The sequence below is a fragment of the Euleptes europaea genome, chromosome 3 (assembly GCF_029931775.1).
Source record: "Euleptes europaea isolate rEulEur1 chromosome 3, rEulEur1.hap1, whole genome shotgun sequence".
NCBI classification, from domain to species: Eukaryota; Metazoa; Chordata; class Lepidosauria; order Squamata; family Sphaerodactylidae; genus Euleptes; species Euleptes europaea.
In genome coordinates, this window is record NC_079314.1 from 122173014 (window position 1) to 122245102 (window position 72089).

The following is a 72089-nucleotide window of genomic DNA, read 5'->3' on the forward strand; positions in this document are numbered from 1 at the left end:
GGCTGGGGAGAAAAATATTTTCCCCTATTGCTAAATAACAAGGCTCTCTTGGAAGTAGGTGGGCTTTCAGTCAGCATGGTGTAGTGGTTAAGAGTGGTGGTTAAGAGCGGTGGACTCTAATCTGGAAAACCGGGTTTGATTCCTCACTCCTCCACATGAGCGGCGGACTCGAATCTGGAGAACTGGGTTCAGTTCCCTGCTCCTCCACGTGAAGTCTGCTGGGTGTCCTTGGACTAGTCACAGTTCTCTTCGAACTCTCTCAGCCCCACCTACCTGTCAAGGTTCCTGTTGTGGCGAGAGGAAGGGAAGGCGATTGTAAACCGCTTTGAGACTCCTTAAAGGTAGAGAACAAGCGGAGTATAAAAACCAACTCTTCTTCTTCTGGATTTGGTGGGTCTCGCGGGATTGGCAGAGATCGGAGAAAAGCCAGGAAAGCCCTGGGAGATGCACGAATACACCATGATGGTGTGGGGAAGCAGGAAAAAAATTCCTACTTCCCAACAGCATGAAAACCAGGGCAAATAACCTGTGTGGAAACGGCCCAAGGAAGAGGTCTGCAGGGCACACGGGATTTCCCCTCTGCCCCCCGCCCCCCAACCTGAGATGCTTCTGATTGCTACCTTGTGCCAGTTCTGCCTCACCTGCATTTCCTTTCCAGGGACAGACCACGGCTACTTCCACATCGACAACATCACGGGCACCATCACCATGTTGCGGCCTGTGGAGAGCCGAACCCACACTCCGGTATACAGTCTCAGCATCATGGTAGGCCCCCGGGGGCAGCCGGGTCGTCGTCTCGGCTTCCTAGCATAGGCGAAAGGCCTGGGAAAGCCGTGGGCACATAAACTGCATGAACACATGAGGCTGCCTAATACTGAATCAGACCCTGGGTCCATCAAAGTCAGTGTCGTCTGCTCAGACCGGCAGCGGCTCTCTAGGGTCTCAGGCAGAAAAGGGTCTTTCACATCACCTACTTGCCTAGTCCCTTTTAACTGGAGATGCCGGGAACTGAACCTGGGACCTTTTGCATGCCCAGCAGGTGCTCTACCACTGAGCCACAGCCCCTCTCCCACAAGTCTGCAACCAATGCGGATTCCATGACCTTAGGCAGATCGTGAGAGGGAGGGCATCTTGGCCATCTTCTGGGCATGGAGTAGGGGTCACTGGGGCTGTGTAGGGAACTAGTTGTGAATTTCTTCCATTGTGCAGGGGGTTGGACTAGATGACCTTGGTCGTCCCTTCCAACTCTATGATTCTACAATTTTATGTGCGGGATGGGAGGTGAAGGGTTGTGCTCTGAGAGCTAGCATGGTGTAGTGATTAAGAGCAGTGGTTTCAAGTGGTGGACTCTGATCTGGAGAATCGGGTTTGATTCCCCACTCCTCCACATGAGCGGCGGGTGCTAATCTGGAGAACTGGGTTGGTTTCCCCACTCCTCCACATGAAGCCTCCTGGGTGACCTTGGGCTAGTCTCAGTTCTCTTAGAGCTCTCTCAGCCCCACCGACCTCACAGGGTGTCTGTTGTGGGGAGGGGGGGGAGGGAAGGCGATTGTAAGCCGCTTTGAGACTCCTTAAAGATAGAAAAAAGTGGGGTATGAAAACCAATTCTTCTTCTTCATCCCCACCTTGTTTGTATTGCAACGGCGCTCCCGCTTGCTTCATGGCAGGCTTCTCAGGTGAATGACGGCAAGAAATACACAGTGACGGAGGTGCGTGTGCGAGTCCTGGCATCCAACAATCACCCTCCACACTTTGGGCAGGCCCAGTTCCAGGCCTTCACTCACCAAGATGACCGCGCCGCTTCCCTGGTGGTGACCTACAGTGGACGGGTGTTGTTCCTGAATGCGGTTGATATGGACTTTACTGATGTGAGTTGCCGGCGTGACTCTTCCTCCCCCCCATCCATTGAGCTTCTGGGTTTGGAACTTTCTTTGGAGACTGGCTCTCCAATTAGGATATGGGTCCCTGTTCATCATTAAAGCCCCCAAAGAGCTTTACGCTCTACCAACAGTAATCTGCTGGTGGTCCCTGGCCCGAAGGATGTGTGGCTGTCCTCAACAAGGGCCAGGGCTTTTTCAGACAGGTGGAATAGTCTTCCGGGTGACATCCAGGCCCTGCAGTTCCTTAAGAGAGCCAGTGTGGTGTATTGGTTAAGAGCGGTGGTTTGGAGCGGTGGACTCTGATCTGGAGAACCGGGTTCGATTTCCCACTCCTCCACATGAGCAGCGGAGGCTAATCTGGGGAACTAGGTTGCCTTCCCCACTCCTCCACATGAAGCCAGCTGGGTGACCTTGAGCTAGTCACAGTTCTCTTAGAGCTCTCTCAGCCCCACCTATCTCACAGGGTGTCTGTTGTGGAGAGGGGAAGGTGATTGTAAGTAGGTTTGATTCTCCCTTAAGCGGTAGAGAAAGTCAGCATATAAAAACAAACTCTTCTTTTTCTTCCTCCTCCTCTTCTTTTTTCTCCTCTTCCTCCTCCTTTTCCTCCTGTTTAGTCAGAAACTCTTTTGATTTGATTTCAACCCGTTGGTCTGACTTTCTAGGGCAGTGTTTCCCAAACTGGGCAGTACTACCCCTGGGGGGCGGTGGGATTACCTGTGTGTGTGTTAAGTGCCGTCAAGTCGCTTCCGACTCATGGCGACCCTATGAATGAAAGTCCTCCAAAATGTCCTATCTTTGACAGCCTTGCTCAGGTCTTGCAAACTGAGGGCTGTGGCTTCCTTTACTGATTACCTAGGGGGGCACTAAGAGGCAAGAGGGCAGCAGGGGGGTGCTGGAGGTGGGCCCCTTCAACTGTGTTGATCACTAATTTACAATAGGTGGCACCATGCTGGCAAATGTGGTGGAAACTATCAGATCCCCCCCAGACTTTGAAGTTCATCAGTACTGTTTTGAAATTTTATTGTTCTTATATTCTTCAATGCGTCATGCAAACCCCTATTTTGAATAATACTTTTTATAGGATAGGGTAGTGGGCGCTGGGGTTGAGTTTGCTGAATCAAGGGGGCGGTGGCCCGAAAAGTTTGGGATCCACTGCTCTAGGGCAATGGGAAACAACTCTAGTGATCTGGAATCTTCCCCTTCCATGGGCTTTTTGCAGGGTTTCAACCCCCTGATTCACTACAGCCTGAAGCGCCAGTCCAACCATTCACAGCTGTTCCAGGTCACCCCTGGCGGTCTCCTCGTCGCTCGCACCAACCACCTGCACGCTCTTGAGAGATACGCCTTGCAGGTAAGAGCTTCCACCCAGCCCTGCCCGGGTTCCTCTCTGCTCTGTGTGGGTCTCCGTCAGGCTAGTTACACAGCTGAGATCCTTTGCATGGTCAGGGGAAGAGAGATGGCACAAAATGACTCGGGTACCACTGGGCAGCCTTTCAAGCATGCCAACAAGGCTGGCCAGATGTGTCATTTACTCTGGATTTCCTGAGACCTGCACCCCAAAGAGGGGTTGGCTTCAACTCAAACTAAAACTCTGGATCTCTCCCTATCGTTGTCTTCCTCCAGTGGGTGAGACTTTTTTGTTTGGCGTTCCCTCCTTAACTCTCCTTGGTGCTCCAGCATGGTGTAGTACGTAGTTAAGAGCAGCGGACTCTAATCTGGAGAACCGGGTTTGATTCCCCGCTCCTCCACATGAGCAGCAGACTCTAATCTGGAGAACCGGGTTAGTTTTCCCACTCCTCCACATGAAGCCAGCTGGGTGACCTTGGGCTAGTCACAGCTCTATTAGAGCTCTCTCAGCCCCACCTACCTCACAGGGTGTCTGTTGTGGGCAGGGGAAGGGAAGGTGACTGTAAGCCAGTTTGAGACTCCTTAAAGGTAGAGAAAATCAGGGTATAAAAACCAACTCTTCTCCTCCTCCTCCTCCTCCTGCTGCTGTGTGTTTCTCTGTTTATGTGCTTATAAGTTTCATTTAATTGTGTTAAATTACATATATATAAATCCTGGTTTAAGGTTAGACTTGAGTGCAGTAATACCTTAGAGACTAATGAGATTCTCTGAGTCTAAGCTTTCAAGAGTCAAAACTCTCTTCATCAGAAATCTCTCAAAAGCTTAGACCCCGAAACTCTTGTTGGTTTCTACGGTTCTACTAGACTCTAATCCAGCTCTCTTAGTGCAGACCGACATGGCTGCCCTCCAAGACTGGTTTAATATTTTGATGGTTAGCTGCCTTGGGGTCCCTAAGTTGGGTGGAAAGGCAGCACACAAGGGTTTTAAATAAATCAATAAACCCAGCTTCCCCCTTTGAAAGTTCCTCTAGGAGAGGACCGGGCCTCCCTTTCTATTAATTTTAAAGGGGAGCTGTACCTGAATGCCAGGAGATTGCAACCCTAAATGCCCGTCTACATGTCTTCATTTAGATCATTGCCCGAGACGAGGAATCAGGGGAGATGGCCAGCGCTGCTGTCCACGTGGAGGTGCTGAGACCAGGCCAGGCAGGTAAGCCAGGGCGGGGGAGGCTTAATCCAGGCACTGGTGATGTATGAATGCATTCACAGAAGGGTGTGCAGGATGAAGACAGACATCCTGGGCCCTCTGCCATCATTGCCTTGTATGTTAAAGTGTGTCTACCCTGACCTGATAGCTCAGGCTAGCCAGATCTCATCAGATCTCGGAAGCTAAGCAAGGTCAGCCCTGGTTAGTATTTGGATGGGAGACCACCAAGGAAGTCCAGGGTCTCTATGCAGAGGCAGGCAAATGGCAAACCACCTCTGAACATCTCCTGCCTTGAAAACCCGACGGGGTTGCCATGGGGTGACTGCGATTTGACAGCACTTTCCACCACAAAGGTTACTCCCATGCATAAATGACCTGGTCCAGGCTAGTCAGGGTCATTTATGCATGGGAGTTTTACCTGAGGTTCGTTGCTCGCTGGACCCACACTGTCCTGTTGGGCGTCTGTGCACCAGCAGTCTTCTAGCTCAAATCAGGAAGTATCTGAATCCCCGTCCCTTGAAATGCTGCTTTGCAATTGGCTGTAGTGAGAGAAAAGTTCCCCCCAACCCAATTGCCACATAAAAAAGCATTTTAAGAGCATTTTAAGAACAAGAACAAAAAACGTAGCTATTTGAAAGGAAAGGGGGGTGGGGGAGAAACCCAAGCCTTGTTTTTAAAAGTCTTCTGCTCAGGAAGCATTTGAATCCCTGTCCCTTGACATGCTGCTTTGTAATTGGCTGTCAGCTTGCTGGGAGAGAAACCAAGCTTCCATGTCAAATGTTTTGCCTTATGCATGGGGATTTCAAATGGGCTGAGCTCAGGGGGAAAGGGAAGAATTGGGTTAATAGAGGAACGGGTTTGTGAGGGCTGGCAGCGAGGTCATCTCTAATGGCGGGAAAACTCATGCATAACTCCAAAGAACAACCGATCTTGGAAGCTAAGAAGGGTCTGCCTTGGTTAGTACTTGGATGGGAGACCATTAGGGAAGTCCAGGGTTGCTACACAGAGGCAGGCAGTGGCTAACCACCTCTGTTCCTCTCTTGCCTTGAAAACCCTATGGGGTCACCATAAGTCAGCTGCCACTTGACTGCGAAATATTCAGTTTTTGCACCAAGAAAACCTGAAACCTGAGACCTGGATTGTGCAAACCTATGAATTTATTTTGGCAGATGAGGCTGGTGTGTTTCTTAGCAATTCGAAGCCAGTCCCCAGCATGGCCTGCTCTTGAAAATAAACATTGTTAGGAATATTGTTACAGGCTCAGACATCAGAGAGCCTATGTTTGTTTGTTTTTTGCCTTCTTAGAAAGTGATATTTTGCACAGTGACAGAATTATTAAATGCGAAAGTAGCAGTGAAAGCTTTGGGGAACCTCCTGGAATTATATCCAGGGCTATGTCATGCTTGGAAAAGCTTGAAATACTTTTTGTCAGAGAAGCTGCTTTTATCAGCAAGGACTCTTCTGGGAAGAATGCCAGAAGTTTTGCACTTCCTTAACTTAGTTGGCTTTTGACCTAGGTTCAGCGCTGTGTGTGTTTTAGGATCATTCTTTCCATATAATTTCCCTCTCCCCAAAATAAGATGCTTGCTCTTTTCCTCCTCCCTTACCTTCTGGCAGTCCCCCTGGATCCTTTGGAGGCGGGGCACCATGGCATGCTGGATCCCGGGGTCCTCGCAGGGAGTCTGGCAGTGCTGCTTCTGGTGACGGCCATCGTCCTCTTCCTCATTCTGCGCGCCATGAAGAAGAGGCAGACGCACCAGCAGAGCATGGCGAGGGCGGCATTGGCCATGGAGAAGCACCCCAATGTGGTAAGCAGGAACTGCGCGTGCAGGAACCCAAAATGCATCCACCCAGAGGGCACCGTGCCCTGACCTGGATGGCCCCGGCTGGCCCGATCTTGTCAGTCCTTGGAAGCTAAGCAGGGTCGCCCTGGCTAGTACTTGGATGGGAGACCACTGAGGAAGGCCAGGGTTGCTAAGCAGAGGCAGGCAATGGCAAACCACCCCTGTTCCTCTCTTGCCTTGACCTGGATGACCCGGGCTAACCTGATCTTATCAAATCTTTGAAGCTAAGCAGGGTTGACTCTGGTTAGTAATTGGATGGGAGACCACCAAGGAAGTCCAGAGTTGTTACGCAGAGGCAGGCATTGGCAAACCATCTCTATTTGTCTCTGCCCTTACCTGGATGACCCAGGCTAACCTGATCTTGACAGATCTTGGAAGCTAAGCAAGGTTGTCTCTGGTCAGTACTCGGATGGGAGACCACCAAGGAAGTCCAGGGTCGCTATGCAGAGGCAGGCAATGGTAAACCACCTCTTTTTGTCTCTTGCCTTGACCTGGATGGCCCAGGCTAGCCCGATCTCATCAGATCTTGGAAGCTAAGCAGGGCTGGCCCTGGGTAGTACTTGGGTGGGAGACCACCAAGGAAGTCCAGAGTTGCTATGCAGAGGCAGCCAGTGGCAAACCACCTCTGTTTGTCTCAGCCCTGACCTGGATGGCCCAGGCTAGCCTGATCTTGCCAGATCTCAGAAACTAAGCAGGGTTGACACTGGTTAGTAATTGGATGGGAGACCATCGGGGAAGCCCAGGGTCTCTACATAGAGGCAGTCAATAGCAAGCTACCTCTGTTCCCATGGCTTGAAATCCCTACGGGGTTGCCATAAATTGGCTGAAACTTTATGGCACTTTCCATAAAGTTGATGTGAACGGCCTCCTTCGAAATGTGTTGCATGTGAGATGATCGGGAAGCTTGGCTTCTGGTGTTTGATCTGTGACACGAGAGGCTGCCTTATGCTGTTAGACCATTGGTCTGTCAAGAGCAGTACCATCTTCTGTGACCAGCAGTGTCTCTCCATGGTCTCCAGCGGAGGCCTTTCACATCATCTTCTGTCAGAGCCTTTTAATTGGAGATGCTGGGGATTCAACCTGGGACCTTCTGCATGTTGAGCAGCTGATCTACCACTGAGCCACAGCTCTTCCGCATGAAGCTGCCTTGTACTGAATCAGACTGAATCGGTCCATCAAGGTCCCAATTGTCTACTCAGACTGGCAGCAGTTCTTCCAGGTCTTAGGCAGAGGTGTTTCACCTCTGATTCTTTTTATAAAGGGAGATGCTCCCACGGATTGAAACAGGTACCTTCTGCATGCCAAGCAGATGCTCTAAGGCTGAGCCATGGCCCCTCCCCATGATGCTGCCTTATACTGAATCAGACCCTTGTTTATCAAGATCAGTCTTATCTACTCAGCCTGGACGCAGCTTTCCTGGGTCTCAGGCAGATGTCATTCCTATCAACTGTTAACCTGACCCTTTTAATGGGAGATGGTGGGGATTGAACCTGGGACCTTCTGCATACCAAGCAGATGCTCTACCACTCAGCCACAGCCTCTCTCCATAAAGCTTCCTTATATTGAATCAGACCCCCAGTTCATCAAGGTCATCATTGGAGTAGTGGTAATCTGGTGAACTGGGTTTGTTTCCCCATTCCTCTACATGAAGGCAGCTGGGTGACCTTGGGCCAGACACAGTTCTCTCTGAACTCTCTCAGCCCCACCTACCTCACCAGGGGTCTGTTGTGGGGAGAGGAAGGGAAGGCTTGTAAGCTGCTTTGAGACTCCTTAAAGGTAGAGAATAGCAAGGTAAAAAAACTCAACTCTTCTTCTACTCAGACTCGCAGAGGCTCTCTAGGGTCTCAGGCTGAGATCTTTCCCATCACCTACTGTCTGGTCCTTTTTTAACTGGAGATGCCAAGGCTTGAATCTGGGATCTTCTGCATGCCAAGCAGACACTCTACCGCTGAGCCATAGTAAATCCTCATGTCACAAAGACTAATAGCCCTTTCCTTCTCTTGTGAATGAGTGATGAATGGTCATGCATATGTGAACTTTTTCCTCTGTTTTGGGGTGTGAAATTTTGGGCAAAGTCTTGTTTTATGACTGCCATTCAAATGCTTCCAGAAAGGTGATGTAAGGGGGGCACCAATTTCATGCCCCTAGATCCTGTATACCACATAAAGACTGCCCATCTCTGTGTGGATCTCTGCCATGTCAAATAGCATTTGTGATTCATGAGGTCAGCATGCGGGGCCCCTTCCAAATGAGGCCTGGTTATAGAAATCCACCTCTGCAAATAGTTAAATTGTGGAATTCCCTGCCCCAGGATGTGGTGATGGCTGCCAACTTGGAAGGCTTTAAGAAGGGTGTGGACATGTTCATGGAGGAGAGGGCTATCCATGGCTACTAGTAAAAATGGATACTAGTCATGATGCATCCCTATTCTCTCCAGGATCAGAGGAGCAGGCCTCTTATATGAGGTGCTGTGGAACCCAGGCAGGATAAATGCTGCTGCAGTCGTCTTGTTTGTGGGCTTCCTGGAGGCACCTGGCTGGCCACAGTGTGAACAGACTGCTGGACTGGATGGGCCTTGGTCTGATCCAGCAGGGCTTTCCTTATGTTCTTATGTGTCGATTATGCATGCTGTTTCCGCCTGTCAGAGGTCACTTCGCTCTCCCCCTGCCTTTCCCTGCATTTTGCCCTCGTTTTCAGAGACCTTTTTTATCTTGAATTTGAAAACACGGGCAAAACGCGGGGAAACACAGGGGGAGAGCAAGGAGACCTGTGACGGTCGGAAATGGCATGCATAATCGACACAAAGACCCTAAGTCGTCGGAGGAATGACGGCAAGGGAAACAGCCATGCATAAAAGAACGAGCGTGGTGTGGTGGTTAAGAGTGGTGGTTTGAAGTGGTGGACTCTGATCTGGAGAACATGGGTTTGATTCCCCACTCCTCCACATGAGAGGCGGAGGCTAATCTGGTGAACTGGAATTGTTTCCCCACTCCTCCACAGGAAGCCAGCTGGGTGATCTTGGGCTAGTCACAGCTCTCTCAGCCCCACTTACCTCACAGAGAGTCTGTTGTGGGGAGGGAAGGTGATTGTAAGCCGGTTTGATTCTCCCTTAAGTGGTAGAGAAAGTCGGCATATAAAAACCAATTCTTCTTCTTCCTCATATGTCTAGAGCAGTGTAGCGCTTCCCCAGTTTCCAGGCAAGCTTAGTTGCCTGACTCCAACACAATCGCCACTACACAGTTAGTTTCTCAAACCATATTGACTCTGGGGAAGAAATGTACATATTGGTCATTTATGCATGGGAGTTTTAACCTGAGGTTCGATGCTCACTGGACCCACACTCCTTTGGGGAGTTTATGCACCGGCAGTCTCCAAGCTCAAATCAGGAAGTATTTGAATCCCCGCCCCTTGAAATGCTGCTTCGTAATTGGCTGTGGTGAGAGAAAAGTCCCCCCCCAAACCTGTTTGCTGCATAAAAAAAGCATTTTAAGAACAAAAAACAAAAAACGGAGCAATCTGAAAAGAAGGGCGGGGGGGGGGGGGAAGCTAAGCCTCGATTTTAAAAAGCCTTTCTTCTGCTCAGAAAGAGCTCTGAGGAGGCAGGAAGCATTTGAATCCCCGCCTCTTTACACCCTGCTTTGTAATTGGCTGTGAGCGAAACCAAGCTTGCGTGTCCCACGCTTTGCCTTATGCAGGGGGATTTCACCAGGGCTTTGCTCAGGGGATAGGGACGGATCGGGTTAACAGAAGAATGGGAAGTCCCGGGAGTTGTGAGGGCTGGCAGCGAGGTCATCTCTAATGGCTGAAAAACTCATGCATAACTTCAAGGAACAAAAGGGCAAGAGTCTAGTAGCACCTTAAAGACTCACAAAAATATTTTCTGGTAGGGTAGGAGCTTTCGTGAGCCACAGGCTCACGAAAGCTCCTACCCTACCAGAAAATATTTTTGTTAGTCTTTAAGGTGCTACTGGACCCTTGCCCTTTTCTACTACTGCAGACAGACTAACACGGCTACCCACTGTGAATTATCTTCAAGGAACAACCGAGACCGACCAAGTGAAAGTATCCATGCATGAACAACCTCAGACAGAATGCAGTGTGGCCGTTTCTCGGATGTTCTGAAATGTTTGGGTCTCACCCTTAGAAGAAGAGCCCCCCCCCCTCCACTGTCTTTGGATGCGAAGAGCTGACCCCTTCCTGCTTTCTCCCTCTTTTCCCCTTCCCTCCAGGCCTACACTGGCCGTCTCCTCTCAACCCTTCCTTGAGCTCTTGATCATGACCCAGCCTTCTCCCACACCTTCCCCCCCAGCTTTTAACCCCTACCACCATCAAAGGACAAAGGAAATCTTCCCTTCATGGAAAGAGCCCAGGGTAATCTGTCTAGCACCACCTTTTTCCAAAAACAAGATGATCTCAGAGCTTCTAGAGCTTTTTTTTCAATCTGTGGGACGTTCAAACACAAGAATCTCAGTTTGTGTCTGGTAGGAAAAGTGGAAGGCAACAGGAGAAGAGGAAGTACCAATGTGAGATGGATTGCCTTGGCATACGCCAAGAGATTTTGAGGACAGTGTCTAGGGAGGGTGGAATCTGGGAAGCGTGTGGTATAACTTTTGGGCAACTCTCTAGGAATTTCCCCTCATCTCTATGATCTTTACCATAGAACAGGGGACCCCAGAGTGGTGCCTTTGGGCACCATGGTGCCCTCCAACACCTTTTCTGGTCTCTTGGCAGAGGAAGTGGTGGGGCCAGGTAGGGCTTGTGCTGAACAAGGCTTCTCAGTAACTACTGGAGATTTGATCAGCTGTGCAGCTATTTTAAAACGTTGCTTCGGCAGCAGCTGCCACCGCAGCACAAGGATCTGTACTGTTTGACCGAAAATCAGCTGTGGCAGCCAATTTGTGGCTGTGCCCACACTGCCACGTCAGAATTCCAGATGTGCCTGCAGTAGGGTTGCCAGTTCCCTCTTCGCCACCAGCAGGAGGTTTTGGGGGCAGAGCCTGAGGAGGGAGGGGCTCAACACCATAGAGTCCAATGGCCAAAGCGGCCAGTTTCTCCAGGGGAACTGACCTCTATCGGTTGGAGATCAGTTGTAATAGCGGGAGATCTCCAGCTAGTACCTGGAGGTTGGCAACCCTAGCCTGCAGGGTCAAAAAGGTTGGGTACCCCTGCCACAGAAACGTGGGGAAGTTCCTAGAGTTGCACTATGGAAGGCATTTGCCAACCCAATTTTTCCTCCTGCCCCTCAATTTCTTGAGGGTGGGGGACTGGGGCCATGTATTGGAGTTGACCCACTGTGGGTGGGGAAACAGGAGTCCTGCCCATGAGCTTCTTGGAAACGGTCTGATCTGGCAGCCCTTTTCTTATGAACTCAGAAATCCTTGAGATCGGTTGGAAGATCCTCATGCCGACGCGAGGCAGAAAAGGTCACGAGAACCATCCCCCCCCCCGGCCATGCTGCCAGCTCCCCCCTCCTCTTATGTCTGTGCGGTGTTTCTGTTCATGCTCGTTCTCACGCCTTTTCCTTCTCTCTCTCTCTCTCTTTGGCTTTCTCTCCTACCTCTGCTGTCCGACAGAGCTTAAAATGGTTCAAGCCGGTGAGTGTCCAGAGGGGTGGGTCGGGCATGGAAGGGAAGGGGCTAACGTGCGCTAGACCAGGGATTCCCAACGCTAGGGTCGCCCACCTCCAGCTACTAGCTGGAGATCTCCTGTGATTACAACTGATCTCCAGCTGATAGAGATCAGTTCACCTGGAGACAATGGCCACTTTGGCCACTGGACTCTATGGCATTGAAGTCCTTCCCCCCCCCAAACCCCACCCTCCTCAGGCTCCACCCCAAAAACCTGCTGCCGGTGGCAAAGAGGGACCTGGCAACCCTTCTTGTGGGTCTCTAAGCTGCTCCTGGACTGCAATCTAACTATTCCACTGCAGACCAACATGTAGGGTTGCCAACCTCCAGGTAGTAGCTGGAGATCTCCCGCTATTACAACTGATCTCCAGCTGATAGAGATCGGTTCACCTGGAGAAAATGGCCACTTGGGCAATTGGACTCCATGGCACTGAAGTCCCTCTCCTCCCCAAACCCCACCCTCCATAGGCTGTGCCCCCCAAAATCTCCAGGTATTTCTCAAACCGGAACTGGCAACCCTACCCTCTGAAGCAGAGCATGATGGTACACTTGATGGGGAAAGATGGGTTTTTGCCAGCCTCACCAAGCAGCCCTCAACCCCTAATAATGCAGCAGTTTTCAGGTCAACCTTGCTGAATTATAGCAATGTGGAATAAAGGGTCAGAAGCTAAAGGCAGGGCTTCTTTTGTAGTGTCTCTCTTCGCCCCTCTCCCAGCCTCCTCTCATAACCCTCTTTGCCTTGGACAAATGTTCCACACCCGGCCCCCACCCCTGCAGTCCTTTACTGAGAGGAAGTGGGCTAGAGCTACTGCCCTATAAACTGTTTAGCTCAGAAAGGTGGCGGTTAAGGGGAGACATGATAGAGGTCTAAAACATTATGCATGGTGTGGAGAGAGCGGACAGGGAGAAGCTTTTCTCCCTCTCTCATAATACTAGAATCCGGAGTCATCTGCTGAAGCTGGAGGGTGAGACATTCAAAACAGATGAAAGGGAGTATTTCTTCACACAACACATTGTTAAATTATGGACCTCCCTGCCCCAGGATGGGGTGATGGCTGCCAACTTGGCAGGCTTGAAGAGGGGAGTGGACATGTTCCTGGAGGAGAGGGGCTATCCATGGCTACAGGTCAAAATGGATACTAGTCATGATGCATCCCTGTTCTCTCCGGGATCAGATCAGCAGGCCTATTATATTAGGTGCTGTGGAACACAGGCAGGACAATGCTGCTGCAGCTGTCTTGTTTGTGGGCTTCCTGGAGGCACCTGGTTGGCCCCTGTGTGGACAGACTGCTGGTCTTGATGGTCCTTGGTCTGATCCAGCAGGGCCTTTCTTATGTTCTTATGGAAGGGAGATGACTAAGGAAATCTTGAGCCCAGAGATAGAACGAGTGCTCAGAGCCAGTGCAGAGGGCCTCTCCGTGCCCACTGAGTGCTTGTAACCAGCTCAGAGGCTGGGGCCTGATGGAAGAGCACCTGCTTGGCTTGCAGAAGGAACAGCTAGTAGGTGAAGGGAAACATCTCTACCTAGGATTGCCCGCCTCCAGGTGGCACCTGGAGATAGGGTTGCCAGGTGGGTGGTTTTGGCGGGCAATTGCCCACCAATCCACCAGCTGATCTGGAGCAGCGATCGTGTGTTAAGTGAAGAATTCAGTGTTTACTCTCCGGGGGTTTCTATCTGCCCATTCTCTATGTTTGAATCTGGAGAATATTTCCACTTCCCTCTTGTTTGCTTTCTAGTTATGTTTCGCTACACACACACACACACACACACACACACACACACACACGGGTTGTCAACCTCCCATGAACACATCAAGCTGCCTTATACTGAATCAGACCCTGGATCCATCAAAGTCAGTATTGTCTACTCAGACCGGCAGCGGCTCTTCAGGGTCTCAGGCAGAGGTCTTTCCCATCACCTACTTGCCTGGTCCCGTTAACTGGAGATGCCAGGGATTGAACCTGGGTCCTTCTGCATGCCAAGCAGATGCTCTACTAGTGAGCCACAGCCCCTCCCCAAGTGAAACCTGTGGATAACGTAGATTGGGGATAGGGTTGCCAGCTCTGGGTTAGGAAATATTTGGAGATTTTTTTTGGGGGGGGGAGGGAAGAGACCGCAGTGGGGTTTCATGCCATAGAGTCCACCCTCCAAAGCATCCATTTTCTCCAGGGAAATTCATCCCTGGAGTCTAGAGATCAGTTGTAATTCTGGGAGATCTCCAGACCCTGCCTGGAGGTTGGCAACCATAGCTGAGTCCCAATACTGAGCAGACTGGCCAGCAGATCATGAGAGGGAGGGCAGGAAAGGTTGCATCAGTGTTTGGCCCTCATGGTCCTCTCTTCCATGCCCAGGGAAATGCAGATGGCCCTTTTGGGGTCAGGAAGGGATTTTCCTCCAGGCCAGATTGGCCAGGGATCCTGGAGGGTTTTTTTTAGCCATCTTCTGGGCATAGAGCAGGGGTCACTGGGTGTGTGGTGGGAGGAGGTAGTTGTGAATTTCCTGCATTGTGCAGGGGGTTGGACTAAATGACCCTGGTGGTCCCTTCCAACTCTTACAATTATGTGATTCTATCTGTTCTCTCGACAAGCTTTTTACCTTTGTCCCTTGCAGGTCAATCCCGGGAAGGCGGTTTCCAGTCCAGGAAACATCTACTTCCAGAACGAAGGGTACTGCAGCTTGGGAGACGAGACGCCAAAGAGCTATGGGGCCCAAGCACTGAATGCCAAGCCGGCTTTGGCGAGGAGCCAGGCAGGCCCGGCAGCCGGGGACCCCCCCGTGGCCAATTCAGTGAGCAAGGCCAACGTCCCGTTGGGAGCTCTGGCCAGGGCCGGCGTGACCACCCGGGAGCCGGAGGAAGGAGCCAAGGCCATGCTCCTCAATGGGACGATGCTCGAGAAGACGGGTTCCAGCCCGTCCTGTCCAGAAGTTGGGTCCTTGTCGAAAGAGTTCGGTTCTGAGCAGGCTGAAGGAGGCAGGGTGGAGGCAGAGGCGGCGGAAGAGCCCAAGGAGACGCCGACCCCGATCGCCCAGATGAGCGGGGAGGAAAAGGAACCAGTGGATGTAGAAAGACCTACCGGGGCCATTTCTCAGCAGGAGGAGAAGTCTTCATGGGAAGAACAGAAGGAAGGTGGCGGAGGACCCGGGAAAACGGCATCTGCCCCTGAAAGCCCCCCTGCCTCCAGGAACTGTGCGGACGGCGAGGGGTGTAGGGAACACGCGGACCCCTCCGATGCCGTTCCCTGCGCCGGCGCCATGATAGCGTCCCCAGGGACCAGCGACTCCCCACCAACCCTAAAGAGGGAAACTAGCACCCCACTGCCGACCCTGCGAGAGGAGAGCAAAGAGACCTCGGAGGAGGAGGAGGATGAAGGGGAGGAGACGCCCAAGGCCGGGTCTCCGACGTGTAAAGACACCCCGGTCTCCCTGGCCGTCAGCAACATTAGGATGCCCGCGACCCTGCTACAGCTTTTGGAGGATTCCATAGAATGCTAGCCTGCCCCCAGCAGCCTCTGCCAGCATGGGGCAGGGGGGTGGAGTGTACGGTGTGCAGACAGTGCCCCTTGCCCTCTGGCCAGGGAGGGTGGCCGGGTGGGTAGCCCCTTGGCACGCTGATGCCATACCTTGTACTGACTGCACGATCTTGGCGGCTGCCTCTGGACTGTGGGACCTGGGAAGGAACAGGGGGCTCCCTTCTTGCCTTTCGTTTGCCACCTGTATTTATACATTGTCTTTTATTTACTGGAATGCCCGGGTGGGAGATTGATAACCATCTTCAAGGACTTGAAGGGATGTCACATAGAGGATGGTGCCAAGTTATTTTCTGTTGCCCCAGAAGGTCGGACCAGAACCAGCGGGTTGAAATTAAATCCAAAGAGTTTCTGTCTAGACATTAGGAAGAATTTTCTAACAGAGCGGTTCCTCAGTAGATCAGGCCTCCTCGGGAGGTGATGGACTCTCCTTCCCTGGAGGTTTGTAAGCAGAGGTTAGATGGCCATCTGTCAGCAATGATGATTCTGTGACCTTAGGCAGTTCATGGAGGGCATCTTGGCCATCTTCTAGGCATGGAGTAGGGGTCACTGGGGTGTGTGTGTGTAGGGTGGAGGCAGTTGTGAATTTCCTGCATTGTGCAGGACTAGATGACCCTGGTGGTCCCTTCCAACTCTATGATTCTATGAGATGTATGGCTGTATCTTTGCCTCTCTGATTCCATTAAAGAGCTTCAGGATCCACAATCAGACCCACTGCTGGTCCCCCACTTGAGGCCTGCAGGTTTGGGTCAGGGGCCACAGACTGCAAGGGCTCTCCCCCTGCCCCATCTGGCTTCATTGTGGCTTTAAGAGGGGAGGGAATATGTTCATAGAGGAGAGGGCTGTTCATGGCTACCAGTAAAAATAGATACTAGTCACGATGCATCCCTATTCTCTCCAGGATCAGAGGAGCATGCCTATACTATTAGGTGCTGTGGAACACAGGCAGGTTAATGCTGATGCAGTCGTCTTGTTTGGGGGCTTCCTAGAGTCATCTGGTTGCCCACTGTGTAAACAGACTTGATGGACTTGATGGGCCTGGGTCTGATCCAGCAGGGCTTATGTTCTTACATTCCTGGAGGTGGGGTAGCTGCCAGGGCCCCCGGCTCTTGAGCTAGCGTGGTGTGCTTAAGAGTGGTGGTTTGGAGCGGTGGACTCTGATCTGGAGAACCGGGTTTGATTCCTCACTCCTCCACATGAGCGGCGGAGGCTAATCTGGAGAACTGGGTTTGTTTCCCCACTCCTGCACACGAAGCCAGCTGGGTGACCTTGGGCTAGTCACAGCTCTCTTCGAGCTCTCTCAGCCCCACCTACCTCACAGGGTGTCTGTTGTGGGGAGGGGAAGGTGATTGTAAGCTGGTTTGGGCTTTCCTTGAGTGGTAGAGAAAGTCGGCATATAAAAACCAAGTCCTCTTCTTCTTCTTCTTCTTCTTCTTTCTTTTCCACATTGGAACTGGTGACATTGGTGGGGAAGGTTATAGGTCAACAGATGTATCTGGATGCTGAAGGAAGAATTTTTTTGATATTTGCTCTGGGTTCAAGAATGTGAAGAAGACTTGGGGGGGCGGTTAAAGGAAGGGGGGAAACTGGGTGGATTCCCCCACCCTTTTCAACACAGATTAACAATATTAATTCCTGATTAGAGTGACAGAGTAAGGGAGGTGGTCAGTTATTCTTTCATTCTGGATTAATTACTTCAGAGTAACACTCCCACGTCTAGCTGTACCTTCACAGCCAGCCACATGGTTGGGTTGCCCTGGCTCGCAGGACCAGGTCCTATGCGGAAAGGTTGAAGGAGCTGGGTATGTTTAGCCTGAAGAGGAGAAGACTGAGAGGGGACATGATGACCATCTTCAAGGACTTGACGGGCTGTCACATAGAGGAGGGTGCCGAATTGTTTTCTGTAGCCCCAGAGGGTCGGACCAGAACCAACGGGTTGAAATTAAATCAAAAGAGTTTCCATCTAGACATTAGGAAGAACGTTCTAGCAGTTAGAGCTGTTCCCCAGTGGAACAGGCTTCCTCGGGAGGTTTTTAAGCAGAGGCTAGTTGGCCATCTGTCAGTAATGCTGATTCTATGTCCTTAGGCAGATCACGAGAGGGAGGGCACCTTGGCCATCATCTGGGCATGAAATAGGGGTCACTGGGGGCGTGTGTGGGAGGGAGGTAGTTGGGAATTTCCTGCATTGTGCAGGGGGTTGGACTAGATGACCCTGGTGGTCCCATCCGATTCTATGATTCTATTCTGTGACCTCAGGATAGTTACTCTTTAACTACTGAACTGGATTTGACTCTACTGAGATGGGTTGAAAAGGACGCCACAGTCCTGTGTCTGCAAGAGCTGAGCAAGTCTGTTCATGAGTGGATGTTCTGGAGGATGTTAATTCAGAGGGTTGCCGGAAGTCGGAAGCAACGTGACGGCACCTAAGACACACATACACACACGACTGCTGAACTGGAAAAGATAATAATGCTAGGAAAATATGAAGGCAGCAGGAAAAGAGGAAGACCCGACAAGAAATGGACTGACTCAATCAAGGAAGCCATGGCCCTCAATTTGCAAGACCTGGGCAAGGCTGGTAACAATAGGACATCTTAGAGGTCATTAATTCATAGGGTCCCCATAAGTCGGAAGTGCAGCATTTCCCCCCCTGTTAAACCGTTTTGAGAGGCACTGAAGGGAAAGGATGGTGATTGGGAAAGAGACAATAAATAACAACCAAAAAAAAGGAACAATAAAGAACAAAAACAGAGTTGAGTTTCAGCCAAGGTTTGTTCTCTTTCTCATGCTTGTACACACAAAACACCTACAAAACACACAGAGAACGTTTGTCCATTGCTTGACTGCAACAAATGGCGAGCGTTGCGCAGCAGAGGCCTTCCCCAGTTGTCGAGCAGGGGACGAAGTGGGAAAGGCGGCTGCAACCTCCCAAGGAGGAAAGATGGCCCAGCCCCTTTTGGGAAACCAAGTGGTGCAGCGGTTAAAAGCGGTGGACTCTGATCTGGAGAACCGGGTTTGATTCCCCACTCCAACACGTGAAGCCAGGTGGTGACCTTGGGCTAGTCACAGCTCTCTTAGAGCTCTCTCAGCTCCATCTACCTCACAGGGTGTCTTGATGTAGTCAATTACTGTACTTTTGTGAGTAGATTTTTAGATTTTGTGATTCACTAAAAACCACATTACCTTATTTAACCAGCCACTGTAAGTGATACAACATATTTTGAATTGACAAGATATATGTACAATATATACAAGCTTCAAACAAAAGAATATAGGCCTAATATGAAATTCAGTTACAAATCAGTTACCAGCCAGTAACCAACCCATCAATGACCATGCCAGGAAATTCTCTTACAGACCGTCAGCAATAAGTCTGATGGACAGTTTCCCATACAGACATCACACAAGCTTGTCTGGGAAATAGAGTCCCAATTTCTCTCCATTTTCAAACCCTTTTTATACAATTTTGGAGGCTGGTGTTTTGAGAACCAATGAGATTTAGCAAAAAATGGTTATGAGAATCTTGCCAAATTCTGGCTTTTATTTCATCAGCTAAAACCAAAAGCAAAGGCGTAGTTATTTATGTGCATTCAAATTTGAGTCCGGAATTAGTCTACAAGGATGAAGATGGCAGAATAGTGATTGTTAAAATTAATATCATGGGACAAAAAACAATTGTTGTGGGAATATATGCTCCTAATGAAGGCAAGGCCAATTTTTACTCACAACTTCAGGATGTAATATCCCAATATGCGGCCAATCAAATTTTGATGATGGGTGATTTTAATGGAGTTATAAAGCCTAATTTGGACAAGAAATCAAAAGCTAAGGATGATAAAGAAGGTTGCCTACCAAAAAGTAACATGATGGAAGAATTGGAATTGCAAGACATCTGGAGAACAATGAATACAACAGCCCAAGAATATACATTTTATTCGGCAAGACATGACTCACATTCCAGGATTGATATGATTTGGGCAAGTAAATCAATTTTCACTCAATTACGTAAGATACATATCATTCCAAAAACTTTCTCTGATCACAATCCAGTTTCATTTGAATGGAGGCATAGACACGCGTTTAGATGGAGACTGAATGACAAACTTTTAAGAGAGGAGAAACTCCAACAAGAGTTAACCATTCTCATTAAAGACTATTTTGAAATTAATATGAATGGAGAAACATCACTGGATATAGTTTGGGATGCCTTCAAATCAGTGGTGAGAGGATTTATGATTCAGAAACACTCTGCATGGAAGAAAACACAATTACAATTGACCAACAATATTCTTTGGGATTTACAAAATTTGGAACAACAACTTATAGTCGAAACCCAAGAAGATTTGAAGAAAAATATTCAAATGAAGATCTCCATTTGTAAACACCAATCAAACTTAGTGATGACAGAAGAAATGAATAAAAATTTGAAATTTGCCAAACAAAAATATTTTGAGCAAGCTAACAAACCAGGGAAATTTTTGGCTTTACAATTAAAAGACTCCTTTCAGAAGAAGATAATAACAAAACTCCACTCACCAAGAGGTACACTATACACCTCTACAGAAATATAAAAGGAATTTGTGACTTTTTATACTAAATTGTATCAAAAGGATGATATATCAGTTAAAAAAATGGAAAAGTTTTTGAATTCAATACAAATGAAAGCTTCAACAACAGCCCAACAGAAATTATTGGATGTTCCTATTACTAAAGAAGAACTTCAAGAAGCAATTGACAAACAAAAGACTGATAAAACTCCTGGTCCAGATGGAATTACTGCCCTGTTTTATCGTCTTTTCAACCAGAACTTTGTTAATTATTTTTTGACACTTTGTAACAATATTTTGGATACAGGGAAAGCGCCTGAGACATGGTCACCTGCCTTTATATCTTTGATTCATAAAACAGGACAAGACCCAGAAAACGTTGCTAATTACAGGCCTATCTCCTTGTTGAATGTGGATTACAAAATATATGCCTCGATATTATCAAACAGACTTAAACAGTTTATTAGAGACCTAATCCATGAAGACCAAGCGGGTTTTGTACCAGGAAGACAGATTAAAGATAATATTAGAATACTTCTAGATTCATTGGAATACTACGAATATAATAATCAACAAAAAGCAGACTTTGTCTTCCTGGATGCTGAAAAAGCGTTTGATAGGGTCTCTTGGGACTTTATGCATAAAGTTTTAGAAAAAATGAACTTTGGTGAAAGTTTTTTGAGAGGCATAACTGCTATATACACATCATAACAAGCTAAAATTTTAGTGAATGAATCAATGTCTGATAACTGTACTATACAGAAAGGCACTAGACAAGGTTGCCCTTTATCGCCTTTATTATTTATTTTGGTTTTGGAATCTTTGTGTTCTAAAATTAGAACAACGAGGGACATCCATGGATTGAAAATAAAAAAAAAACATGAATTTAAACTAAAGGCTTTTGCGGATGATCTTTTGTTAATTTTGGAAGACCCAACCCAATCAATGGATAAATTAATGGGAACCTTGAATGAATTCAGTTACGCTTCAGGCTTCAAAATCAATCAAGAAAAGACGCAAACAATTTTTAAGAATATGACAGCAGTTGAACAAAAAGACTTTGTATCATTCACAGGATGGGAAAAAGCTAATAAAGTTAAATATTTGGGAATTTGGATCTCCACAAAAAACAAAGATTTGATTACAAATAATTACTTAAAATTGTGGGAATCCATCAAGAGAGACATGATAATTTGGTCGAATAAGAGACTTTCAATGCTGGGACGGATATCAACAGTTCAAATGAATATTTTGCCGAGGATGCTTTTTCTGTTCCAGAATTTACCGATAATTTCCCATGCTAAGTACTTTGAAAGTTGGAAAAGTGATTTACTGAATTTCATCTTGCAGGGGAAAAAATCGAGAATTGCTTATAAATATCTTGTGGACACCAAAGACAGAGGAGGATTTGCACTTCCTAACTTTCAAATATATGCCGAAGCCGCTGCTTTGGTATGGCTTAAAGACTGGATTACTTTATTAAATACACGACTATTGGATTTAGAAGGTTTCAATAATATAAGTGGTTGGCATGGCTACTTATGGTATGATAAAATAAAGATACAAGCATCATTTCGGAATCACATAATAAGATCCTCTTTATTTAGAATATGTTCCAAGTATAAACATATTTTGGAGACCAAAACCCCAATGTGGATATCATCACAGGAAATGTTAACACTACGTACGTTAAGACCAGAACATTTTGTTACTTATCAAGACATACTGAAATGGGATGGTAATAAATGTATTTTAAAGGATTATCAAGAGATGCAAGAGACTTTGAACTGGTTTCAATTTCAACAAGTTACATCAGTATTTTTACAAGATTTGAAAATAGGCTTTTCTAAAGATAAATCACTTTTTCATAGACTCCTATTAGATAATAATGAACGGTTGATTTCAAAGATGTATAAAATTAGAAATTTATTGTGAGCAAGAAAGGATTAAACCAACAATGATTGACTGGGCACAAACGTTAGAACATGATATCCCATTAAATAAATGGGAAAGACTATGGACTCGGGACTTAAAAGGTGTTTATGCCCAATCTCTAAGGGAGAATATTTATAAAATGATGTTCAGGTGGTATTTAACACCCAAAAAGATGGCGAAGATTTATAATATGATGTCCCCCAAATGTTGGAAATGTAACATAGAGATCGGCTCATTTCATCATATGTGGTGGACTTGTGACAAAGCTAGAGAATTTTGGGACATGATTTACTATGAAATTAGATTGATATTGCAGAAGAATATACCTAAGTCACCAGAGATGATGCTACTTAGTATAATACCAGATACCATTTCAACTCATAGAACTTTTTTGATTTATGCAACCACGGCTGCAAGACTGTTATACGCTGCTAAATAGAAAACAACAGATATTCCAGACAAACGCGATTGGATATTGAAAATGTTTGATTTAGTGGAGATGGCAAAATTAACGGCTTTGATAAACCAAAGTGATAACGAACAGTTCAGGGGAGAATGGGAGGTATGGAGAAATTATTGTGAACAAGAATTACATTCTGGGAACATAGAAGGCTATACATTGAATTGACCCATTATGTATTTTTTGATGATTAGTTATTGATGGTTTTTGTTTAATATTAGGGTCAATATAATAAACGAAAGAAATGTACTAATCTATTTTGAAGCAAAGGGAGGTGATGGGGAAGTCATTGTTTAATTCATTACTATGTATTTGTAACAACATTACCAAGATACTTACTAATGATTGTTATTATAATCGTTGTTAAATCAATGTTAAATTTATTATTTTTTAAAAAAATCAATAAAAATTTTATTAAAAAAAGAGAATCTTGCCAAATTCCCAAACATCAAAAGATATCACTTGTATCAATAAGACAAAACATCCCTTTAATGAAAACCTTTCCCAACCTTTGATCATAACCCAAACATACTTCCTTTCTCAAAACAGCTTTCTCGCACTTTCATCTTCAAGGCTTATTAACCACAAAAGACAAATAAAGTTGTTATTCACTACTTCTGTGTTATCAAAAATCTTGACTTTGTTTTGGCTGTGCATTATCTGGGAACATGGTATCTGACCTTGTCCTGTAGTCACACAGCTGTTTCTACTGTCTCAGTTATATAGTTATGTAGCCAAAACATGAATGAGAACTGAACAATGAATTAAATGCATTTAAATGTATCAATGCCTATAATCAAGGGAAGGGAAGGTGATTGTAAGCTGGTTTGATTCTCCCTTAAGTGGTAGAGAAAGTCGGCATAGAAAAACCAGATTTTATATGAAAAATCTAATTCTGGGGCTATCACAAGCCCCTGGTCGGATCCAAGCCAAGCTATGGTTGCCAGGTCCCTCTTCACCACCGGCGGGAGGTTTTTGGGGCGGAGACCGAGGAGGGTGGGGTTTGGGGAGGGGAGGGACTTCAACGCCATAGAGTCCAATTGCCAAAGCGGCCATTTTCTCTATCGGCTGGAGATCAGTTGTAATAGCAGGAGATCTCCAGCTAGTACCTGGAAGTTGGCAAATGGCAACCCTAAGCCAAGCGTTGTCCTATAATGGAGACAGTTGATTCCTAAGGCATGATCCTGGAAACAATCGTAATGTCTCCTGGGGTCTTCTGAAGCATTTCCTGCTCCATGAGGCAGAGGAAATGCAGGACTGGCTCTTTGGGGGAAGAGATGCTTTGGAAAAGAAAGAATATAAGCATTGTGTCTTTGCCTTGTCTTCCTATATGACCTTTTTTGAGATCCATGCGAGGAGATAGGGCCTTTCCTTCTCGGCAAGTAACACTTCCCTGCTTGTCCCCAGTCTCCTTGCCACTAGAAAGTCCGCGAAGAAAAAGTGATAGCCAGCCTGTGCTCTGTTTCTAATGTGTTCACGGAACTCAAGCTCTACCACGTGGTCATCACACCCTGAATTCTAAGTGTGCAAGATGTAAGTAAGGGGTTATTCAGAAACAGAACCCCAAACCAATATCGTTTCAACTTTCTCCTCCAAACACAAAAATCCAGAGTCTGTTTCCAATTCTGTTTGACTTCATCCATTTCTTTGGGTGTGTCTTCCAGGGGGTTTAGGGGAAAGCGGTCTACAGCCCTGAGATGACCTGAAGCTATCCCCATCAGCCAGCTTGGTGTAGTGGTAAAGAGCGGTGGACCCTAATCCGGAGAACTGGGTTTGATTCCACTCCTCCATTTGAGCGGAGGACTCTACTATGGAGAACTGGGTTGGTTTCCCCACTCCTCCACATGAGCGGCGGGTTGTAATCTGGGGAACTGGGTTCAATTCCCCACTCCTCCACATGAGCAGTGGACTCTAATCTGGAGGACCGGGTTTGATTCCCTACTCCTCCATTTGAGCGGAGGACTCTACTGTGGAGAACTGGGTTGGTTTCCCCACTCCTCCACATGAGCGGCGGGTTGTAATCTGGGGAACTGGGTTCGATTCCCCTTTCTTCCACTTGAGAAGTGGACTCTAATCAGCAGAACCGGGTTGGTTTCCCTACTCCTATACATGAAGCCTGCTGGGTGACCTTGGACCAGTTACAGTTTTCTCTGAACTCTCTCAGCCCCACCTACCTCACAAGGTGTCTGTTGTGGGGAGAGGAAGGAATTGTGATTGCAAACAGGTTTGAGACTCCTTAAAGGCAGAGAAAAACTGGGTATAAAAACCAACCTTCTTGTTCCCCTCTGCCTAAGAGCGACCAAAGGTAATATTGTCATTTTGCCTGACAGAAAACCAGAACTGTACCCATATCTGCCATGGTGACAGAAAATCATATTGCTTTAAAAAGCGGGACAGGCCAAAGCAGGGGGTATTTTTTGCTTGCCTGGCTTGGATTCCAGTCTAGCGTCTCCAGGATCGCTCTGCTTCTCAAGCCAGAAGAATCGTCTTAAGAAGGTAGTTCATGAGTGGCCTCAGCCAGAACTTCATAAGAAGGAGGAAGGGGAAAACCCCCCTAACACTTGGGTGCTATATAATCTCTTTGCTTATTTACATGTTCAAATTAAACATGTTTTAAAATAAAAATGTCAGAGGAGCTTTGTATTTTCTGGAAGGGGGGGGGGCTTATCTAGCAATGAAATGCCTAGTTTTGTTCAGAGTTGTAGCTGGTTCCAGATTTTTGGTCCCGTTACTGTTCACCTGGGTCCTTTGTCACCAGAGTTGGGAAGGGCGATCGCCTACAGATACTAACCCAAGAGTTTAATTGATACAAATTTAGATATTCATGCTACACATTTCTCCCCAGTGGTGATTAGGGTTGCCAACCTCCAGGTGGTGGCTGGAGATCTCCTGCTATTACAACTGATCTCAAGGCGATGGAGATCAGTTTCCCTGGAGAAAACAGCCACTATGGCCATTGGACTCTATGGCATTGGAGTCCCTCCCCTCTCCAAACCCTGCCCTCCTCAGTCTCCGCCCCCAAAATCTCCAGGTATTTCTCAACCCGGAGCTGGCAAACCTAGTGGTGACTGAAAGTGCCAAGTGACACCATTATCCTCTCCTCCATTTTATCTTAACAACAATAACAACCCTGTGAGGTAGGGTAGACTGAAAGTGACTTGCCCAAAGTCACCCATCAAGCTTCCATGGCAGAGTGAGGATTTGAACCCGGATCTCCTAGATCCTAGTCTAGCCGTCTAACTGACTCCTACACAGTTTATGAAGGAACTAGGAGTAGTATGTTACAAAAGCAACTAATTACATAATAAATGAAGAAAGACAAGGAAATAGGAAGAACAAAAAGAAATGTGGTTATATGAAACAGCACTAAGTACACTGAAAGCAAGAGCAAGTAATTAATGCACTTAAATTAGAACCATCCCGCTTTCAAAAACCTTTTGCCCAGGTAAGATTAGTTAACCTTCTAAATCCAAAGTGTTGCCGTGGTTATCATCCAATGGCTCAATGACCTGGACAGCAGGATGGGACCTTCAAGGTAGGCAGACCCTGAAAGACGGAGCTCGCTTCTCTCCTGGTCAGGGCTGGTACTCCGGTGGTACCCCACATATCACAGGTGGGATCAAAGGCTGTGGGAACCATTTTCCCCGCTCTTTGGCATGTAATGTCTGTCCCAAGGGAGCAACATCTAGAATCATAGAATTATAGAGCTGGAAGGGATCAGCAGGGTTATCTAGTCCAACCACCTGCACAATGCAAGAAATTCACAACTACCTCCCCCCCACACACACCCAGTGACCCCTACTTCATGCCCAGAAGGTGGCCAAGATGCCCTCCCTCTCATGATTGCCTAAGGTCATAGAATCAGCCTTGCTGACAGATGGCCATCTGGCCTCTGCTTAAAAACCTCCAGGGAAGGAGAGCTCACCACCTCCCGAGGAAGGCTGTTCCACCGAGGAACCCGCTCTAACCACAGAGTGGAGGGAGGATGGGCTATAAAACATTCTATTCTATTCTATTCTATTCTATTCTATTCTATTCTATTCTATTCTATTCTATTCTATTCTATTCTATTCTATTCTATTCTATTCGCACCCAGCCAAGCTACCCACAAGAGCTGCTATAGGTCAGGTCAGTGAATGTGAGGCCTCATCTGTAGGGTTGCCAGCTCCGGGTTGGGAAATACCTGGAGATTCTGGGGGTGGAGCCGGGGGAGGACACAATTTAGGGAGGGGAGGGACCTCAGTTGGGTATAATGCCATAGAGTCCATTTCCCAGAGCGGCCCTTTTCTCCAGGTGACTTCATCTCGGTTGCCTGGAGATCAATTGTAATAGCGGGAGATCTCCAGTTACCACCTGGAGGCTGGCAACCCTAGCAGGTGGAGTTAATTTACCTGTAGACAGATCAGGTTGCCAACTATGAGTGGGGGAATTCCTGGAGATTTGGGGATGGATCCTTGGGAGGGTCCTCAGCAGGATATAAGGCAATAGATTATGCCCTCCAAAGCAGCCATTTTCTCCAGGGAAATGGATCTCTGTAATCTGGATATCAGTTGTAATTAGGGTTGCTGGTTCCCTCTTCGCCACCTGCGGGAGGTATTTGGGGCGGAGCCTGAGGAGGGGGGGTTGGGGAGGGGAGCGGCTTCAATGCCATAAAGTCCAACGGCCAAAGCAGCCATTTTCTCCAGTGGAACAGATCTCTGTTGGCGGGAGATCAGTTGTAATAACAGGAGATCTCCAGCTAGTACCTGGAGGATGGCAACCCCAGCCCCCCTTTACCTACACACACAGACTGCCTTGTGCATTTCACTCCCTTGGCTAAAGGAGCAGTGGGGCATTGAGGTGTCTGTGTGTGTGTGTGTGTGGGGGGGGTCTCTGGCATTACCCTCCTTTACCACCCCCCCATCTGCAGACCTATGCCCCAGGAGGCCCCAGGCTATGTGGGGTGACCCATAGATGAGCAGGGAGGGACTGCCCTCCAGAGAGCATGTGGGGCCCAGCAAGACCTCCAAAGGGCCTTGTTCCAGGCTAGGGTTACAAGGTCCCTCTTTGCCACCGGAGGGATATTTTAGGGGTGGAGCCTGAGGAGGGCAGGGTTTTGGAGGGGAGGGACTTAGAGTCCCATGCCATAGAGTCCAATTGCCAAAGCGGCCATTTTTCTCCAGGTGATCTGATCTCTATCGGCTGGAGATCAGTTGAATTAGCAGGAGATCTACCTGGCAGTTGGCGTCCCTATCCCAGGCTCTCTCCTGGATTGCTTTGGGACTAATATATTTCTAATATACTTATATATAAATATTTAGGGCTAATAGGGTTACCAGCTCCATATGGGGAAATACATATACACACACATTGAGGGCTAATAGGGTCACCAGCTCCAGATGGGGAAATTCCTGGAGATTTCTTGGGTGGAGCCTGGGGAAGGACCTTAGTGGGGCACAATGCCATAGAGTCCATCTTCCAAAGCGGTTATTTTCTCTGAAAAGGTGAGGAATGGGCTCTGAATCTCATTTGCCATTTTAATGCCCGTCCCTCCAGTTCGAAGAGATCCTTTTGGAGCTCTTCACAGTCAGTTTTTGTTTTAACCACCCTTAACCACCTTCTTTCCAAGCTAAGCAGCCCTAAGCTTCTTAACCACACTGAACATTCGCAGCTCCCTCAGCCTTTCCTCACAGGGCTTCTTGGTCTCCAGACCCCTGACCATCCTCGTCGCTCTCCTCTGCACCCGCTCCATTCTGTCCTCATCCTTTTTGAAGGGAGGCCTCCAGAACTGCACACAGGATTCTTGGGCTGCACCAACCGAAGTATGGTGTCCAGATCACGCAAAGTGCTGGTATCAGTTTACTCTGCTCTGGTTAGACCTCACCCAGAGTACTGTGTTCAGTTTTGGGCACAACAATTTAAGAAGGATGTAGACAAGCTGGAATGGGTCCAGAGGAGGGCAACAAAGATGGTGAGGGGCCTGGAGACCATGTCCTATGCGGAAAGGTTGAAGGAGCCGGGTATGTTTACCCTGAAGAGGAGAAGACTGAGAGGGGATAGGATCACCATCTTCAAGTACTTGAAGGGCTGTCATAGAGAGGAGGGTGCCAAGTTGTTTTCTGTTTCCCCAGAAGGTCGGACCAGAACCAGTGGGTTGAAATTAAATCAAAAGAGCTTCTGTCTAGACATTAGGAGGAATTTTCTAACCGTCTGAGCGGTTCCTCAGTGGAACAGGCTTCCTCGGGAGGAGGTGAGCTCTCCTTCCCTGGAGGTTTTTAAGCAGAGGCTAGATGGCCATCTGTCAGCAATGCTGATTCTATGACCTTAGGCAGTTCATGAGAGGGAGGGCATCTTGGCCATCTTCTGGGCATGGAGTAGGGGGCACTGGGGGTGTTGGGGGGGAGGTAGTTGTGAATTTCCCGCATTGTGCAGGGGGTTGGACTAGATAACCCTGGTGGTCCCATCCAACTCTATGATTCTATGACTCCAGGTGCGGCCTGACCAATGCAGTGTACAGTGGAACTACGACATCTTGCAATTGGGACGTTATTCTTCCTTGCCTGTCTTACAGAATGGCTGAGGAAGAAGCCTCCATGAAGCCGGCTCCCATACATGCCTGGGGAGAGAAAGAGGAACCTTCAGCAGAAGAACCTCTGAAGCTCCTGGGAAAGATCCTTTCTTCATCTATGAGCTTGTGGCAAGGTGAGTGCTTAGTAGCCTTCGGCCCTTCAGGAAAAATATGCCATTATTTTCATGCCCAGGGAACAGCAGTTTGAAAACACAACCTGCATCAGGCTGTTATCATTAGTAGGTTCTTTTATGAAGGGACGGTTCCCCGGGGTCACCCCCGCCGACTGCTTCGGGGCTTCCTTTTGATTATGCATGCTTCCCCCACCCGTAAGAGGACGCCTCGCTCTCCCCACTCATTTTGCCCTTGTTTTACGGATGCTTCTTTTAGCCAGAATCTGGAAAATGCGGGCAAAATGCATGGGGAGAGCAAGCCAACCTCACACGGGCATAAAGGCATGCATAATCCAATGGAAGCCCTGAAGCAGTCGGCACGGATGACCATGGGTAAATAAATAATAAATACATAAATAATAAAAGGCCATTAGCAAGAAGAGGATCCCTCCACAATAGCTCTGACGCCTCCAGGTGCCAACCTCCAGGTGCTAGCTGGAGATCTCCCATGATTACAACTGATCTACAGCAGACGGAGATCAGTTCACCTGGAGAAAATGGCCACTTTCTCAATTGGACTCTAGGGCTCTGAAGTCCCTCCCCTCCCCAAACCCCCCTCCTCAGGCTCCGCCCCCAAAATCTCCAGGTATTTCCTAACCTGGAGCTGGCAACCCTACCTGTAATGTAGATATATCCTGAATAGTATAGTAAACAAGGCTACAAAGACTGTAGGAGGTCCCAGCAGGGAGGGACCAGTTCATTTCCATGCCTTCTTCCTTTGCTGATAAGATTCACAAACGCTGTGTTAGATACTGCATCTTTGCCATCAGTTGAAGAAGGATTTTCCTTTACAGGAGACGAAGATAAAGAGCGAGAAGCTTTGGATTATGTTTGTTCTTTCATCCAGAAAAACGGACAGGTATTGGCAACTTCCGCCTTTTTCTCTGTTTTGTATGAGTTTGGGAACCTTTTTATTTGTTTTTTTCACTTTCTTTGTAGTCTGCCTTTCTCACTGAGACTCGAGGTGGATTACACTAGGTAAATCAATGCAGTCAATAGGATGTCACATATAACAAGCAATGTAATCAGACGAGGATTATAGACATTTGATGGGCCAGGTTTGCTTCGCTAGCAATTAAAATCAGGCAGAGAACCTACAATAAGAACCTACAATAGCTAAGAAAATAGAGAATGAATACTGTTTGATCCTGCAGTTTGAATACATGTTTATTTATTTATTTTTCCTTCTAGTTTTAGCCTCTGTAATTTTTGGATATTATCAAGCATTCTAGATAGATAGATAGATAGATAGATAGATAGATAGATAGATAGATAGATAATTTATTTACTACCCTTAGCCAGATAAAACAAGATAAAACAGGAAACATGGACGAATAAATTCTTACAAGCAAAGAATTACAGTCTGAGTCTTACAACACTTAAAAAGAAAATTACAACCGAGACACATCTGTCAATTGCGCTAAGAGGCTGTTCTATGGCGTCGAATTTTCATTGCTGCCATGCAAAATTTCGCAACCTGAAGAGTGACTGAGGGATTATCCCCTTGTAGGAGCGTCTCAATCCTTTCTCCTGCCCTGTCAGGTCCCATTCTCGATAAGAGGGGCTCAATAAACTTCGAACGGGGTAATGTCATATCCGGCCCTCGTAACAAATGAGTCCGACATCCCCGGCCTGGGGTGTGCAAGTTAGTTAATTAGTTCCATTTTGCTTTCTGTTAGTAGCAAGTGTCGGAGCCCCTCATCCGAGAATGTCGAATTTCTCAGCTAAAAACAGAGCATAAATGCTGGGGTCTCGCTGCCCGAGGCCTTGATTTCAGATCCTGCAGTCTTCCAACTCCCAGCTGGGCAGATGGGGACCTTTGTGCATATGCTTTCTGCTCCCAGATGGATCTTCTTTGGATCCTTATGTTCACTGCAGCTCTTCCTCCTTCCCATGGCCTTGAGATTCTGGTTTCACGGCCTTGCTTGGCCCTCCAAACATTAAATAGATGCACCAATGGCATGACTTTATACAAGGCAGCTTCGTAACGCTCCGTTGTCTGCTGCCCTTCTCTTTTCTCTGTGCTGACCTTCTGAACGCTCTCTCTTTCTTGCCTGGGTGTGCATTTAGGATCTTGCAGAGAGGATGAAGTTCACAGACCAAGTGGACATCCTCTGCAATGCTGGCAGCATTGATGGCTTCAGTTTTTATACCTCAGAACTGCTCGTCGATGTAGTCAAGGTGAGTAGTGGAGCATCGTGGACGTGGCCAGCTGCCCCAGGATGTGGTGATGGCTGTCAACTTGGAGAGCTTTAAGAGGGGAGTGGACATGTTCATGAAGGAGAGGGCTATCCATGACTACTAGTCAAAATGGATACTAGTCATGATGCATACCTATTCTCTCCAGGATCAGAAGAACAGGCCTGTTAAATTAGGTGCTGTGGAACACAGGCAGAATAATGCTGCTGCAGTTGTCTTGTTTGTAGCCTTCCTAGAGGCACCTGGTTGGCCACTGAGAACAAACTGCTGGACTTAGAATCATAGAGTTGGAAGGGACAACCAGGGTCATCTAGTCCAACCCCCTGCACAATGCAGGAAATCCACAACTACTTCCCCCCCCACACACCCCAGTGACCCCCACTACATGCCCAGAAGATGACCAAGATGCCCTCCCTCTCATTATCTGCTTAAGGCTATAGAATCAGCATTGCTGACAGATGGCCATCTAACCTCTTCTTAAAAACCTCCAGGGAAGGAGAGCTTACCACCTCCCGAGGAAGCCTGTTCCACTGAGGAGCCACTCTAACTGTTAGAAAATTCTTCCTAATGTCTAGACGGAAACTCTTTGGATTTAATTTTAACCCGTTGTTTCTGGTGCGACTTTCTGGGGTAACAGAAAACAACTCGGCACCTTCTTCTATGTGACAGCCCTTCAAGTACTTGAAGATGGTTATCATATCCCTTCTCAGTCTTCTCCTCTTCAGGCGAAACATACCCAGCTCCTTCAACCTTTTCTCATAGGACTTGGTCTCCAGACCCCTCACCATTTTTGTTGCCCTCCTCTGGACATGTTCCAGCTTGTCTACATCTTTCTTAAATTGTGGTGCCCAAAACTGAACACAGTACTCTGGGTGAGGTCTAACCAGAGCAGAGTAAAGCGATACCATCAGTTCACGTGATCTGGACACTATACTTCTGTTGATGCATCCCAAGACCGCATTTGCCTTTTTAGCTTCCACATCACAGTGCTGACTCATGTTCAGTGTTTGGTCTACTAAGACCCCAAGATCCTTTTCGCACACATTACTGCTAAGACAAGTCTCCTCCATCCTATAATTATGCATTTGATTTTTCCTACCAAAATGTAGAACTTTACATTCATCTGTGTTGAAATGCATTTTATTGGTTTTAGCCCAATTCTCCAGCCTGTCAAGATCATCTTGTATCCTGGCTCTGTCTTTGCTACCCCTCCCAATCTAGTATCATCTACAAATTTAATAAGCATTCCCTCTATTCTTTCATCCAAATCATTTATAAAGATGTTGAACAACACCTGTTTCAAGGCTTGCATTTAAGGGTGGCAGGCTGTCATCATTAGTAGGTTATTTTATGCAGGGACATAAGAACATAAGAAAGGCCCTGCTGGATCAGACCCAGGCCCATCAAGTCCAGCAGTCTGTTCACACAGGGGCCAACCAGGTGCCTCCAGAAAGCCCCCAAACAAGACGACTGCAGCAGCACCATCCTGCCTGTGTTCCACCGCACCCAAAATAATAGGCATGATCCTCTGATACTAGAGAGAATAGGTATGCAGCATGACTAGTATCCATTCTAACTAACAGCCATGGATACCCCTCTCCTCCATGAATATGTCCACTCCCCTCTTAAAGCCCTCCAAGCTGGCAGCCATCACCACATCCTGGGGCAGGGAGTTCCACAATTTAACTATGCGTGGTGTGAAAAAATACTTCCTTTATCTGTTTTGAATCTCTCACCCTCCAGCTTTAGCAGATGACCCCGTGTTCTAGTATTATGGGAGAAGGAGAAAAACCTCTCCCTGTCCACTCTCTCCAAATTTTATAGACCTCTATCATGTCTTCCCTCAGCCTCCTTCTTTCCAAGCTAAACAGCCCTAAGCGTGTTAACCGCTCCCCATAGGACAGTTGCTCTAGTCCCCTAATCATTTTGTTTGTTCTTTTCTGCACCTTCTCAAGCTCTGTAATAGCCTTTTTTAGGTGTGGTGACCAGAACTGTACACAGTATTCCAAGTGTGGTCTCACCATACATTTGCACAAGGGCAGTATGATATCAGCAGTTTTATTCTCTATTCCCCATCTAATTATAGCCAGCATGGAATTTGCCTTTTTTACAGCAGCCGCACACTGGGTTGACATCTTCATTGAGCTATCCGCTACCACCCCAAGATCCCTTTCTTGGTCTGTCGCTGCCAGCACAGATCCCATCAGTGTATATGTGAAGTTGGGATTTTTTGCCCCAATATGCCTCACTTTACACTTGCTCGCTTTGAATCTCATTTGCCATTTTAATGCCCATTCTTCCAGTATGTAGAGATCCTTCTGGAGCTCTTCACAGTCCGATTTTGTTTTAACCACCCTAAATAATTTGGACGTTTCCCCGCAGTCACCCATGCCGATTGCTTTCTGGCTTCCTTTCGATTATGCATGCCTTTTCCACCCATCAGAGGATGCCTCGCTCTCCCCACTCATTTTGCCCTTGTTTTCCAGATGTTGTTTTAGCCAGAATCTGGAAAATGCAGGCAAAATGCGCAGGGAGAGTAAGCCGACCTCTGATGGGCAGAAAAGGCATACATAATCCAATGGAACCCCAAAGCAGTCGGCGCCGGTGACCGTGGGGAAACATCCCTGCATAAAAGGCCATTGGCAAGAAGAGGATCCCTCCACAATAGCTCTGTTGCCTCCAGGTGCCAACCTCCAGGTGCTAGCTGGAGATCTCCCATGATTACAACTGATCTACAGCAGCTAGAGATCAGTTCACCCGGAGAAAATGGCCACTTTGTCAATTGGACTCTATGTCATTGGAGTCCCTCCCCTCCCCAAACCCCACCCTCCTCAGGCTCTGCCCCAAAAACCTCCAGTTGGTGGTGAAGAGGGACCTGGCAACCCCAGCAGAGGGTAAAGTGTAAGCTGCAATGTCACAACATTTTAAAACCTATACCCAAAAATCTTAGGAGGGAGGAATCAGTGTGCCATATGGAACTGTGTACCCAAGCGGGACCAGCTGGTCTTCCTCTCATTTGCCAGGGCAGAGATGCTGTCTTGGTCTTTGCAGAACCAGGCCTTGTTTTCTCGTTCTTAGGTGCTGATCCGTTGGACAGCGTCCGACATCGTCCAGGAGCGCGAGAAAGCGACTAGGAAAATAGCTGAGATTTGCCAAGGAATACAAACCAACAAAGTGAGTTTCCTCTTTCACATCCTCTCTTTCCTTTCATCACGAGACTTTAGCATCTGGATCAGCAAGCAACCTACCTACTGGGTGCCACCTCCCTGTCTACCGATCCCTCCCAGATTTCAGGGCTGCCAACTCTGGGTTGGGAAATTCCTGGAGATTTAGGGGTGGAGCTGGAGAGGGTGTGGTTTGGGGAGAGGCGGGACCTCAGCGGGGTATAATGCCATATAGCCCATCCTCCAAAGCAGCTATTTTCTCCAGGGGGACCTATCTTCATTGTCTAGAGATGTAATTCCAGGAGATATCCAGGCCTCACCTGGAGGTAGGGAACTCTACCCTCAACAGTTTTTTGGGGGGCGGGGGAGGAATCCTTTGGATTAATTTCTGAATCTTCCCCTGAAATAAAAGGCAGTGATGAGATATAGGAGTTATGTGATCAGATCTTTTATTTTTTTTGGCCGTCAAGTCACAGGTGACTTATGGAGACCCCGTAGGGTTTTCAAGGCAAGAGACGTTCAGAGGTGGTTGGCCATTGCCTGTCTCCGCGTGATGCCCCTGGCATTCCTTGGAGGTCTCCCATCCAAATACTTGCCAGGGTCGAGGCTGAGAGTGTGTTACTGGCCCAAGGTCACCCAGCAAGTTTCCATGGCAGAGTGGGGATTCGAACCTGGGTTTCTCAGATCCTAGTCCGACACCTTAACTTGTACCCCATGCTGGATCAACCAGAGTTGGTTTTTATATGCCAACTTTCTCTACCACTTAAGGAAGAATCAAACAGGCTTACACACACCTTCCCTTCCCCTCCCCACAACAGACACCCTGTGAGGTAGGTGGGGCTGAGAGAGCTCGAAGAGAGCTGTGACTAGCTCAAGGTCACCCAGCTGGCTTCATGTGTAGGAGTGGGGAAACCAGCCCGGTTCGCCAGATTAGTGTCTGCCACTCATGTGGAGGAGTGAGGAATCAAACCCAGTTCTCCAGATTGGAGTCCGCCGCTCCAAACCCCACCGCTCTTAACCACCACACCATGCTGGCTCTCATACATGAGTCTGCCTTATTCTGAACCAGACCCTTGGTCTATCGAGGTCAGTATTGTCTACACAGGTTGTTTATGACTGGGAGTTTCCCCTGAGGTTCGTTGCTCGCTGGAACCACACTTTCCTGGTGGGACTCTATACACCAGCAGTCTCCAAGCTCAAATCAGGATTATCTGAATCCCCGCCCCTTGAAATGCTACTTTGTAATTGGCTGTAGTGAGAGAAAAGTTCCCTCCCCAGAACCCAATTGCTGCATAAAAAAAGCATTTTAAGAGATTTGAAGTACAAAAACAAATAACTGAGTTATCTGAAAGGAATGGGGTGGTGGTGGAGAAACCCAAACCTTGTTTCTAAAAGCCTTTCTTCTGCTCAGAAAGAAAAAGGAAGCAGGAAGCATTTGACTCACCGCCCCTTGACACACAGCTTTGTAATTGGCTGTAGTGCTATCTTTTAGAGAAACCAAGCTTTTGTGTCCCATGCTTTGCCTTATGCATGGGGATTTCAAGTGGGCTGAGCTCAGGGGAGATGGAAGAATCGAGTTAATAGAGGAACGGGAAGACCCAGGATTTGTGAGGGCTAGCAGCGAGGTCATCTCTAATGGAGAGAAAACTCATGCATAACTCCAAGGAACAGCCGAGACAGATCCGGGGTGGGTGGGTGGGTTGGAACATGAATGAAAGTACCCATGCATAAATGACCATAGACTGGCAGCGGCTCTCCAGGGTCTCAGGTGGAGGCCTTTCATATCACCTCCTACCTGGTCCTTTTAACTGGAGGTGCTGGGAATTGAACCTGGGACCTTCTGTGTGCCAAGCAGAGGCTCTGCCACTGTGCCACAGCCCCGACCTCTATCGGCCGCTTGCTTCCATTCTCAATGTGGTGACGTGGTTTGTTTTCCTTTCCACTAGGATATTGTGGACGTTGCTATCATTGGCCAGATGGTGGGATGCTTGATTCTGTGCTGCTCAGACTCCAGTGAGGAGGTCACCCGATGGGCAACGGAAGGACTCAGTAACCTCTGCAGCTTCATTCTGCGTATTAATTGTAAGCCAATAATCCAAATCAACTCCCCTTTATGAGTAGGGTTGCCAGCTCCGGATTGGGAAATACCTGGATATTTTGGGGGCGGAGCATGGTGATGGCAGAGTTTGGGGAGGGGAGGGACTTCAGTGCCATAGAGTCCAATGGCCAAAGCGGCCATTTTCTCCAGGGGAACTGATCTCTATTGGCTGGAGATCAGTTGTAATAGCAGGAGATCTCCAGCTAGTACCTGGAGGTTGGCAACCCAAGTTGCCAGGTCCCTCTTCACCACCAGTGGAAGGTTTTTGGGGCGGAGCCTGAGGAGGGCAGGATTTGGGGAGGGGAGGGACTTCAATGCCATAGAGTCCAATTGGCAAAGCAGCCATTTCCTCCAGGTGAACTGATCTCTGTTGGCTGGAGATCAGTTGTAATAGCGGGAGATCTTCAGCTAGTACCTGGAAGTCGGCAACCCTAAGGGAACAGCAGTTTGCAGCCCTAAGGGAACTGTCGACTCAAGATTGACACCAGCTTACATCGTTATTTGGGGGTGTTTAGTATTTGTCTTGGCTTCTGAGATGGTCATCAGTCGTCATGACCATCACAAGATTTTTTGGGTTGGAGTTATCATCATTAGAATGCAAGCTTCGGTATTCTTCTCTTGGACTCTTATTTATGTTTATATGCTGCATGTGAGGTTATACATGTAAAGATTCATTACGATAAACCAGATGTATTATTATTTTTTGATTACATGCCCACTTTGACAATGTTTGCATTTTGAATTGTCACTTTTTAAATACATGAACACATGAAGCTGCCTTATCCTGAATCAGACCCTTGGTCCATCAAAGTCAGTATTGTCTACTCAGATGGGCAGCGGCTCTCCAGGGTCTCAGGCAGAGGTCTTTCACATCACCTGCTTGCCTGGTCCCTTTAACTGGAGATGCCGGAGATTGAACCTGGGACCTTCTGCATGGAAAGCAGAGGCTTTACCACTGAGCCACAGCGCCTCCCCAAGTCTCTTTCCCTCTCCTGAAGTCTCTTTCCCTTTCTGTCTCAGAATGTTCATACCCCATTAGCATATACTTAAAGTTGGCATTCTTTGCTCCAATGTGCATCACCTTACACTTACCCCACCCACTGTGAATAGACTTTTTTTTTAAGTCCCCCTTCTTTTAAGAAGCAGAAGATGGCTTACAGAGCAACACAACTGTACATTTGGTCATAGTTGCTGTGTTTTACATAGCTGTCATAGTTGCTGTGTTTTACATACATTTTACACAGTACCTGGAGGTTGGCAACCCTATTTATGAGTAGTGGTGCGTGTACCCATGGATCTTGTCCTGGCATTTCTGTGGCTAATGGAGAAGATGCACATTGCATTTTTGGTGCAGTGGTGGCGATTTGGAAGTGTTCTTGCTGACTCCAGTCCAGATGTGACTTTTCATCTACAGGATATGCCCCAAAGATCTTTTTTCTACAGCTTTCCATAGTGGTTTTAGTTGTGTGTGTGTGTTTGTGTGTGTGTGTGTGTGTGTGAAGTGCTGTCGTGTCCGACTCATGGCGACCCTATGAATCAAAGTCCTCCAAAAATGTCTTTGACAGCCTTGCTGAGATCTTGCAAATTGAGGACCGCGGCTTCCTTTATAGAGTCAATCCATCTCTTGTTGGGTCTTCCTCTTTTCCTGCTGCCCTCAACTTTTCCTAGCATGATTGTCTTTTCCAGTGACTCTTGCCTTCTCATAATGTGACCAAAATACGACAGCCTCAGTTTAGTCATTTTAGCTTCTAGGGTCAGTTCAGGCTTGATTTGATCTAGAACCCACTGGTTTGTTTTTTTGGCGGTCCAGGGTATCTGTAACACTCTCCTTCAACACCACATTTCAAAGGTTTGTTAGACGACCAGTAAAGATTTCTACTGAAGCCAGGATTGATTGGCTGGTGTCTGTTCTGTCACCAGTTTGTCTCCATCCTCAATCCCTGAAACAGTTTTTCAACCACATACAAAAAATATGCAGGGCAGGTTTTGTTTTAAAGAAATATTGAATATTCAAGTGGATAGACATATAAATCTGCTGCCTTTTTTTAAAGACTGCAATTTACCTAGAGATGTGAAGTCCCATAAAAAAGCTAGACATTTGTGTGTGTGTGTGTGTGGGGCTTTAATTCTGAGGAGGTTTTTTTTTCCAGGTTTTCCAATGGAAAACTGGGGAAATACTTGGGACCACTGAAAAAAATCTGTGAATATTTTCTGTTTTGGAATGAGTGGAATGCTTTTTAAGACCAGGTTTTACTCAAAATTGATAAATGAAGATTTTGATGTAAGATAGTCGACATAATTATATAATTGTAAGCATACGGGCCGCCTAAACTCCCAGACTGGACATGGCAACCCGATATGCAGGCACACGACTACTGTTCCAGCCGTGCGCCCGCCCCACACACTACTGGGACGGCCGCTGCGCGCTCCATTGAAACTGACACGGCTGCTCCTGTGTGCTCCGTGCAGCCGGCAGCTAGGAAGCAGAAGCAAGGGCAACCTCCAGTGAACCTGAGAGACTCCATGTTCCTGTGCAAACTCTGTTCCAGCTGCAGCCATGTCGTGGAAAGCAGACAGTCACGTAGTCATGCCAACACCCCCCTCTCCCATTGCAACATCAGCAGCTTAATGGGAAATCAGCAGCGATCCTGATATCAGCGATGAGTCTTTCCTCCAGCTATGCAGCAGCTATCCCCAGACGTTAGCAGAGATCGCGCCTTTGTCTGAGAACGTTAATCACTTCATCAGAGATCTCCCGGTTCCTCCTGGGTTGCAAAAGCCATTGGAATCAGAATAGATTTCCAAATTCTCACTACCCCACTCCGGCAGCCGAAGATTAATCCTTTTGTCACCTTTTGTCACCTGGGAACCTAGGAGGGGTAAATCCTCTCACCCTGCCCCCAGAAAAACAGTATATCTGGGGTGCCCACAGCCCATACGTTAGGGCTTCCCATTTCATACAGCCTGCCACTCTGCCGGAGTGAGCAGCCATGCTAGAATACGCTGGGGGCTACCCATGCCCTCTGTTTATTCCCCATGTCTCCCTTTTTCTGCTATCTTAGTCTACTGGAACTTGGACAACTCCTCATCTGGAAAAAGGTGCAGTATTTCCCAATCAACGACCTCCTGCCACGTTGGCAGCTGTCCTTATTCTACTACCTTTTATTTCTTAGAATCTCTGTATGTTTGTGTTGCATCATTGAATGAAAGAAACGACATAAACTCTCTTAATTCGGAATCCCTTGTCTGTCTTTATTCTTAAGGTCACAGTTAATGGGCTCTGGTATAGTTGGTTGATCTCGCTTTATAAATATTAAAGTTACCAATCTGCTCAGCTAATTCCCCAATTAAAGAGCATTTCGGGTAACATAATGACATGAGGGGGACCCAGAAGGACTCACAAAGGAGGGGACATCCCATCCCCACCCCCTTCCTCTGCTCTCCCCCACCCTCTAGTGTAGCTGCTTTCTCTCTCTTCTCTCTGCCATTGTTGCTTTCTTTCTCTCCCCCCATATGCCTCCTAACTGATCAGGAAGTTTGTGTCAGAGGTATTTTTCCTTCTGACCCATGCCTGTCTCCTGGTCCACAGTAGTAGTGACAACTTTAAAAGAGAGAGAAGGTGGAATGGGTTTCTGCTCGGAGTGGAAAGCATGCTGTAGGCCCTCTGTGCTTGCAGATTAGGGTTGCCAACTGCCAGGTACTAGCTGGACATCTCCTGCTTATTATAACTGATCACCAGCCGACAGAGATCAGTTCCCCTGGAGAAAATGGCCACTTTGGCAATTGGACTCTACAGCCTCCCCTCCCCAAACCCCACCCTCCTCAGACCCCACCACCAAAATCTACAGGTATTTCCCAACCCAGAGCTGGCAACCCTAATCGGTGTGCAATTGTACACCATAACCATGTAAACTAGAGGCCAACCTGACCTAGGGTTGCCAACCTCCAGGTACTAGATGGAGACCTCCTGCTATTACAACTGATCTCCAGCAAATAAAGATGAGTTCATCTGGAGAAAATGGTGGCTTTGGCAATTGGACTCTATGGCATTAAAGTCCCTCCCCTCCCAAACCCCACCCTCCTCAGTGGTTTGGAGTGGTGGACTTTAATCTGGAGAACCAGGTTTGATTCCCCACTCCTCCATATGAGCGGTGGGGGCTAATCTGGTGAACTGGGTTGGTTTTCCTTCTCCTCCACACGAAGCCAGCTGGGTGACCTTGTGCTAGTTACAGCTCTCTCTGAGTTCTCTCAGCCCCACCTACCTCACAGGGTGACTGTTGTGGGGAAGAGAAGATGATTGTAAGCCAGTTTGATTTTTCCTTAAGTGGTAGAACCAACTATAAAAACCGCTGCTGCTGCTGCTGCTGCTGCTTCTTCTTCTTCTTCTTCTTCTTCTTCTTCTTCTTCTTCTTCTTCTTCTTCTTCTTCTTCTTCTTCTTCTTCTTCTTCTTCTTCTTCTTCTTCCAGAAGGTCTAAGTTGCGATGCCCACAGGCCCTTCTTTACCCCCTCCCCCGAAAAGAAGTGTGCTCCTTGCCTCCAGGCAGTGCTCAAGGTTTTCTCTGCATCTTTCAGGTCCGGCCATGTCAATCCAAGAAGAGTCGAAAGAGTTCCTCCAGAGGGAATGGGTACAAGAGGACACCCAGTGGGTCACTTGGTTAAACGACCCCAGCCAACTCACCATGGTAACAGCATCCCAGAAGTGCCGTGGCTACCAGGAAGCACCTCGGTTCATCAGTAGTCTGCTTCCTTTGTAGGGTTGCCAACTTCCAGGTACTAGCTGGAGATCTCCTGCTATTACAACTGATCCCTGGAGAAAATGGCTGTTTTGTCAAATGGTCTCTATGGCATTGAATTCCCTCCCCCCCCCAAACCCTGCCCTCCACAGGCTCCATCCCAAAAACCCCGCTGGTGGCGAAGAGGGACCTGGCGACCCTTGGTTCAACCCACTGGCGTTGTCAGTTGCGAAAGAGATTTCAGGTGACAGGGCTGGGATCGCCCTTGTTTGCCAGTCTGGGAAAAGGGGAATGGGTAGAAATTACCCTTTTCAATCAACAAACACTAATCTCCCGGTGGTCCCTGGCCCAAAGATTGTCCAGCTGCCCTTGACCAGGGCCAGGTCTTTTTCGGCTCAGGTAGGGTTGCCAGGTCCCTCTTCGCTACCGAAGGTAGGAGAATTTTGGGGTGGAGCCTGAGGAGGGTGGGGTTTGGGGAGGGGAAGGACTTCAATGCCTTAGAGTCCCATTTCCAAAGTGGCCATTTTCTCCAGGGGAACTGATCTCTATCGGCTGGAGATCAGTTGTAACTGCGGCCACTGTGTGAACAGACTGCTGGACTTGATGGGCCTGGGTCTGATCCAGCAGGGCCTTTCTTACGTTCTTATGTTCTTAAGATCTCCAGCTAGTACCTGGAGGCTACGCAAAAACAATCCACACAAGGCTCAGTTCTATACATATATTCAGAAGGAGATAGTCAATACAAAACGTGGTCCAAGCAATATCTATAGGTGAGCGACAGTCAAACAAGAGAACATTATACAAAAATATAAAAAGACAAGTCAAAGAACAATATATACAACAAATCTGTGTCTAATGTTTCTCTTTGAGTCTTAAAGACTTTCCAGTACAATTTCAGTCTTTATAAGAGCTGCTCCTGAAAGTAGAAAGATTTCCTCCAGATTTTCCAAGAGTCCAAGTGGGAAATCAGACTTTTATATCCACTGGCTATGTGCTGCAGGTGTTTCAAAAGGAGACCAAGCTGGCACTTATAGTAGAATGGAAACGTCTTCAGGTAATAGACGCTTTCACCAATGATGGCTTCTTCAGCCTTGTTATTTTCTTAATGCTACATAGTAGTCTGGGGGTTGAAGTTTGCCTGTGTAGTGGTAGCTTACGCTTTTCTCAGAAAAGCGTAAGCTACCACTACACAGGCAAACTTCAAAACTGTGTGTGTGTGTGTGTGTATATATATATATAAATAAAATATACAAAACTATATATATTGTTCTTTGACTTTTTTGATATTTTTGTATAATGTTCTCTTGTTTGACTGTCGCTCACCTATAGATATTGCTTGCACCACGTTTTGTATTGACTATCTCCTTTTGAATATATGTATAGAACTGAGCCTTGTGTGGATTGTTTTTGCGTAGCCTATTAGCATCGCACTGTGAATTGTTTTGAAGTACCTGGAGGTTGGCAACCCTACTCTCAGGGGATAAAATTGATCAACTGGCCAAATCCTTGCTTCTGAATTCTTTGGAGACAGGGCAACTTAAGGAGGAGTCCACGCCCCCAAACAAACCAAAGACAGAAGTACTGGTTTTGGATTAATTATTCAGAAACGTGAAAACCAGTGGCTACTAAAGACTGCAGCATGGATGCTCGAGAAGCGAAGCACATGGGAAGAGGTCAGGGTTGCCAACCTCCAGGCAGTGGCTGGAGATCTCCTGCCATTATAACTGATCTCCAGTTGACAGAAATCAGTTCCCCTGGAGAAAATGGCCACTTTGGCAATTGGACTCTACAGCATTGGAGTCCCTCCCCAAACCAGCCCTCCTCAGGATCCGCCCTAAAACCTCCAGCCGGTGGAGAAGAGGGACCTTGCAACCCTAGTTGCAAACCTCCAGGTACTAGCTGGAGATCTCCTGTGATTACAACTGATCTCCAGTGGACAGAAATCAGTTCCCTTTGAGAAAATGGCCGCTTTGGCAATTGGACTCTACAGCATTGAAGTCCCTCCCCTCCCCAAACCCCACCTTCCTCAGGCTCCGCCCCAAAAACCTACTGGTGGTGGCGGAGAGCGACCTGGCAACCCTAGCAGAGGTTATGGGATCCTAAATCAATGACAGCACATGATTTCACTCACCTGGTAGTTCCAGCTACACCAAACCAAACCTTTTCTGGGATCCTCCCGTTCTCCTCAGGTGAGCTTCCTGGTCCAGCCCACCCTTTTCTCTCCTGTTATGTTGCAGTTCTTCAAAAAATACCTCAGCCCAGAGGAGTTGACGGACCTCTTGATTGTTGCCATCAGTGGCATGGACGACAACCACCAGCACAGCACCCAGGCTGCCATCAGCATCGTGAAGGCCATCCTGAGGGATCCCACGCTGACCTTGGGGCAGGTAAGATGCCCAGAGGTTGTTTCCTTGGTGGTGCTCCGGTTTCCTTCCACATAGTAGACATAAGCAAAATGGCCCTCGAGGTGATACCGAGGCTGTGAAATTTGTCCCAAGTTAAGGATGTGTAGAAGAAGAGTTGGTTTTTATCCACCAATTTTTTCTACCATTTAAGGAGTCTCAAACTGGCTTACAATCTCCTTCCCTTCCCCTCCCCACAACAGACACCTCGCCAGGTAGGTGGAGCTGAGAGAGTTCTGAGAGAACTGTGACTAGCTCAAGGTCACCCAGAAGGCTGCATGTGGAGGAGTGGGAAATCAAACCCGGTTCCCCAGATCAGAGTTCACCGCTCATGTGGAGGAGTGGGGAATCAAACCCGGTTCTCCAGATAGAGTCCGCCGCTCATGTGGAGGAGTGGGAAATCAAACCCAGTTCTCCAGATTAGAGTCTGCAAATGACCATTGCTAAAGGCTATGCAAATGAAGGAACGAAAAAGCAGGCAAGTGGGTGTATGTGGAATTTCTCCTTTTGCATCAGGGCCGTGAATAAACATTTTAAAGGTTGCATTTTTAAAAAGAGCATCGAGCGAGCATCAAAACTGACCCTGCATCAATGGCCTATGAGTAAGCTGGGCTCGCCTTCAGCTGAAAGACACGTTCGGGGCTCCCTTTTGCTATCACCTCTGTCCTTATCCCTTCCATTCAGGTGTCCGCTCTTCTGATCTTCATCCACGACCATATAGAATCCATCACCGATCCCTTGGCTCAGCAAGAGGTGCTCCGGACCCTTACCTTCATGGGCAAAAATTACATGCAGGAGGTGGTATACACGCTTCTCAACTGCTCGCCACAGTGTGACGGGTATGCAGCAACAATCTCTTTGTGCCCTTGAAAGCGGCTGATATTCACCAGAGTGCCCCTCTGCCACCTTCTGGCCAAAGGGATGCTTGCCTCCAGGTGGGACCCGGGGATGCCCTGGGATACAGCTCATCTCCAGACTACAGAGATCGGTCCCCCTGGAGGAAATGGATGCTTTGGAGGGTGGACTCTGTGTCCTTGTACCCTACTGTTGGATCCTAGTCATGATGCATGCCTTTTCCCTCCAGGATCAGAGGAGCATGCCTAATATATTAGGTGCTGTGGAACACAGGCAGGATAGTGCTGCTGCAGTTGTCTTGTTCGTGGGCTTCCTAGAGGCACCTGTTTGGCCACTGTGTGGACAGACTGCTGGACTTGATGGGCCTGGTTCTGATCCAGCAGGGCTTTTCTCAATGTTCTTATGAGGTCCCCGTCCTCCCCAGGCTCCATTCCCAATTCTCCAGGAGTTTCCCAACCTGGACCTGGCAACCCTACCATAGAATCATATAGTTGGAAGGGTCCATAGAGGCCATCTAGTCCAACCCCCTGCTCACTGCAGGATCAGCCTAGAGCATCCCTGACAAGTGTTCGTCCAGCCTCTTCTTGAAGACTGCCAGTGAGGGGGAGCTCACCACCTCCCTAGGGAGTTGCTTCCACTATTCAACAACTTACTGTAAAAAACATTTTCCTGATATCCAACTGGTACCTTTCCACCCTCAATTAAAACACATTATTGGAAGTCCTATCCTCTGCTGCTAACAGGTACAGCTCCCTGCCCTCCTCTAAGCATTGTGCAGGGGGTTGGACTAGATGACCCTTGTGGTCCCTTCCAACTCTATGATTCCATGATTCTAAGTGACAGCCCTTCAAGCCCTTCTGGCCGAGGAGCATAGTAATGCTTTGATTTCAGTGTGACATATATGGAATTTCTTTCTGACTTGAGAGGTTCAGTCAGGATTTCACTTGGGTATTTTTCCACTCATATTTGCCTTTTTCATGTATCAAAGGGTGAGACTAGATGTTATGCCCTTGATGCAGAGAAGGTTCTGTAACACCCAACTTTACATTCGGGCTAGGGAGGATCTTTCTCTCAGTGGTAGAGTACGCCCTTTGCATGAATATAAGAACATAAGAAAGGCCATGCTGGATCAGACCAATATCCATCAAGTCCAGCAGTCTGTTCATACCATGGCCAACCAGGCGCCTCCAGGAAGCCCACAAACAAGGCGACTGCAGCAGCATTATCCTGCCTGTCTTCCACAGCACCTAATATAAGAGACATGCTCCTCTGATTCCTGTCCACTCTCTCCATACCATACATCATTTTATAGGCCTCCATTGTGTCTCCCCTTAACTGCCTTCTTTCCAAGCTAAGCAGCCCTAAGCGTTTTAACCACTCCCCATATGACAGTTGCTCTAGTACTCTGGTTATTTTGGTTGCTCTTTTCTGCACCTTCTCAAGCAAAAGGCCCAGGTTGATCGCCTAAGCAGACATGACATTTTCCACATGGTAGGCTTGCCATACATGATAGGCTTGTCAGGGATGGGGGATCCCCTGGCGCAAAGCGGCGGTGGGAGAATTTTTTTAAAAAAAAGACTATTGGGCTGATAGTATGATGTCACTTCTGGGTAAAGTGAAATCAGTTCTCTCTAGGAATCGCCAGAAAACTCTCTCTGTGGTTAGAGTTAGAGAGATGTGATGTCACTTGTTCCATCTGTTACTGTCTCAAGCTAGTCAGGTGGTGGGGCTCAAAACCCCTTGGCTGTCCTACACTCCTGATTCTCCCAGCTGAATGTACAGCAGGGACTCCCCATGTGTAGAGAGGTCTTTTATCCTTCATAGGAAGGGGCCATGGCTCAGTGGCAGAGCCTCTGCTTGGCCTGCAGGAGGTCCCAGGTTCAAGCCCCAGCACCTCCAGCTAAAGAATCTGACCCTAGGTGATGTGAAAGACCCCTGCCTGAGACCCTGGAGAGCTGCTGCCAGTCTGAGTAGACAATACTGACTTTGATGGGGCAAGGGCCTGATTCAGTATAAGGCAGCTTCATGTGTGTGTTCAAGTGTGCTTGGCTTTCCAAACAGGTTCTGACTCAAATTCAGCCCTACTCCCCCTTTCTTCGTTTCCTTCCTCTCATCTGTCCACACACCCTTTTCAGCTATAAAAATAAGCAGCACTTGTTATTCCAGCGTCAACTTTCATGGCCTAGATGGAGGCCGCTGAAGTGTGTGCTGAAATAAACGTTTGCCACGAAGCTCTGGTTTATGTTTTGTGGCAACACATGAGCACGGCTGCCCCTCTGGAATTAATTTGGCTTGCAGAGGAGGCCAAAAGATCTCCGTCTCTATAGAGCACTGGTTCCCAACCAGGGGTCCATGGACCCCCAGGGGTCCGCGAGAACTAAATTAAGGTCCGCGAAACAAAGTTATAAACCCATAATAAATTAATATTTTCAATTAAAAGTTCTCTATTATAAAATATATATATTCAAATATAATTCTAAGTTTAATGTTGAACTAACAGTTATGATTAAAGTTTATTTTCAAATTCCCGGAATTTTTATTTTGAACCTTGGGGTCCCTGCACCGAACAAAAAAGTCCTAGTGGTCCCTGGTCAAAAACAGGTTGGGAACCACTGCTATAGAGAGTTCACAAAGAAAACACCAGGTGGTGGTAGAAGGCAGACGGATGCTGGTGAACCAACTAACCTTGTGGATTGTGGGTCTTTCTGGTCCTTTCCTGACTCTTCTGACTGGCAGCAGCTCTCAAGGAGGAAGGGGCATCCTTGCCTTTCCCAGCGAGGGAGGCTCTGGGTGGCGGAGAGCCTGGTGCATGCGGAGCGGCTGCTCTGTTGCTGAATTAGGACCACTCCTCAGCCTTGGAGGTTATTTCTCCGAGCTCGATATAGGAACCTGCCGTCCCTTTAGGGTTGCCAGCTCTGGGCTGGGAAATACTTGGAGATTTTGGGGTAGAGCCTGAGGAGGGAGAGGTTTGGGGAGGGGAGGGGCTTCAGTGAGGTATGATGGCATAGAGTCCACCTTCCAAAGCGGCTGTCTTCTCCAGGGGAACTGGTCTCTGTCGCCTGGAGAGCGGTTGTAATAGCAGGAGATCTCCAGGCACCACCTGGAGGTTGGCAACCCACTGGGTCAGAGCACTAAACTGATTACAGTTCTCAAGTGCAGGAGAGGAACTTTCTGAGCCCTGCTTCCTCAGGTGTGGCTTGTACTTGGAGATAAGGTTGCCAGCCTTCAGGTGAGGCCGGGAGATCTCCTGGAGTTACATCTGATCTTCAGGCTACAAATATCAGTTTCCCTGGAGAAAATGGATGCTTTGGAGGGTGGGCTCTATGACATCATACCCCGGCGAGGTCCCTTCCCTTCCCAAACCCCACCCCCCAAAATCTCCAGGAATTTTCCAACCTGGAGTTAGCAACCCTACTGGGAGATGACAGGAATTAAGCTGGGGAGAGCGTGTGAAACGCACGCTCTACCCCTGAGCTATGGCTAGGGTTGCCAGGGGCCTCTTAGCCACAGGCGGGAGGTTTTTGGGGCAGAGCCTGAGGAGGGTGGGGTTTGGAGAGGGGAGGGACTTTAATGCCATAGAGTCCAATGCCAATGGGGCCATTTTCTGCACGTGAACTGATCTCTATCGGCTGGAGATCAGTTGTAATGGCAGGAGATCTTCAGCTAGAACCCGGAGGTTGGCAGCCCTAGCAATGGCATCTCCCTCATATAGTTTGCTTGCTGACCACCGGCACATACGGGTTTGTGTGAAAAGTGCCGTCAAGTCACAGCCAACTTACGGCAACCCCAGCAAGGGGTTTTGAAGGCCAGTGAGAAGCAGAGGTGGTTTTGCCATTGCCTTCCTCTGCAGAGTCTTCCTCAGTGATCTCCCATCCAACTGCCGTCCCTGCTTAGCTTCTGAGGTCTGAAGATTGGGCGCTACCATGGCGCCTTTCCTCCCCCCTAGGGTTGCCAATCTCCAGGAACTAGCTGGAGATCTCCCACTATTACAACTGATCTCCAGCAGAGAGCGACCAGTTCACCTGGAGGAAATGGCCGCTTTGGCAATTGGACTCTATGGCATTGAAGCCCCTCCCATCACCAAATCCCGCCCTCCCCAGGCTCTGCCCCAAATCCTCCCACCAGTGGCGAAGAGGGTTTGGGGAGGGGAGGGACTTCAATGCCATAGAGTCCAGTGGCCAAAGCGGCCATTTTCTCCAGGTGAACTGATCTCTATCGGCTGGAGATCAGGTGTAATAGCAGGAGATCTCCAGCTAGCATTGCCAGCTCTGGGTTGGGAAATACCTGGAGTTTTTGGGGGTGGAGACTGAGGAGGGTGGGGTTTGTGGAGGGGAGGGGCTTCAGTGCCACAGAGTCCTATTGCCAAAGCAGCCATTTTCTCCAGGTGGACGGATCTCTATCGGCTGGAGATCAGTTGTAATAACAGGAGATCTCCAGTTAGTACCTGGAGGTTGGCAGCCCTACATATATGCCTGCAATGAGGCTCTAGCTTTGTGGATGTGGCCATGGGTGGCAGAGCGCTCTGAGACAGGGACACGCCCCATGGCAATTCCTTCACCATGCTGCCACACCAGCCGTAAAGACCCCCGGTTGTCCCCCTCACAGCGCAGCCACCGACATGTGGAAGATTCTGGTGTGCTTCTCAGACCTGGCTGAAGAAGTGCTGACACACCTCCTGGCCTGCTTGCAGGGCCAGCCTCTGAGCCCCAACGTTTCTGCAGAGGAGGCCACCCTTCTGCGCTTTTCGGTGAGTAACCACGGAGGGATCACTTCCCACCTGGGATTTTGGTTTCCGTATGATTTTTTATTATGATGTATCCAGTGCTGACTGGAGCAGAGAGAATTTCCTTGGACAGCACTGCAGTGTTGAATTTCCTTTGGAAGAAGAATCCTAGAATCATAGAGTTGACCAGGGTCATCTAGTCCAACCCCCAGCACAATGCATGAAATTCACAACTATCTTCTCTCCACCCCAATGACCCCTACTCCATGCCCAGAAGGTGGCCAAGATGCCCTCCCTCTCATGAACTGCCTAAGGTCACAGAATCAGCCTTGCTGACAGATGGCCATCCAGCCTCTTCTTCAAAACCTCCAGGGAAGGAGCGCTTACCACCTCTCGAGGAAGCCTGTTCCACTGAGGAACCGCTCTGACTGTCAGAAAATTCTTCCTGATGTCTAGACGGAAAGTCTTTGGATTTAATTTCAACCCGTTGGTTCTGGTCCGACCTTCTGGGGCAACAGAAAACAACTCGGCACCCTCCTCCATATGACAGACCTTCAAGTACTTGAAGATGGTTATCATATCCCCTCTCAGTCTTTTTCTCTTCAGGCTAAACATACCCTGAAGAGTAGGTTTCTATATCCCACTTTTCTCTACCTTAAGGGGTCTCAAAGCGGCTTACAATTGCCTTCCCTTCTCCTCCCCACAGCAGACACCTTGTGAGATAGGTGGGGCTGAGAGAGTTCGTAGAGAACTGTGACTAGCCCAGGGTCACCCAGCAGGCTTCATGTGGAAGAGTGGGAAGTCAAACCTGGTTCTCCAGATTAGCCTCCGCCACTCATGTGGAGGAGTAGGGAATCAAACCCGGTTCTCCAGATCAGAGTCCACCGCTCTTAACCACTACACCTCATTGGAGAGAGAGAGAGTCAGAGAGAGACAGAGATAGCACTTAACATTTTTGTTTCCCTGGAGGGCCAACAACAAGGCATAAAGGGTAAGCACATCCCCTGATGTTGCCTCCTGATGAGAGCCAGTGTGGTATAGTGGTTAAGAGCGGTGGTTTGGAGCAGTGGACTCTGATCTGGAGAACCGGGATTGATTCCCCACTCCTCCACATGAGCAGGGGACGCTCATCTGGTGAACCGGGTTCGGTTTCCCCTCTCCTGCAGGGTGACTTTGGGCCAGTCACTGTTCTCTTAGAGCTCTCTCAGCCCCACCTACCTCACAGGGTGTCTGTTGTGGGGAGGACAGTTTCCCTGGAGGAAATGGCACATTTGGAAGGTGGACTCTGGCAGTATACCCTGATGAAGTCCTTCCCCTCTCCAAACCCGATCCACCCCAGGCTCCAGCCCCCAATCTTCAAGAATGTCCCAACCTGGAGTTGGCAACCCTAATGTGAATGGAGCATAGTGGAGGCAAATAAACTCTTACCAGCACTGCAGCTCTCCATTCTCCCCAAGGAGGCTCCTCCCTCTGTTGTCTCACATCTCTGAACTCTCATCCTTTCTTCATTCAAGCTGTGAAATGCCTCTTTCCACCTCCCACCAGGTGGAAACTGTCACCTTCCCAAAGCTGGATAGATTTTCAGGCCTTTTATGCAGCAATGTTTCCCTGTGGTCACCCCCCGCCGACTGCTTTGGGGCTTCCTTTTGATAACGCATGCCTTTTTCCGACCGTCAGAGGTTGCCTTGCTCTCCTTGCATGTTTTACCCGTCTTTTCAAGATGCTGTTTTACCCAGAATCTGGAAAACGAGGGCAAACACGCAGGGAGAGCAGAGCATGCCGACCTCTGATGGGCAGAAAAGGCATGCATAATCAAAAAGAAGTGAAGAAGAAGAAGAGTTGGTTTTTATATGCCGACTTTCTCTACTACTTAAGGGAGAATCAAACCAGCTTACAATCACCTTCCCTTCCCCTCCCCACAACAGACACCCTGGGAGGTAGGTGGGGCTGAGAGAGCTCTGGCTACCCCAAGGTCACCCAGCTGGCTTCATGTGGAGGAGTGGGGAAACAAATCCAGTTCACCAGATTAGCCTCCGCCGCTCATGTGGAGGAGTGGGGAATCAAATCCGGTTCTCCAGATCAGACTCCACTGCTCCAACCACCACTCTTAACCACTACACCAAGCTGGTAGGGGTGACCGTGGGGAAATGTCCCTGCATAAAAGGCTTCTGCTATCAGGGAACATGAATATTCTTTAATTAAATTCCCTGACCATAATTGGGTGATGTTTTGGGCGAAACAGTTGCAGGTCAACCCGGTCCCATCGATCGGAGGAACCAAACTCACGATGGTGTTCTTTGCAGGCAACCAGAGTCCTGTATGAGCTGCTGCAGCAGCCCCTCCCAGCCTTCAAGGACGAGGTCAAGGACTGCTGGGAAAAGCTTTGCCTGGCCTTGATCTTCTGGATCTCCTTCATGTTCCACCACAAAGTGTGGGCGTGGGAGAACATGAAGAGCTACATCCCGCGGAGCATGGAGCCTGCTTCTTTGAGCCTCGCAAGGTGAATCAAACCCTGCTACTTGAGTCTCCCAGGGTGATTTTGGCCTGAAGGTGGGTCTGTGGCTCAGAGGTTGGGTCTTTGCTTGGCATGCAGAAGGTCCCAGGTTCAATCCCCGTCATCTCCAGGTACAGGGACTAGGCAAGGAGGTGATGTGAAAGACCTCAGCTTGAGACCCTGGAGAGCCGCTGCCAGTCTGGGTAGACAGTGCTGATTGGGAGGGGGGTGGCTCAGGGGCAGAGCATCTGCTGGGCATGCAGAAGGTCCCAGGTTCAATCCCCGGCACCCCTGGTTAAAAGGCATGGGTAGGAGGTGGTGTGAAAGACCTCAGCCTGAAATCCTGGAGAGCCGCTGCCAGTCGGTGGCTCAGAGGTAGGGCCTCTAGACCAGCGGTTCCCAAAGTGGGCATTACCACCCCCTGGGGGGCAGTGGGATTACCTAGGGGGGCACTAAGAGGCAAGGGGGCAGCAGGGGGGCGCTAGAGGTGGGCCCCTTCAACTGTGTTGTTCACTAATTAACAATAGATCAAGCTATGGCACCATGCTGGCAAATTTGGTGGAAACTATCAGAATTTTTTCCAAGACATTGAAGAGCTGGTATCACTGGATCAAGTTCATCAGTTTTGTTGAATTAATTTCAACTAAAAAATTTATTTTGAATATTTGTGCAATTGTTACTGTTTTGAAATTTTATTCTTATTTTCTTTAGTGAGTCATGCAAACCCCTATTTTGAATAATGCTTTGAATAGGGTAGGGTAGGGGGCAATGGGGTTGAGTTTGGGGAACTAAGGGGGCGGTGGCCTGAAAAGTTTGGGAACCACTGCTCTAGACAATGCTGATTGGGATGGGGTGTGGCTCAGTGGTAGAGCATCTGCTTGGCATGCAGAAGGTCCCAGGTTCAATCCCCGGCATCTCCAGTTAAAGGGACTAGGCAGGTAGGTGATGTGAAAGACCCTTGTCTGCCTGAGACCCTGGAGAGCCACTGCCAGTCTGAATAGACAATACTGACTTTGATGGACCAAAGGTCTGATTTAGTAGAAGGCAGCTTCATGTGTTCATGTGTTTAGGGGAGCACCTGTAGCTCAGTGGTAGAGCATCTGCTTGGCATGCAGAAGGTCCCAGGCTCAACCCCCTGCATCTCCAGTTCAAGGGACTAGGCAAAGTAAGTGATGGGAAAGACCTCAGCCTGAGACCCTGGAGAGCTGCTGCTGGTCTGAGTAGACAATACTGACTTTGAGGGACTGGGGCATCTGATTCAGTATAAGGCAGCTTCAAGTGTTCATGCATTCATGTGTCTGAATAGACAATGCTGATTGGGAAGGGTGTGTGGCTCAGGGGCAGAGCACCTGCTTGGCATGCAGAAGTAGACAACGCTGGCTTTGACGGACCGTTTGCTTTGGTCGAAGGCAACTTCATTTGTGGGAGAGGCTTGGTACCAATAATGGGGCTTCGAATCTGCACACAGGTCAGCTACCAGCACTCTGCGAGTCATTCTGCGGCATGCGAGCTATGGGAACGAGGGTCTCATGGTAAAGAAGATGGCGCTCTGGGAGTTCCTTTGCAGAGCGGAGTCGTTCCACCAAGGAGTGTCACTCTTTACTCGGTAAGAGCTGCTTGGTAGCGACCTGAGGGAGTTACAGGGGCTTCTGGACCTCCAGCTTGTCTGCTGGTTGCTCCGTTGGACACAAAAGCTTTTCTGCCTCACCAAGTATCACTTTACTTTGCTCTGGTTCGACCCCACCTAGAGTATTGTGTTCAGTTTTGGGCACCGCAATTTAAGAAGGACGTAGACAAGCAGGAATGTGTCCAGAGGAGGGCAACGAAGATGGTGAGGGGTCTGGAGACTGTCCTATGAGGAAAGGTTGAAGGAGCTGAGTATGTTTAGCCTGAGAGGGGATATGATAACCATCTTCAAGTACTTGAAGGGCTGTCATATAGAGGAGGGTGCCGAGTTGTTTTCTGTTGCCCCAGAAGGCATAAAATGTTCTACAGATGGTATGTGACTCCAGAACTACTGGCTAAGATGGATAGAAAAATATCAGATAAATGTTGGAGATGCAAAGAACAAAAAGGAACTTTTTATCACTTATGATGGACCTGTGTAAAGGTTAAGAAATTTTGGAAAGCAATTCTAATAGAAACCGCAAATTTTATACAAAGTAAAATCAACAGGAATCCAGAGTACTGTTTATTAGGACTGTCACCTAAAAACTTAAGTAAAGAAGACAATACAGTGTGCCAATATAGTTTTGCAGCAGCCAGAGTAACTATAGCTAAACACTGGAAGAAAGACAAAAATTGCACAAGAAAGAATGGAGAGACAAATTATTAGATTACATACAAATGGCCAAAATTACTAATAATCTAAAGGGCAAAGACGCAAAACTATTCAAAAAACAGTGGCAAAAGGCGTTTGTATATTGGGAAAAAACAGCAAAAATTGACTTTAAAAATATGTTGAAAGGATTGTAAATAAAATAAATAAACAAAAAGGGTTAAAAAACTGAATAATTATAGTCTATGAGAGCTTTCACCGGAGGTCAACCACTGGAGGAGGGGGTGATTCACAGAGATGGGGGTGGTGGGTATATTCTATATTTTATTTTGCTTTTATTTATTTTTTCTTTGGATATAATATTATAATGTATACTAAGTTGTTATGTAAATAACTTTTATATAGCTAATTTACAGGTTATTATAAATGATTAAATAGTACAGATGATAGAGAGTTGAATTAGACTCAAATAGGAATAGAAATTGTTAAAAATATCAAATGATATTATATTGTATCCTATACTTTTTTTGTTATTAATTATCACTTTTTGAAATAAAAAGTGTTCGATAACATCTCCTGGCAATTCATCCTCCAGGTAATACATAGCATAAGTGATAAAGGTAATTTTACAAATTGGATCTCCAGAATCTATTCAGGGCAAGACGCTAAACTACTAATAAATTGGAAATTGGCGAAAAACATCAATATTGAGAAAGGCACCAGACAGGGGTGCCCCCTTTCCCCATTACTATTCAATTTAACTTTGGAGATACTGGCAAATAAAATTAGATCAAACCAGGCAATAATCGGGCTACAGAAACAAGGAGAAGAATTTAAAATACGAGGATACGCAGATGATGTTCTTTTAACAGTTGCACAACCTCAAGTCGGCATAACAGAATTAATGAATAATATACAAACCTACAGCGACTTGGCTGGATACAAACTTAACAGGGCAAAGACTAAAATCTTTTTGGAAAACACCACTGAGGAGGAAGCAAATATCACTGCGCAGCCTGGTTTTACAATTTCTAAGAAACCGATAAAATACTTAGGGATCTTTGTACAAAAAGAGAGCAAAGATATATATAAATATAACTATGAGGTAGTCTGGAATAAGATAGAAAAAGACTTACACACATGGACCAAGTTAAAGATCTCATGGCTAGGTAAGATCGCTATCATAAAAATGAATGTTCTCCCACGTCTAAACTTCCTATTCCAAATGATTCCAATAAAAATCAATGATGAAATATTTACTACTTGGCAGCAGAAACTCAACAAGTTCATATGGAGGAGAAAAAGCCCACAAATCAAATTTAAAATTATGGAGGACGACAAAAAAAGAGGAGGACTATCGCTTCCAAATTTAAAATTATATCATCAAGCTGCCAGCTTGGTATGACTAAAAGATTGGATGATACGTCCAGATGATAGAAATATTATATTGGAATTGGCAAACTTACAATACAGAGCACACTATATGCTATGGGGTGGGGGGGGGGAAAACCCATGAAATACATGGAAAAAATTGAAGGGCATCTGATTGTCGAAAATATGATCAAGACCTGGTGAAAACTTAAGTCAAGGTTAAGCCCCACTCCTTCGCTATTAATAGCCCCTTTCAATGCCTATGGATCTATGGCGGAAAAACGTAAATACAGGACAATAAAATATTGGGATTTAATAAAGGAAGATGCTAAATTTAAATCCCTGCAAGATATCCAAGATGATTACCCACAGATGCCCTGCCTAATAAGTCATCAATTATCGTCAAGATTAAAGGAAGACTGTATAATCCGGGGGAAATTAAAAGAAGAAACAGAATTTGAACATTTGATAAGTAAACCAAGAGAACACCTATTAGGTAAAATATATAAATTATTGGTGACATATGACACAGAAGAAGAGCAAGTCAAGGCTTGTCAAATCAAATGGGTGGAGAATTTTGATGAGATAATATTGATTGAAGAGTGGGAACAACTATTCTGAAAAAACCTTAAATTTACCCTTTCTCAAGGCATCCACGAAAACTGGTTCAAAATGCTGCACAGATGGTACATAACACCGAGTGATATACAAAATATGAACAATCTGTCATTGGGGTTATGTTGGAAATGCCACAAATCCAGAGGCACTTTTTATCATTGTTGGTGGTCATGTGAGTTGGTACAGAAATTTTGGAAAAAGATTCACGCGAATTTAGAAGGTGTTCTGGGACAACAAATAGAATACTACCCCAAAATGTTCCTTTTGAATAAAACACCAGATAAGATGAATAAGGATCAGCAAGATGTAATAAGATATCTTGTAACGGCAGCAAGAGTAGCGATGGCATCTATATGGAAAACGAAAAATCTTCCAGAAGTTCAAACATGGATCGATAAATCTTTGGAATACATAACGATGGCGCAATTAATGGAATCATTGAAAGATAACACGTTAGAGAAACACCAAGAGAAATAGAAATCTTTTTACGAATTTATCAAAACTCAAAGAAAATAGTCAGATTATTTAGATAATAATATGTCTCTTTAAGAAATTAATTTTAGTTTGTTTACGATTTGGAAACACTATATTATAACCAAGAGTGGGGTAGACATAATTTGAGATTGGTTTAAAATCAAATAACGCTCCCCTTCCCCTTCGCTTCTTTTTTCTGTATATTCAAAATTAATAAAAAACATGTTTTTTTAAAAAAACATAAAAAAACATGAAGGATTGGTTCTTGTAGGTTATCCGGGCTGTGTAACCGTGGTCTTGGAATTTTCTTTCCTGATGTTTCGCCAGCAACTGTGGCAGGCATCTTCAGAGTAGTAACACTGAAGGACAGAGTAGTAACACTGAAGGACACTGTCCTTCAGTGTTACTACTCTGAAGATGCCTGCCACAGTTGCTGGCGAAACGTCAGGAAAGAAAATTCCAAGACCACGGTTACACAGCCCGGATAACCTACAAGAACCAATGAACTCTGACCGTGAAAGCCTTCGACAATAAACATGAAGGAATTTTTTTTTTTGCCACAGTGGCCATTTTCTCCAGGGGAACTGATCTCTGTCATCTGGAGATCAGTTGTAATATCAGGACATCTCCAGCTAGTACTGGAGGTTGGCAACCCTAAGGGTAGAACAGATGAGATGCACGGGCGCTTTCTGGACTGCGGATTCTTTTGCTGTCCTTTCATAGAATCATAGAGCGGGAAGGGACCACCAGGGTCATCTAGTCCAACCCCCTGCACAATGCAGGAATTTCACAACTACCTCCCCCCACACACACCCAGTGACCTCTACTCCCTGTGCAGAAGATAGCCAAGATGCCCTCCCTCTCATGAACTGCCTCTCATGAACTGCCTAAGGTCATAGAATCAGCATTGCTGACAGATGGCCATCTAGCCGCTGCTTAAAAACCTCCAGGGAAGGAAAGCTCACCACCTCCCGAGGAAGCCTGTCCACTGAGGAACCTCTCTAACTGTTAGAAAGTTCTTCCTAATGTCTAGACGGAAACTCTTTTGATTTAATTTCAACCCATTGGTTCTGGTCTGACCTCCTGGGGCAATGGAAAACAACTCAGCACCATCCTCTCTATGCCAGCCCTTCACGTACTTGAAGATGGTTTTCATGTCCCCTCTCAGACTTCTCCTCTCCAGGCTAAACATACCCAGCACCTTCAACCTTTCCTCATAGGACTTGGTCTCCAGACCCCTCACCATCTTTGTTGCCCTTCTCTGGACACGTTCCAGCTTGTCTACATCCTTCTTAAATTGTGGTGCCCAAAACTGAACACAGTACTCTAGGTGAGGTCTAACCAGAGCATAACGAGGAAACGTTTGTGCTTTTCCTGATGTCAGGACGGTTGTTAGGAGCCGCCCGCGGGAGCTCAAGTGGATGGTGGAGCAGGTCATGGCCGTACTTGATGGCCCCGACGAGAATGAACACGTCACTGCCATGGCCGTATTTGCTGAGGTGAGCCTTGTTGCCAACGTTGGGTGAGGGGAGTCTTTTCTCTGCCCAGGGGAGGGAGGTTGGTGGTGCCCTAGTGTCCTGGATAAGGTAAAACCATTGGGCATTCATCAGCCCCGGGTGTCACACCTGTGGGCTTGCTGCAGGGCACATCTGCCAGTCGTTCCTCTCACCCAGTGTGAAGCTTCAGCCTGAGGTCCACAATCTTTTTGAGCTTGTGGGCATCTTTAGAATTCTGACATAGAGTGGCGGGTGCAACCATGAAACGGCTGCCCAAGAGTCGGGGCCACAAACAGATGATGATGAAGAAGAAGAAGGGTTGGTTTTTATATGCCAGTTTTCTCTACCACTTAAGGGAGAATCAAACCGGCTTACACACACTTTCCCCTTCCCTCCCCTCAACAGGCACCCTGTGAGGTAGGTGGGGCTGAGAAAGCTCTAAGAGAGCCGTGACTAGCCCAAGGTCACCCAGCTGGCTTCATGTGGAGGGGTGGGGAAACCAACCCAGTTCACCAGATCAGCGTCCGCCACTCATGTGGAGGAGTGGGGAATCAAACCAGGTTTTCCAGATTAGAGTCCGCTGCTCCAAACCACCGCTCTTAACCACTACACCACGCTGGCTCTCCCACTATACCACGCAGAAACCTGAGTTCTGGGGAGAAGAGGGGTAATTTTAAAAATACACTGGAAAAGAGTAGTGAGAAAGCATACAACCAACACTGTGGTGGCAGCTGCAAGGAAACCAGCATTATTTATAGTGCTGTTGAAACATTTTTTGGGGTAAAATTCAGATTCGGCAAAATTCAGCCCGTTTTTATTCGGGAAATGCCAAAGTCCAAACTCCCTTGCTTCGGGTCCGTGCAATTCGGCATGAGATCCGGAGTTCGGGGAAAAATTCGGCCGAATAAAGCCATTAAAAACACAATCGCTCCTTTCCGCGGCTCCGGGGGAGCATTTTTGGGGGTAGAGGTCCCAAACTTTCAGCGATGCTTGAGGGGACCCTTCTTGCAAGAACCCCCAAGCTTTGTAAAGATTGGGTCAGGGGGGGCTGAGATATGGGCCCTGAAAGGGGTCCCCTCTCCTTAATGTGCATCTCTGACAATGGGGGTTTGCAATTAGCAGAGCTTGCCGCCCACGCCCAAAGCTCCCAGCCCCGACAAACAGCTGAGCTGTGGGGAGCAAGGGCGGGGCAGGTGCGAAGAACTTTGCAAACCATGCAAAGCAACACATTTGCAGCCATGCAAACCATGCAAAGCAACACATTTGCAACCATACAAACCATGCAAAGCAACACATTTGCAACCATACAAACCATGCAAAGCAACATGTTTGCAACCATGCAAAGCAACACGTTTGCAACCATGCCCATACTTACTCCACCTACAAATGAAATCACAACTTCAAATCCTCTTTCTGCTGAGACTCACCCCCTGGACTCCTGCCAATTGTCTACACCTACTTCTGCTATAAATGTAACCACTGCATTAAAGACCCTCCTGAGATTCACTCCAGTCAAGAAGGCATTCTTACCTCCCAGCATCCAAAGCGCGTGCAAGATGCTCCTTGCATTATGCCTGGAGAACCAGAGGTTAAGGACAAACGATCCACGCTCATTAATGGCTGTGTCCATCTAGATACCTTGGGACAATCGGAAATGATAACCCCAGACTGACTAAAAAAGACACCTTTCCAGTGCTCTAATTCTAAAAGCCAAGTATATTCACTGTTATCTTGGAATGTCATGGGATGGCTTAGTAAGACAAGGGATGGTAATACACTGAATTACATATCCAAATTTGATATAATACTTATGCAAGAGACATGGTGCCAGGAGGCCCCTTGGTTGAATGGATATAAAGTCTTTGCTCTAGCAGCTGAGGACGCCACTCGTGGCAGAGCAAGAGGAGGGCTTGGAATTATGATTGCGAAAGCCTTAAAGGTCAAGGTCATAGAGCTTCCCACCTTTGCTCACTTGGCTATGGCTGTGGTCATGGAATATGGGCAAATTACCTGCTTAATTATTAATGTGTATCTGCCCCCACCAAAGACCAAAATGCAAACAGAAAAGAATTTACTAGGATTAGAGTCATATATCTGCCAGCTAACGTCAGCTTACCCCTCTGCCTTTGTTATTGTAGGTGGTGACTTTAACTCTAGGCTAGGTTTGGATGATATTAGTTTGTTCACTAGTTACAAATCTTATCCTGCAGATGATGGTAATTCAGTTTTACCATACTCCAGACAATCAAAGGATTGTAAAGCCAATTATGCTGCGTTTCTTTTGGCCCAGATCACACGGCGCACTAATCTAGTCATATTAAATGGGTCTTACCCAAATGATCACCCTGCAGAATTCACTTTTTGGTCAGGTCAGAGGATGAGTGTTATTGATTACATTATGGTTTCTGAAAATTTTGTTCAATATGTGGAGTCGTTTGAGGTGTCCTGTTATAATGATAGTGACCATTTACCCCTCAATATGACTTTTGAGATTCCTACTTTTAACCCACACATTGAAATGCGCTATAATGAGGTACTAGAAACACAGGCAACAACTGCTCGGGTTAGGTGGAGCCCACGTCTAGATAAGATCATGTCTGAATTTTTTGGTTCTGGTGCCCTAGATGAAATTTTACAGGGGTTCTTAGCAGCAGAAAATATGGATAGTTGTCTGGGGCAATATGAACAAATGCTTAGAACCATTCAATTAATGTGTGGCACTAACACCAATGTGTTAGTGTGTGTGGCACTAACACACAATGTGTGACACTAACACCAATCTTAAGAGAGTTTCATCTGAATACTCCAAATCTTGGTTTGATAGCGAATGTAGGAGTCTTAAAAGAGCTCTCAGTGCATCCTATGTTATAGGTGTAACCCAGATGCAGTCTCGTCGGAAAACTTAAAATCTGAAAAACTTAAAATCACAGTATAAACTACTCATTAAACATAAGAAGAGGGCGGCTACAGTTTTGGCCTGGGAGCAGATTAGACAGGCGACTAACCTTAAAAATTCTACCTTATTTTGGCGATTGGTCTCAGGTTGTCCAAGAAGGGCCCCTTTGTCATATGATTGTTTTATTTTGCCAGATTGGTGGGAAAACTATATTAAGGCCCTTTATGCTAATAATGAGCGGAATGATCATCATACTGAGGGTATTCGAAACCTTCCAAGCTGGCCAGCAGTGGAGCCCTCAGAGGTGAGGAAGCTTATTGAATCCCTAAAGCCGGGGAAGGGCATTGATCTGATCTGATCCCCCCAGACCTATTGAAAAGGACCATGGAATGGTGGGTCCCGGTATTGACATCTCTATTTACTGCAATTGACAGAACTGGCAGAATACCAAGCGACTGGGGGGTAGCAATTATTGTCCCCATTTATAAAAAGGGTAATAGGGACGATCCCTCCAACTATAGACCAATTAGCTTGCTCAGTACTATAAGCAAACTCTACGCTAGGCACCTTCAATGGAAATTCAGGGATTGGTTGGAACAAGAGAATTACTTGGTACAAGAGTAGGTGGGCTTCAGAGAAGGCTGCTGTACTGTAGATCACTGTATATTGTTGGACCATCTTATTGCCAAATATTCTGCTAAGTCTGTCACCTCCTTGTATGCAGCTTTCATTGATTTAAAATCAGCTTTTGACTCAATCCCTAGAGCTATTCTTTGGGGAAAACTAGAGGCTTCAACAATAGACAGGCGTCTTCTGTTTTAAATTCGAGTTTTATATATATATTGAAAACCTTTAATGGCATAAGTAATATTACAATAAGTTTTATATGAAAAGACCACAATACGGGTAAGATGTAACCCCCAAAGACATCTCACTGATCCTATTGAAACAGGGAAGGGGGTCAAACAGGGCTGCATATTGGCACTAAAGGACTCGTTAATCTGATCCTGTACGACACTTTTACCTCTCCCTGGTTGAGGAGTTTGAAGAAAAAATTAGGCTTCTATGGTCTCTCTCAAGAACTACTTTTATCTATGGAGTATTTGCAGGCCAGGGTCTTGATAAGGCAAAGAATACGAGACGTAGAAAGACAGCATGATCTGAATAGACTTAAAAATGTCTGTTACAATCGAAATACCCTTACTAATGTGATCCCGATGCCATATCTGGTTCATCTGGAAAATCCTGATTATAGGAGGGCCTTTACCTTGTTACGCTGCAATGCTCTCCCTTCAGCTATAATGGAAGGTAGATACAAGAAGATCCCCTATGGTGAATGCTTATGCCCTTGTTCTGATGGGAGCATAGAGACCCTTGAACATGTCATTTATGACTGCAAAATTTATAATAAAATAAGAGAAGACATTTCCCTTGTAATAGCTGACCACTCAGGGAGCACTAGAGCGACTCGCCTTTCTAACTTGCTCTCAGTAAAGACACCGAGCTAACTTTTAAAATGGCCAAATTTGGATGGCGAATTATGAAGGCTAGACGAGCATGGGTCGAAACTAAACGAATGAGTTTTAACTGTGTTCTAGTTACGCTTATGTTTTTAATCGTTCCCCTACGAATGTTTGATTCTGTATTTATTGATGTATTGATGTATATAGCTACTATTTTTATTATGTAAACGTTTTTTATTGTTGGTCTGGGACCGTATTAAACATTTCATATGAAGATAGAGGTCTATAAAATTATGCATGGTTTGGAGAGAGTGGACAGGGAGAAGTTTTTCTCCCCCTCTCATAATACTAGAAGCTGGAGGGTGAGAGATTCAAAACAGATTAAAGGAAGTATTTCTTCTCACAAAACATCATTAAATTGTGGACCTCCCTGCCCCAGGATGTGGTGATGGCTACCAACTTGGAAGGCTTGAAGAGGGGAGTGGACATATTCATGGAGGAGAGAGCTATCCATGGCTACTAGTCAAAATGGATACTAGTCATGATGCATCTCTGCTCTCCAGAATCAGAGGAGCAGGCCTATTATACTAGGTGCCGTAGAACACAGGCAGGATGCTGCTGCTGCAGTCGTCTTGTTTGTGGGCTTCTTAGAGGCACCTGGCCGGTCTCTGTATGAACAGAGTACTGGACTTGATGGGCCTGGGTCTGATCCTGCAGGGCCTTTCTTATGTTCTTATGATCCTTCCCGTTGTTCATTTCAGCTTCTCCAAAGCTCTGACATTAGCACTGTGCGAGAAAGAGACCTCCTTCGCCACCTCAGCAAGCAGCTCACGTCACCCAAGGCCATCCTTCGCTCCCTCGCCCTGGATGGCATGATCCACCTGGCATACAACCAAGACCAGGTGAGTGAGCCCCCCACCCGCCCCACTGGAATGCTTGCTGTGCATTTCCCTCCCCACCATCAATAGTCCAAAGCCAGAAATCCTCTTCTGTGCAGTACTAACCAGGGTTTGTTGTAATGGCACGGCTGTTGTCCACAAAAGATCCTCTGCCAATGTCACCTTCCATTGTTGCTGCTGCCCAGTATCTAACCTTCAAGGATTCCTCTGCCCCCATCACCACTGGAACTGCCTGTTATAGAATCATAAAATGATAGAGTTGGCCATAGAGGCCATCGAGTCCAACCCCCTGCTCAATGCAGGATCAGCCTAGAGCATCTCTGACTACTGCTTGTCCAGCCGCTGCTTGAAGACTGCCAGTGAAGGGGAGCTCACCACCTCCCCAGGCAGCTGATTCCACAGTCAAATTCCCCTAAAAAATCCCCCTAATATCCAGCCAGTACCTTTCCGCCCCCAATTTAAACCCATCATTGCGAGTCCTATCTTCTGCTGCCAACAGGAACAGCTCCCTGCCATCCTCTAACAACTTCAAATACTTAAAGAACCAGCATGGTGTAGTGGTTAAGACTAGAGTGGTGGTTTGGAGTGGTGGACTCTGACCTGGAGAACCGGGTTTGATTCCCCACTCCTCCACATGAGCGGCGGAGGGTAATCTGGTGAACTGGATTTGTTTCCCCACTCCTCCCCATGAAGCCAGCTGCGTGACCTTGGGCTAGTCACAGCTCTCTTAGAACTCTCTCAGCCCCACCTACCTCACAGGGTGTCTGTTGTGGGGAGGGGAAAAGAAGGTGATTGAAGAACATAAGAACATAAGAAAGGCCCTGCTGGATCAGACCCAGGCCCATCAAGTCCAGCAGTCTGTTCACACAGTGGCCAACCAGGTGCCTCTAGGAAACCACAAACAAGACGACTGCAGCAGCACCGTCCTGCCTGTGTTCCACCGCACCCAAAATAATAGGCATGCTCCTCTGATACTAGAGAGAATAGGTATGCAGCATGACTAGTATCCATTCTAACTAATACTCCTTTCCTCCATGAATATGTCCACTCCCCTCTTAAAGCCCTCCAAGCTGGCAGCCATCACCACATCCTGGGGCAGGGAGTTCCACAATTTAACTATGTGTTGTGTGAAAAAATACTTCCTTTTGTAAGCTGGTTTGAGTCTCTCTTAAGTGATAGAGAAAGTCAGCATATAAAAACCAACTCTTCTTCTTCTTCTTCTTCTCATTCCCAACTCCCTTAGCCTTTTCTCCTATGGCTTGGACTCCAGGGATCATAGGGCTTGTTCTCTTCTGCTGATGTGGCCATTGATCCCTGAAGTTCCTAATCTCATGGATTAAGAAATGGTTAAACAGCAGGAAGCAGGAGACAAGAGTTGATGGACAGAGGCAGGGATAAAATTTGCCGGGGGGCTGGGGGATTTGGCAGGTAATTTAAAATGCTGAAACGCAGGCTGCAATCCCAGAAATATCTGTCCGGCTGAACTGGCAACAGAATGGCAATTAAGTTTTAATCAAATGATGCACATTGGGCATGAAATCCAAATTTCACACACACTCAGGCGATGGACCAGGGGGGAGATCTTGGGGTCGTGGTGGACAGTCGGTTGAAAGTGTCAGCTCAGTGTGCAACAGTGATATAAGAGGCAAATTTCATGCTAGGGAAAACTAGGTTTGACCTTCAGGCAGGAAGAGGGAGCACAAAAATGAGAGGGATAATAACAAGAGGAGCAATTGTGTGTGTATGTTATGTGCTGTCAAGTTGCTTACGACTTACGACAACACTGTGCATTAACAGACTCCAAACCATCCTGTCCTTAACAGCCTTGGTCAAATCTTGCAAACTGAAGACCGTGGCTTCTTTGATTGAGTCAATCCATCTCATGTTGGGTCTTCCTCTTTTCCTGCTGCCTTCCACTTTTTCTAGCATTATTGTCTTTTCCAGTGGGTCTTGTCTTCTCATGTGAATACAGCATGAGAAGCCTCAGTTTAGTCAAGTTAGCTGCTAGGGAGAGTTCAGGCTTGATTTTATCTTCATGTGTTAAGTGCCGTCAAGTCAGACAGACAGACAAGTTTTTATTGTGGCATTGCCATTCTAAAAAACTTAGTAAAACTATTTACATTTCACAATTCTTAACATTAATTTTTTAAAAAAACAAGTACAAAATACAGTACAAATCCATCAATTTGAGTTTTACTTTTCTCCCTAATTTAAAATTGAGCTCATCTTTGCGGAAACCTTTGAAGGGCGGACTTTAAGAGCTATTGCACAAAACCCAGCTGTGGCTAATGTTACCTGTTCTTCCCCCCCCCCCTCCAAAAGTGTCTGCAATATTGCTGATTCTGTCAGCTCCGTGCCATCAAGTCGCTTCCGACTCATGGTGATCCTATGAATCAAAGTCCTCCAAAACATCCTCTCATTAACAGCCTTGCTCAAATCTTGCAAATTGAGAGCCGTGGCTTCCTTGATGGAGTCAATCCATCTCATATTGGGTCTTCCTGTTTTCCTGCTGCCTTTCACTTTTCCTAGCATTATTGTCTTTTCTTGTTTTCTCATATTGTGACCAAAATATGACAGCCTCAGTTTAGTCATTTTAGCTTCTAAGGTCAGTTCAGGCTTGATTTGATCTAGAACCTACTGATTTGTGTGTTGTTGTCTTTTGGGGGTCCAGGTTATCCGTAACTCTCTTCTTCAACACCACATTTCAAAGGAATCTACTTTCTTCCTATCAGCTTTCTTCATTGTCCAGCTTTCACAACCATACATAGTAACGGGGAATACGATGGTATGAATTAACTTAATCTTGGTGGCCAGTGACACATCCTTACACCTAATAATCTTTTCTCGCTCCTTCATGGCTGCCCTTCCCAGTCTCCATCTCCTTCCGATTTCTTTGCTGCAGCCTCCCTTTTGGTTGATGAAGGAGCCAAGGAATAGAAAGTCTGGAACAATGCCAGTTTCCTCATTGTCCACTTTAAAGTTGAGAAATTCTCCAGCAGTCATTATTTTTCTCGTCTGGATTTTATCTAGAACCCTTTCGTTCATGAAATAAATTTTCCCAGCCTCTTAAAAACATGGGCAGAAGTAGCTTAACAGCCCTGCAGCCGCCAGAACAGGTAGCTCTGCTATTACATCTCTTCTCTCTGACATTCGAGGACCTGGCAATGTTGCAGTGTTTTGTTTCCTGCAGGTGACGAAGCTGCTGCTTCTTTTGCCAGAAATTCTGGAGAGGTTTCAGGAGCCCGATCGGGAGATGACTCTGAAGGCGCTCAGGCTGGTGAAGCTTCTGATTTGCTACTTGGAGGGGCTGAGGGACATGTCTCTGATGCTGGAGGTGACCAGCCAGGTGCTGCCTCTCTTCGATGACGTAAGTACAGGCTGCCTGGAGGGATGAGCGAGCAGGGGCAGGGCAGGAACAAGGACAGCAGAAGGAGCCAGGAGACTAGTCAGATTGCAGTGAAGTTGCAGAGGGAACCTGGCTTCCTCCTGCCTTCGCAGTTTACATGACAGGTGCACGGACCAGATGACAGAACTGAGGTTCAGGGTTGGCATGCATGTTACAAGGTCTACTTGTCTCCACATGGTGTGGTGGCTAGGAGCAGTGGATTCTAATCTGGAGAACCGGGTTCGATTCCCCACTCCTCCACATGAGCGGTGGACTCAAGATGGGTAAACTAGGGATTAATAATGCCCACAAGGAAATCCCAACTATCATAAGAAAATAAGACAGGCCCTGCTGGATCAGACGGAGGCCCATCAACTCTAGCAGTCTGTTCACACAGTTGCCCAACCAGGTGCCTCTAGGAAGCCCACAAACAAGACGACCGCAGCAGCATTGTCTTGCCTGTGTTTTGCGGCACCTAATATAATAGGCCTGCTCCTCTGAGACTGGAGAGAATAGGGATGCATCATGACTAGTATCCATTTTGACTAGTAGCCATGAATAGCCCTCTCCTCCATGAACCTGTCCACTCCCCTCTTAAAGCCTTCCAAGTTTGCAGCCATTCCCACAACCTGGGGCAGGGAGTTCCACATTTTAATTATGCGTTGTGTCAGTTATCCCCACATGAAATAACTGGAAACTCTTACTGAAGGATGCCAGCCAGGGCGATGTCGTGGCTCGAACGTTTGACTTTGTCCAGAGAGGACTGAGTCCAATCTCACACTCAGCTGTGAGGCTTAATTTGATCACTGACAGTGCAATCCTCTTTACTCGGAAATAAGTCCCGCTGGGTTCAATGTCACTTAATCCTTAGACTGATCTCCCTGAACGAGAAGAGTTGGTTTTTCTATGCCGACTTGCTCTACCATTTAAGGGAGACTCAAACAGGTTTACAACCCCCTTCCCTTCCCCTCCCTACAACAGACACACTGTGAGGTAGGTGGGGCTGAGAGAGCTCTAAGAGAAGTGTGACTAGCCCAAGGTCACCCAGCTGGCTTCATGTGTAGGAGTGGGGAAACTCATCTGATTCACCAGATTAGTGTCCGACACTCCAGATCACCGCTCTTAACCCACTGCTAGCCACCTTGATGGCCTTGTGAAGGCAGAAAGGTGGGATACACATTTTACAAAAAATAATAATACATTAGCTCTTTGGAAGAAAGGTGGGATAAAAATAGTAGGAAGTCTTTTAAAAAATGTTTTTGAAACTACTGCATGGATATGTACTCATTTATATATTTGTCTTGTCATCTTGTTTTTATTTTAAACAGAAATGTTGTAAAATTGCTTTAAGGACTGGGGTAGGGTTGCCAGCTTTGGGCTGGTAAATACCTGGAGATTTTGGGGGTGGAGCCTGAGGAGGGAAGGGTTTGGGGTGGGGAGGGACTTCAGTGGGGTATAATGCTATACAGTCCACCTTCCAAAGCGGCCCTTTTCTCCAGGGGAACTGATCTCTGTTGCCTGGAGATCAGTTGTAGTAGCTGGAGATCTCCAGCCACCACCTGGAGGTTAAGGAGAAAGAAACCAGCACAACTCAATATATTCAACAATTCATTAACTACGTATTGACAGTGAAATAACAACCACAAGGTGTGCAAATATATACAATTATTTACAATAAGTTATCACAAGCCTAATAGCAAGTCCAAAAGTCTATCAGAGGCAACTTTTCTTCAAGTCCAAATGTGGTCGACACTGTCAGAAATTAGTTGGGACAAAGTCCAATCCAAAGAAGGAGGAAACGCTATTCCGGATATTCTTGTAGCGCTTTCACCAAAGCATAGCTTCATCAGCCTTGTACTTTTCAGTGTCGCTCATGCAGATCCCCCTCCTATCTGCACAACAAAAAAGGGCACCTTTTTAGAAAGACGCACAACTGTAGGCTCTTAATTTGGACATGGAGGCTGTTAAAAACAAGGTTGTTGTGGCTCAGATCCCAGCAAGCGAGGAATCCTCAGGAGAAGAGCCATGCCAGGAGGAGCCAGCCTTCCTTGAACCTCAACTGGCTGAGAGCCCATTGCAATCTCCTTCACTGAAATGATCCATTCTGAACAGGCCACAGAACAATTTTGTTTTCAGAGCTCCACCTGGGAGAGGGAAAGCAACATATTTAGCCTGAAGAGGAGGAGACTGAGAGCGGACATGATAACCATCTTCAAGTACTTGAAGGGCTGTCCTATAGAGGAGTGTGCCGAGTTGTTTTCTGTTGCCCCAGAAGGTTGGACCAGAACCAACAGGTTGAAATTAAATCAGAAGAGTTTCTGTCTAGACATTAGGAAGAATTTTCTAACAGTTGGAGCGGTTCCTCAGTGGAACAGGCTTCCTTGGGAGGTGGTGAGCACTCCTTCCCTGGAGGTATTTAATCAGAGGCTAGATGGCCATCTGTCAGCAATGCTGATTCTATGACCTTAGGCAGATGATGAGAGGGAGGGCATCTTGGCCATTTTTTGGGCATGGAGTAAGGGTCACTGGGGGTGTGGGGTGGGGGAGGTAGTTGTGAATTTCCTGCATTGTGCAGGGGGTTGGACCAGATGACCCTGGTGGTCCCTTCCAACTCTATTATTCTATGATCTGCATGTCACGTTCACCCACAGGAGTCCCACAAAGTCCGTTCCCTCGCCATCTGCCTCTTTGGGAACATCCTGGGAACCGTCACCGGCCAGAAAAAAGGCGAAATGAAAGCGTACGCCTACCAGAGCCTGGTCCCTCTCCTGATGCACCTCCATGATCGAAGCCCCATCGTCATCACGGTAGGCGCCTTGCTGAGTTGCTGTGTTGTGAAGCAGCAATGAGTTGCAGAGCAGAGGGGGCCTCAGACAAGACAAGAAGGGAGGGGCTGTGGCCCAGTTCATAGAATCATAGAATCATAGAGTTGGAAGGGACCACAAGGGTCATATAGTCCAACCCTCTGTACAATGCAGGACATTCACAACTACCTTCCCCCCCACACCCTCAGTGACCCCTGCTTCATGCCCAGAAGATGGCCAAGATGCCCTCCCCCTCATCATCTGCTTAAGGTTATAGAACCAGCATTGCTGACAGATGGCCATCTAGCCTCTGCTTAAAAACCTCCAGGGGAGGAGAGCTCACCACCTCCCGAGGAAGCCTGTTCCACTGAGGAACTGCTCTAACTGTTAGAAAATGCTTCCTAATGTCTACTCTTTTGATTTAATTTCAAACCATTGGTTCAATCCCAGGCATCTCCAGCTAAAGGGACCAGGCAAGTAGGTGATGTGCAAGACCCCTGCCTGAGGCCCAGGAGAGCCGCTGTCGGTCTGAGTAGACAATACTGACTTTGATGGACCAACGGTCTGATTCAGTATAAGGCAGCTTCATGAGTTCAAGATGTGGAAGTCAGGATTGATTGCTTTGCTGCAATTTGTATGGCTGCAGAAGGAATGTTTATTCATATATTTAAAATATATCTATCCTGTCTTTCTGATAGGGCTGGAGTAGGGTTGCCAGCTCCAGTTTGGGAAATACGTGGAGATGCTGGGGGTGGAGCCTGAGGAGGACGGGGTTTAGGGAGGGGAGGGAATTAAGTGGTGCGTAATGCCATAAAGTCCGACTTCCAAAGTGGCCGTTTTCTCCAGGGGAAGATGCCGTTTTTAACAGACACATCCCACCGTCCCCTCTTGTTCTGCAGGCCTGTTGGGACACCCTGTCCAGGGTAGCCGTAATCCTCAACTACCAGAAACTGGAGCCACTGATTCTGAATCGGGACAAGTGGCCCATCTGCCTTGTCATTGTAAGTTGCCATTCTCTGTTTTCTTTTCCTGAGCCTTCACCCTCTGGCTGCAAACACTGTCTTCCGCCCCCCGCGTCCCCGCGAATGTGCAGGGATCCTGATTAAAACATCATTGTTTATTTTGTTGTGTGCTCACTTCTTGGGTCCTGTAATCTCTAGTCTAGTGCCACAGGTTTTTGGAAGTGCTAAGCCTGAACTCTCTCTAGAAGTTAAAATTACCAAAGTGAAGTTATCATCATACTTTGGTCATGTCGTGAGAAGAACAGACTTAACAACATTGCTAGGAAAAGCAGTGTGTGTGTGTGTGTGTGTGTGTTAAGTGCCGTCAAGTCACTTCCGACTCATGGCGACCCTATGAATGAAAGTCCTCCAAAATGTCCTATCTTTGACAGCCTTGCTCAGATCTTGCAAATTGAAGGCTATGGCTTCCTTTATTGAGTCAATCCATCTCTTGTTGGGTCTTCCTCTTTTCCTGCTGCCCTCAACTTTTCCTAGCATGACTGTCTTTTCCAGTGACTCTTGTCGTCTCATGACATGACCAAAATGCGATAGCCTCAGTTTAGGCATTTTCGCTTCTAGGGTCAGTTCAGGTTGATTTGATCTATAACCCACCGATTTGTTTTTTTGGCAGTCCACGGAATCCGTAACACTCTCCTTTAACACCACATTTCAAACGAATCTATTTTCTTCCTATCAGCTTTCTTCACTGTCCACTTTCACACCCATACATAGTAATAGGGAATATGATGGCATGAATTAATCTAGTCTTGGAAAAGCAGTAGGCACGATGAAAAGAGGAAGACCCACCATGAGATGGAATGACTCAATCAAGGAAGCCATGGCCCTCAGTTTGCAAGACTAGTAACAACAGGACGTTTTGAAGGACATTGATTCATAGAGTTGCCATGAAGGAGAAGGAGAAGGAGGAGAAGGAGAAGGAGAAGAAGGAGAAGAGTTGGTTTTTATATGCCAACTTTCTCTACCACTTAAGGAACAATCAAACTGGCTTACAATCACCTTCCCTTCCGCTCCCCACAACAGACACCCTGTGAGGAAAGTGGGGCTGAGAGAGTTTGGAGAGAACTGTGACTGCCCCAAGGTCACCCAGCTGACTTCATGTGGAGGAGAGGGGAAACCAACCCGGTTCACCAGATTGAAGTCCACCGCTCCAAACCACCACTCTTCCCCCCCCCCCCGGCTCTCAGAAGCAACTTGAGAGCACTTAATACACGCGCTAGCCCTCAAAACATGTTTGGTCTGAAATGGTAACAGGATAAAAGTCCCTCCCCTCTCCAAACCCCATCCTCCTGAGACTCCACCCCCAAAATCTCCAGGTATTTCCCAACCTGGAGCTGGCAACCCTATTGCCAGGGGAGACCTGACTATCCTACTCCAGATAGGGCCTGGAATTCTCCTGGAATTGCAACTGATCGCCAGGCTACAGCCCTCCTGCAGAAAATGGCTGCTTTGGTGGTGTGGGCTGTGTGGCATTATACCCTGCTGAGATCCCTCCTGCTGAGGGCAACAAGGATGGTGAGGGGTCTGGAGACCAAGTCCTATGAGGAAACGTCGAAGGAGCTGGGTATGTTTAGCCTGAAGAGGAGAAGACTGAGAGGGGAAATGATAACCATCTTCAAGTAC